The sequence below is a fragment of the Salmo trutta genome, chromosome 8 (assembly GCF_901001165.1).
Source record: "Salmo trutta chromosome 8, fSalTru1.1, whole genome shotgun sequence".
Lineage (NCBI taxonomy): Eukaryota > Metazoa > Chordata > Actinopteri > Salmoniformes > Salmonidae > Salmo > Salmo trutta.
Genome location: NC_042964.1, coordinates 48,950,998 through 49,021,964, shown reverse-complemented (window position 1 = coordinate 49,021,964; position 70,967 = coordinate 48,950,998). Strand labels below are relative to the sequence as shown.

General features: G+C 46.6%; 1 protein-coding gene and 1 pseudogene across 6 annotated transcripts; both read right to left on the bottom strand.

Moving 5' to 3' along the window:
- Positions 1–11,591: 11,591 nt before the first annotated feature.
- On the bottom strand, positions 11,592–42,751 carry LOC115199135 (nuclear respiratory factor 1). 6 transcript variants are annotated; one of them, XM_029761726.1, is made up of 13 exons: positions 42,618–42,751; positions 40,748–40,984; positions 39,935–40,049; positions 39,543–39,669; positions 37,466–37,606; positions 31,200–31,358; positions 30,196–30,399; positions 29,487–29,585; positions 28,985–29,065; positions 25,659–25,709; positions 24,224–24,381; positions 19,911–20,071; positions 11,592–13,216 (listed from the first exon to the last, which is right to left on the bottom strand). In XM_029761726.1, exons 2-13 carry the CDS (start codon positions 40,956–40,958, stop codon positions 13,056–13,058), a joined length of 1,668 nt encoding a protein of 555 aa, XP_029617586.1. In that variant the 5' UTR covers positions 40,959–40,984; positions 42,618–42,751; the 3' UTR covers positions 11,592–13,055. The 6 variants fall into 6 exon arrangements, with proteins under 6 accessions (XP_029617586.1, XP_029617588.1, XP_029617590.1 ...); XM_029761728.1 differs by having other exon boundaries at positions 40,748–40,980; XM_029761730.1 differs by having other exon boundaries at positions 19,947–20,071; positions 42,618–42,750.
- A 24,885-nt stretch (positions 42,752–67,636) lies between these two features.
- LOC115197991 (pseudouridylate synthase 7 homolog) overlaps positions 67,637–70,967 on the bottom strand; it is a 75,907-nt pseudogene continuing 72,576 nt past the window's right edge.

The following is a 70,967-nucleotide window of genomic DNA, read 5'->3' as shown; positions in this document are numbered from 1 at the left end:
ACAATGGAAAGGGAAAGGGGGATACCTAGTCAGTTGTACAACTGAATGCATTCAACTGAAATGTGTCTTCTGCATCTAACCCAACCCCTCTGAATCAGAGAGGTGCGGGGGGCTGCCATAATCGACATCCACGTCTTCGGCGCCCGGGGAACAATGGGTTAACTGCCTTGTTCAGGGGCAGAACGACAGATTTCTACCTTGTCAGCTCGGGGATTCGATCCAGCAACGCAGGATGTTAGGGAGTCAGGGACAACGTCTGTTTTCTGGATCTTTCCATTGCAGCCATGTGTCTCTAGTGTAAAAGCTGGTGCAACAACAACCTTGATGAAAACAGTTGCAATTTGGCAGGGCACAATAGCTCCTGTGGATGTCATCCACAATATTGTTCTATTTTGAATTTTGGTTTAATCTGTGAAGATTAAATGATGGAAATATTTTAGCTGCTGGGCAGAACAGTCAGTTCCTAAAAGAGGCCTGTAAGCCTCTATGGATGGTACATTTGCCTTCTCTCTGGTCTGCCTGTGCAAAGACCCTAATGTGTCAATGTATCAATGGGTAATCAGTTTGCCAGGCCAGTATAGCCAATTATGATGTCAATTCGAGGGCGTCATACCGGACGATATCAGCATTTCTCTGACAGAAGAGAGTAGGGGAACAGAGGTAGGTGTAAAGAGATCACCTAGCAACCAAGGGTCCTCAGGACCACTGCTATCACAACAGGGTCATGTTCATTAGGGCACGTGGTGCCAGGTAGTCCCTCCCTTTTTCAGTACATTTTCTACCATTTTGTGCTTAATGAGCATGACCCACCCTTAAACTTGAGGAAAAAAGGCTTATGGGTAAATGTTGGATGCTTCTAAGACGGGCTCTTTCTCAATGAGTCTCCATGCAGACGGTAATCGTCTAGATTCGGGCGGAAGACTTCAGGTTACTTCAGGGTTTGGTGCTACTGCAATGCTATTTGGATAACCGAATGCTGGGCCATTGACACCCTTTGGAAGGTTAGAATGGTGGTTAGTGTGAGAGGATGACTGGCATATTCTGTGTCCTTATTTATAGTTTTATGTTGTACCATCTTTTTCATTTGAGGTGTTATTAGGTGAAGATGGTGTAATAAGCAATTCTGAAGGTCGTTCCCACTGGGCACAGATGTCATCAGTTCAGTGTCTAGTTTTGATTTACATTTGGTTGAGACGTCAACTAACGTGAATTCAACGTGAAGTCAACATAAACATTTACCATGTCATTGGATTTAGGTTAAAAGTTGGGTTAAAAAATGACCAAATTCCCTTACTTTGAAGACCAATCAGTTTTCCATGTTGATTGAACTTCATCACATTACATTTTGTGGTTGAAATGACGTCGAAACAATGTTGATTCAACCAGTTTTTGCCCAGTGGGTTTCGTGTTTCTGTATATTGAGGCCTTGTTATACCAATGTGTTATAACAGCGTAATATTTATTTACATTTTTTTAATGCTAAGGACCCAAAAACAACTCCCAGACATCTAATAAAGATGGGTGAATACTGATGTTGAACAGCCTTTTACAACATTTACAAGATGACTAGCTTTGGCCAAGGACCATCTGGCATCTTAACCAAAGGGTTGGGGTAATCTCGTAGGCCTCTTCACACGTTGTGTAAAAGTACTGCATATCTTCCAGCTAAATTGAAAATATTCAAACTAAAGATGCCGGTTTTGTAACAAATGATTGGCACAAGAAATGCCCTGTTTTCAAACTTACAACTCAAGTGAATGAAGTGTGCCATAACATCTTGGAAACAGTGAGATTTATGTTATGAATGGATTACACATTATTACACATTTACCTCTTCACTGCCCTGTGTGATCAATTGCTCTATTGCTTGCACACAATTGCCACAATTGCCAATATTACACAGCCTTTCCCAGAAATCCAAAGATGGCAGCTCAGGGCGATTAGCGGGGAGGAATTAGTCGTGGCGGTCTACTATCTGAGGAAGTGGACTTACGGTCAGTCTCACATCTCCAAGGCATGCTGACCATCGATTTATTTCCTCGAACGCCATTCCATCCACTGCAGCAGTGCCTCTTTGGCTAAGCTGCGTCACTCCATTCAGGTGGGAAAACAGAGAGTTTTGGAATGTTGCCACCTTTCTCTCACTCTGTTTACATCTCTCTTTCTACAGTCTACTCTCACCTGTCTCCCTCCCTCCTCACATTTTCTCTCTGTCTCTCTTCAGTGTTCTTCTTCTTCCCTCTCTCCTCTCCTGTGGTCTCTCGTTTCTTGCAGAGTTTGGCTTTACAGGGCTGACTGTCTGGCTGACTGTCTGGCTGACTGTCTGGCTGACTGTCTGGCTGACTGACTGGCTGACTGTCTGGCTGGTTCTCTTATACGTGTTGGGGTGATGATGACTCCTGTTCTGTGTATGGCACTGGTAGAATTCACTGTGAAAGCACACTATCAGTGAATTACCATAGGGCCATAAACAGAGCAGAGAAAGAACCACTGGATGACGCCCGTCCATTCTTAGAGCTAACTAAACCCTCCCATGTCTTCTTCTGCTTGGGGTGAATGTGATGTCTCTGTTTCGGGTGGTATGAGTAATGCTATGGATCTTTGATTGGGTACCTTTGGGCCTTTGGGATCTTTGTGGGTCGATCGAGCTTTGGTGTGTCCCTCACGACAACCACATCGACTTGCATTGGGACGTCTCCGCCTCTGCTTTTCTTCTTCGCCCATTTTGGCACTAGCACATTTTTGCTTCTGTATATATGCTTTGAGCAATCATGTGTAGTGCCAATATAGGACAAGATAGATTGACGTCGTTTTTTGGTTGGGGGGAATTCAACATTCACTGTGTACTAATACTACCTTGTCTTGTCTCCTGCATTGCCAGTTGTAGGACTTTGACTTGATTGATCCTCTGTCTTCTTGCTCTCCAGTCCTGTGTAGATCATTTTCTATTCTCAGTACAATGGAATCTGAGCCTCATTATCTGAATGGATCAACAGAAAATTCAATAGACCAATGGACCACTTTTAAAATATATTCTGCTGACTGCAAGTGTGTGGGAGTCTCGCATGCCATCCCCTCTGAAACCATTCCTTTTAGCATTGACAATGATGAAGATGAAAGTCAAGGGTTTTTATTGCCTAAACTCAAAAAGATGTATTGAATATAATAGCAGAGTGGAATGTTGCATGACAGCAGATAGGAGCAGATTGATTCATTGCCTGTACCTTCTTCCCCCTGTCATAGCCGTGGTTTTAGAGACAATGCTAGACGCAACCTTAAACCATCCATGTCCCATCCATCGGAGGTACTGGTTCGCTTTTCAGACGGACAGGCCTGGATCAGCCAGGCAGCTCTCTGGCGGTGTTTGGCAATGGTAGAACTCACACTGGTGAGGTAGCTGGATCCGGTGGTTCTAGACTTGCCAACTACTGCTCCAGAGCTTCAGCTCAGCCCACCGAGACCAGTGAAGACATCAAGGCACTCGCTATGGTGTAACTCTTCAATGTTCCTATAACGTATCTCAACATTCTCCAAATGAAGACACCTTCTGGATGGCTAGGATAGGGATAGCTTCCTCCCTGAGTGAGTGGCTGTTGGTGGTGAAGGGTGGGGTGAGTCTTCTGTATTCCTCCCCTCCACACCCCAGTCTCACAGCTCCATTGAACCAACCTTACAGGCGACAGTCTCACAGCTCCATTGAACCAACCGTACAGACAAGAGTCTCAGAGCTACATTGAACCAACCGTACAGGTAACAGTCTCAGAGCTCCATTGAACCAACCTTACAGACAAGAGTCTCAGAGCTACATTGAACCAATCATACAGGTAACAGTCTCAGAGCTCCATTGAACCAACCACGCAGGCAACAGTCTCATAGCTCCATTGAACCAACCATACAGGTAACAGTCTCAGAGCTCCATTGAACCAACCTTACAGGTAACAGTCTCAGAGCTCCATTGAACCAACCGTACAGGTAACAGTCTCATAGCTCCATTGAACCAACCATGCAGGCAACAGTCTCAGAGCTCCATTGAACCAACCATACAGGTAACAGTCTCAGAGCTCCATTGAACCAACCGTACAGGTAACAGTCTCAGAGCTCCATTGAACCAACCATACAGGTAACAGTCTCAGAGCTCCATTGAACCAACCATACAGGTAACAGTCTCAGAGCTCCATTGAACCAACCATACAGGCAACAGTCTCAGAGCTCCATTGAACCAACCATACAGGTAACAGTCTCATAGCTCCATTGAACCAACCATACAGGTAACAGTCTCATAGCTCCATTGAACCAACCATACAGGCAACAGTCTCAGAGCTCCATTGAACCAACCATACAGGTAACAGTCTCAGAGCTCCATTGAACCAACCGTACAGGCAACAGTCTCAGAGCTCCATTGAACCAACCATACAGGCAACAGTCTCAGAGCTCCATTGAACCAACCGTACAGGCAACAGTCTCAGAGCTCCATTGAACCAACCATACAGGTAACAGTCTCAGAGCTCCATTGAACCAACCATACAGGCAACAGTCTCAGAGCTCCATTGAACCAACCATACAGGCAACAGTCTCAGAGGAAAAGAGGGTTTGAGTTCCAACTACAGGAATATCAGTCAGGAAATGTGACAAGATCTGGTCTCTCTTCCATTGGACCTGACTGTATATGTAATGTACCCAGACTTTTCTTGAGAAGTTATGCTAGTAAAAAATAGCTTTTGAATAGAGAATGTTATTTGTCATGCCTGCTGGTATTTCACTGTGAAGTCTGTGTATTTGTATATCGCTGTGTGTTTAGAATGAGCAAGTACTGTTTTCTTGCTGTTGCATTCAACCTTTCTTCACTAGCCTGGTCCCATATCAGCTTGTGCTGTTTTGCCAACCCCAATGGCCCTTGTCATGCCAAACAACCATAAGACGGCAAGACAGCACAAACCGATCTAGTGCCAGGCTATAGCTCCATCAGAGTTGAATAGAATGCGAGTCCAGTTCCCAAGTCTGTATAATGAGCCCCCTGTCTGTTCTGCCCATGGCCAGCCAACAGGGGGCCATGCCTCCCTCTCTGGAGTCCCAGACAGAATTAGCAAACTGTGTGGTGTCGTCTTACCCTCCTCTTTCAATGCACCTCTTTTTCCCTCCCGTCCCAACCTGCTTGAGAAAAGAGTGACAGAGTAGGAGTCTGTATTTTCAGAGAGAGAATGACTTTGGTTGTTAGAGAAGCCCGTAGCCAGGAAGCTACTGCAGTGCTCTGCTCAGTAGATCAGGGTCAGGGTATCTGCTAGTGTAGGTGACAGGGGGATTGGGGGGGTTAAAACCCTTCATCTGCTTTTGCATAAATCCTTGCTATACGCTTCAGCGTCGGCTTATATGATTTGTATCGTCACTCATTCAGCCGGGGGCTATGTCTGTTTTGTGCGCACGCTGTCATTTGACCTGCACAGCGGTGGTTTTAGCTTTTGTGTTGGAAGCCATTCAAATTTAAAAAGAAGGGAAGTGGTAAGATTGTGGTCGAGAGACAGCCAGTAAGCCTCGATAGACAGCCAGTAAGCCTCGATAGACAGCCAGTAAGCCTCGATAGACAGCCAGTAAGCCTCGATAGACAGCCAGTAAGCCTCGATAGACAGCCAGTAAGCCTCGATAGACAGCCAGTATGCCTCGATAGACAGCCAGTAAGCCTCGATAGACAGCCAGTATGCCTCGATAGACAGCCAGTATGCCTCGATAGACAGCCAGTATGCCTCGATAGACAGCCAGTATGCCTCGGTAGACAGCCAGTATGCGTCAATACAGCCAGTATGCCTCGATAGACAGCCAGTATGCCTTAATAGACAGCCAGTATGCCTTAATAGACAGCCAGTATGCCTTAATAGACAGCCAGTAAGCCTCAATAGACAGCCAGTATGCCTCGATAGACAGCCAGTATGCCTTAATAGACAGCCAGTATGCTTCGATAGACAGCCAGTACACCTCAATAGTAAGCCAGTACGCCTCGATAGACAGTTGATAAGCCTCGATAGACAGTCAGTATGCCTCAATAGACAGCCAGTATGCTTCGATAGACAGCCAGTAAGCCTCGATAGACAGCCAGTAAGCCTCAATAGACAGCCAGTATGCTTCGATAGACAGCCAGTAAGCCTCGATAGACAGCCAGTAAGCTTCGATAGACAGCCAGTAAGCCTCGATAGACAGCCAGTAAGCTTCGATAGACAGCCAGTAAGCTTCGATAGACAGCCAGTAAGCCTCGATAGACAGCCAGTAAGCCTCGATAGACAGCCAGTAAGCCTCGATAGACAGCCAGTAAGACTCGATAGACAGCCAGTATGCCTTGATAGACAGCCAGTAAGCCTTGATAGACAGCCAGTATGCCTCGATAGACAGCCAGTATGCTTTGATAGACAGCCAGTATGCCTCGATAGACAGCCAGTAAGCCTCGATAGACAGCCAGTAAGACTCGATAGATAGCCAGTATGCCTTGATAGACAGCCAGTAAGCCTTGATAGACAGCCAGTATGCCTCGATAGACAGCCAGTATGCTTTGATAGACAGCCAGTATGCCTCGATAGACACATCTCTGGTGAGTGGTGTAACCTGTTTTCTGCTTGACAAACAGATTCAGATTCACTTGACTCTATTCTAGTCCCACATTGCCAAACTTAACATGCATGGGCGACATGTACATTATTAAGGAAAATGCATTTTTATCTCTTGATAATGTGATGATTATGTGACTTGTGAAACCCAGTCCTGACTTTGTAATGTAAGTGCACCTGTTGACATTCTAGCTTTTACATTTTTCCTCCATAGAAAATCAGTCTCTCTCATGCAAATAATAAACTTATTCAAAAGACTAGCCCATTGTCTCAGACTCCTGTAACGATCTTCTCTGCTGTAGTATAGTGCATTGTGGGAAAGCCATCGTCAATGCAGGGGCCTTCTCCAGATGGGCTGCACCTCTCAGGTTACACCACATTTTCAGCCCCCTTTCTCTCTCTCTCTCTTTCTCTCTCTCTATCTGTCTGTCTGTCTCTCTGTGTCTCTCTCTCTCTGTCTCTCTCTGTGTCTCTCTCGCTCTGTTGCTCTCTTTCTCTGTCTCTCTCCCCCTCAGAGGCGTGATGAGTGGTGCTCGGGGTTAGGTTGGGAGAGTTGGGCTAAGGGCAGAGACAGCCGTGCCTGTACTCCTCTAATGCACCCAGGGGCATTAGTGAAATGAGATTAGGACCCATCGTTCTTATGCCAGTGTCTGTCTGGGCTGGAGGGAGGGTAACAGAGGTGGTGTGAGTTAGTAGTGTTGCTGGGGAAGGTGTGGAGGCCATTATTAGTTATAACCCACTGTGTGACAGAGTAGAGCACTTAGTATACTGATAGTAAATGTTGCTATAATTCAGAATTATCCCCTGGTTCATCCAACACATTGTGTGTGTGTAGAAGTGTGGACAGTGGAGTCTTGTTCAGCCCCTCCCCTTCTCCCCCTATCAACCAATCAGCCCCTCCCCTTCTCCCACCATCTCCTATCAGCTCCAACCCTCTCCCCCCTCTCCTATCAGCCCCACCCCCTCTCCCCCTCTCCTATCAGCCCCTCCCCCTCTCCTATCAGCCCCACCCCCTCTCGCCCTCTCCTATCAGCCCCACCCACTCTCCCCCATCTCCTATCAGCCCCACCCCTTCTCCCCCATCTCCTATCAGCCCCACCCCTTCTCCCCCATCTCCTATCAGCCCCACCCCTTCTCCCCCTCCCCTATCAGCCCCACCCCCTCTCCCCATCTCCTATCAGCCCCACCCCTTCTCCCCCATCTCCTATCAGCCCCACCCCTTCTCCCCCTCCCCTATCAGCCCCACCCCCTCTCCCCCATCTCCTATCAGCCCCACCCCTTCTCCCCCATCTCCTATCAGCCCCACCCCCTTCTCCCCCTCTCCTATCAGCCCCACGCCTTCTCCCCCTCCCCTATCAGCCCCACCCCCTCTCCTATCAGCCCCACCCCCTCTCCCCATCTCCTATGAGCCCCACCCCCTCTCCCCCTCTCCTATTAGCCCCACCCCTTCTCCCCCTCTCCTATCAGCCCCACCCCCTCTCCCACCATCTCCTATCAGCCCCACCCCTTCTCCCCCTCTCCTATCAGCCCCACCCCTTCTCCCCCTCCCCTATCAGCCCCACCCCCTCTCCTATCAGCCCCACCCCCTCTCCCCATCTCCTATCAGCCCCACCCCTTCTCCCCCTCTCCTATCAGCCCCACCCCTTCTCCCCCCTCTCCTATCAGACCCACCCCTTCTCCCCCTCTCTTATCAGCCCCACCCCTTCTCCCCCTCCCCTATCAGCCCCACCCCCTCTCCCCCTCTCTTATCAGCCCCACCCCTTCTCCCCCTCCCCTATCAGCCCCACCCCCTCTCCTATCAGCCCCACCCCCTCTCCCCCATCTCCTATCAGCCCCACCCCTTCTCCCCCTCCCCTATCAGCCCCACCCCCTCTCCTATCAGCCCCACCCCCTCTCCCCCATCTCCTATCAGCCCCACCCCTTCTCCCCCATCTCCTATCAGCCCCACCCCTTCTCCCCCATCTCCTATCAGCCCCACCCCTTCTCCCCCTCTCTTATCAGCCCCACCCCTTCTCCCCCTCTCCTATCAGCCCCACCCCCTCTCCCCCATCTCCTATCAGCCCCACCCCTTCTCCCCCCTCTCCTATCAGCCCCACCCCTTCTCCCCTATCTCCTATCAGCCCCACCCCGTCTCCCCCTCTCTTATCAGCCCCACCCCCTCTCCCCCATCTCCTATCAGCCCCACCCCTTCTCCCCCATCTCCTATCAGCCCCACCCCTTCTCCCCCATCTCCTATTAGCCCCACCCCTTCTCCCCATCTCCTATCAGCCCCACCCCTTCTCCCCCATCTCCTATGAGCCCCACCCCCTCTCCTATCAACCCCACCCCTTCTCCCCCATCTCCTATCAGCCCCACCCCTTCTCCCCCCTCTCCTATCAGCCCCACCCCCTCTCCCCCTCCCCTATCAGCCCCACCCCCTCTCCCCCTCTCCTATCAGCCCCACCCCTCTCCCCCCTCTCCTATCAGCCCCACCCCTTCTCCCCCCTCTCCTATCAGCCCCACCCCTTCTCCTCCCTCTCCTATCAGCCCCACCCCTTCTCCCCCTCTCCTATCAGCCCCACCCCTTCTCCCCCTCTCCTATCAGCCCCACCCCCTCTCCCCCATCTCCTATCAGCCCCACCCCTTCTCCCCCATCTCCTATTAGCCCCACCCCTTCTCCCCCTCTCCTATCAGCCCCACCCCTTCTCCCCCATCTCCTATCAGCCCCACCCCTTCTCCCCCATCTCCTATTAGCCCCACCCCTTCTCCCCCTCTCCTATCAGCCCCACCCCTTCTCCCCCATCTCCTATTAGCCCCACCCCTTCTCCCCCTCTCCTATCAGCCCCACCCCCTCTCCCCCATCTCCTATCAGCCCCACCCCTTCTCCCCCTCTCCTATCAGCCCCACCCCTTCTCCCCCTCTCCTATCAGCCCCACCCCTTCTCCCCATCTCCTATCAGCCCCACCCCTTCTCCTATCAGCCCCACCCCTTCTCCCCCATCTCCTATGAGCCCCACCCCCTCTCCTATCAACCCCACCCCTTCTCCCCCATCTCCTATCAGCCCCACCCCTTCTCCCCCCTCTCCTATCAGCCCCACCCCTTCTTCCCCCTCCCCTATCAGCCCCACCCCCTCATCTCCTAAGGCTGGTGCTGGGACGAGGGGAGGGAGTGGAGATTATCCCCTGTGCTGGAGTATTAAGAAACGATTAGTGGAGATTAAAGGCCTGCCCCAGAGTCTGCACGACTCCAGGCAACAAGAATGGAGCTGGCTCAGCCAGAGAGAATCAATATCAATACGCCTCCTACTACTACTACTGTGTGTGGAGGTACTGTGTAGGTACTGTGTACAACTGAGTACCAGCACACACAGCCAATGATGTCATATGTAATAAAAGGATATGCTATTGATATTACGAGGCTTGACTGCAGTGTATTGTCCTGAGTGGTATTCCTTTTGGACAGAGTAGCTTAGTGCTGAAACATAACTGGGTCATGTTCAGTTGTCACGAAAAGGCAAAGAAACAGTCAGAAACAGAGTAAAACATGGAGGTACTATCTGAATCCAATAAGAAATACAAGTTTTTGCTTTCCGTTGCAAATCACTTTATTACGGTGTGTCCTTACGAAAAAGACCTTGGTTTCCGGGGGCATGTAGAGCAGTCAGGATTGGTGGACAGGTGATTTGTCACCACAGATGCCCCCTGCTCTTCATCCTTTACAGGTCAGGTCACACACCTCACCGCATCACCGAGCCCCCCGACAGGCATCCGCATAGATCCATCTGCTGCCACCATTAGCTGATTACATCACCACCACCCACCTCACTGACTGAGCGGCTTACCCCAGCACCTTTCATCAGTGAACCTGCCTTCATCAGACACTGGAGATGAAACAGTTAACATGAAGTCTGCATCCTAAATGGCTCCCTATTATAGTGCATTACTTTTGACCAGGGCACATCCACTATAGGGAATAAGGTGCTGTTTGGGACGCAGGGTGCTGAGAGGCGTTAGGTGTATGTCAGGGCGCGTACACCGCTGTTCATGTTGAGTTACGATGTGCACTTAGTGGTTACTTCCTGCTACTTTGTTAATTCCTATTTTGTAGTGGATACTTCATTCTATAAATCCCAAGAATATGTTTGGATGGACAAAACAACAGACAGGGATGGTAAGAATCAATCTCGGCATACAGAACCAAATCTGGTGTCTGCGCTGGCCGGCTACTCCATTAGAGTCCATTCATTGATTTAGCAGTCTGTCATGAGAGACGAGGTAAGAACGAATGTGGCTTTAAATTCCCTGTATAGGTGGATATTTTCGAGAGAGAGGGCAAGGCCTGTTTCCCAGAAAGCATTCTAATAAGGCTTTTTTAATCTGGTGCTACAGGGTGATGCACACGTGTCACGCTCCTACCACCCCAGTGGCCAGCTGCTCTCTAACCCCCAACATCCCCCTCCCACATCAACACACACACCATTTAGACATCCTCTAAAAATTGTCTCCTTAAAATGTCTCATAAACAAGCACTTCAATACAGAGAAGATAGCAAAGCAGGAAACAGGACATGGTGTATCTTTCCATCCATGAGGTTGTAACCTGCTTCCTCTGCTGTAATCTGGGAGGCAGAATGGGATGTGCGTTGACGCCTGACGGATTAGGGCCCGAACCAACGTCTCTCTCTCTCCCACTCCGCAACAGAAGGACCCAGCTAGCAAATCCCAGGCTTTAACCACAGGGAGGGCTGCACAGTGCAATACAGCTTATGATGTAACCAGGACCCTGACCGTCCGTCACGACAGGCTCTGAGTGCGTGTGGCGGGTAGGGGGATGACAGTGGAGTGTATAGAGGTCATGGAGTTTTCATGGCAGGGTAACTACATCGATATGCGATATACCATGTAGAAAAAGAGGGGCATGGACCAACAACGGCCAATATAGTGTATGATGTGAAGAATAATAGTAGGGTTTTGGAAAGGAAGTATTTCACCTTCAGAGATCAATGATGACACTGGCTAGTGTGACAGGTGAACAGTAGTCACTTTATTGGGCGATCACATGGACTGCATGCTTGGTGTAATTCAGTCACCTAATGTATTTCCTAAATCATTCATTGTACAGAGGATTCTCCGTAGTGAGCTGAATTTATTCATACCGTCATATCAATCCAGACAAAGAATGCACACGTATTCTGTACAAATACAAAAGTCATTGAATGCTCTGTAGTACACAGTACGGCCCCCCTCAATGTATAAAATGATTTAGAATAAGTTCCTACCACTGACATCAAAAGGAGTGTCTTGGTTTTTTTTAAATACTCAAAGGGAGTGCTACTCATGCATTTGAGAAATCAATTGTGATATTCTCTGGAGTCAAAATGGCTGCCTAGCCAGGTCATCAAATATCCAGCACAATAAAAATACCTTACTAATAAATCCTGAGTCTTCACAAATCCCAGCATGTGTGTGGAATACAGTACAATAAACCACACAACAACAGGTAACATATTTCAGAAATAATGTTTCATTGGAATCATTCTAGGCAGTGAAGTGTCTTACAGTGGACAGTTGATAATTGGGATGCTTCGTAGACATCCAGGGTACAAGAGGAACATTGACTAATATAGCAGGGGGTGGAATTAGTGGAAAGGTTCCTGGGTTTCGGCACAACCTGATTGCATATGAAGTCCATGACAACAGAGCAGAGAGTGATTGTGATTTGGTAACCGCATTCTATAACAAACATGGAATAACACTCACATAGACATAGTACCAAAACTTCATTAATGGGACTGCGATATAGGTTCAGAATGAAAGGTGAATTGGTGGTGGTGGCGTCCCCCTTGGCTTTTTGGTTATTCTTTAAGTAAATGTTAAGGTGTGCAGAAATAAATACTAAATACTCTCTAACCCATGTCACACAATGCTCAACATCAAAGCTAAAAAAGGACATTCAAACAAAAAACATATCTTCTACTATATACACACACACACACACACACACAGTAAACAATGCATTGATAAATCCGTCACTTCTTTATTCCCCTGCAGATGTACATAAAAAAAATAATATTTTTTTACATTGTACAGAGCGCAGCATGTGGAAACCATAGAGAATGATAGAGGCCTCTACTGGCCAAAAGGCTGTATTAGCATGGGCAGCACCATTTAGGGCTTCCACCATTTTAATGTAGTCAACTGGGGGGGGACTTCCAACTTCATTGGCTGATCCTCCACTGACGGAGTAATGTCAAAGCAGGTTATCAGGAGGGATCAGTCAATCGTGAAGAGAAAAATTGACGAATTCAAAATGGAGATGACCTCAATGGCACTGCCCATGCTGTCCCAGATGCTATAATGGCACAGATAAAGATGAGCCCTCTATCTATCTCTATGGTGAAAACGGACTATCCCTCCCTCAGCTCCCGGCGGCGGCCATTTTGGGACTTTGTTCCAGTGGAACACACCTGCCATGGGAGGATTCATTGTCACTGCTCCAGAGTCACTACCTCTACCGCCTGGCCGTCCAGTGTGACCGTGTTGTCGATGCGTGTCGCCACGGGCGCCATGGCCACTTGTACGGGCCGGTTCCCCTGGGCTAGGCTGGTAACCACCGTCTGGTACATGCTGACTGGGATCTGCACCAGGCCTGGAGAGAGACAGAGGGGGATACAGGCTTAGACATGTTTAAATAGTATAAAGTAGCCTTTTCTTCTGTTCTCCATCGACCTAAATGTCTTTTTATTTCACCTTTATTTAACCAGGTAGGCCAGTTGGAAACAAGTTCTCATTTACAACTGCGACCTGGCCAAGATAAAGCAAAGCAGTGCGACACAAACACAGAGTTACACATGGGATAAACAAACATACAGTAAATAACACTATAGAAAAGTCTATATAGTGTGTGCAAATGTAGTAAGATTAGGGAGGTAAGGCAATAAATAGGCCATATCGGCAAAATAATTACAATTTAGCAATTAACCACTGGAGTGATAGATGTGCAGAAGATGAATGTGCAAGTAGAGATACTGGGGTGCAAAGGAGCAAAAAATAAAAACAATATCAGAATGAGGTAGTTGGGTGGGTTATTTACAGATGGGCTATGTACAGGTGCAGTGATCTGTGAGCTGCTCTGACAGCTGGTGATTAAAGCTAGTGAGGGAGATATGTGTCTTCAGCATCAGTGATTTTTGCAGTTTGTTCCAGTCATTGGCAGCAGAGAACTGGAAGGTGGCCAAAGTAGGAGTTGGCTTTGGGGATGACCAGTGAAATATACCTGCTGGAGCGTGTGCTACGGGTGGGTGCTGCTATGGTGACCAGTGAGCTGAGATAAGGCGGGGCTTTACCTAGCAAAGACTTGTAGGTAACCTGGAGCCAGTGGGTTTGGTGACATATGAAACGAGGGCCAGCCAACGAGAGCATACAGTTCGCAGTGGTGGGTAGTATATGGGGCTTTGGTGACAAAATGGATGGCACTGTGATAGACTGCATCCAGTTTGCTGAGTAGAGTGTTGAAGGCCATTTTGTAAATAACATCGCCGAAGTCAAGGATTGGTAGGATGGTCAGTTTTACGAGGGTATGTTTGGCAGCATGAGTGAAAGATGCTTTGTTGCGAAATAGGAAGCCGATTCTAGATTTAACTTTGGATTGGAGATGCTTAATGTGAGTCTGGAAGGAGAGTTTACAGTCTAACCAGACACCTAGGTATTTATAGTTGTCCACATATTCTAAGTCAGAGCCGTCCAGAGTAGTGATGCTGGACGGGTGGGCAGCAATCGGTTGAAGAGCATGCATTTAGTTTTACTTGCATTTAAGAGCAGTTGGAGGCTATGGAAGGAGAGTTGTATGGCATTGAAGCTCGCCTGGAGGTTAGTTAACACAGTGTCCAAAGAGGGGCCAGAAGTATACAGAATGGTGTTGTTTGCGTACAGGTGGATCAGAGAATGACCAGCAGCAAGAGCGACATCATTGATGTATACAGAGAAGAGAGTCGGCCCGAGAATTGAACCCTGTGGTTCCCCCATAGAGACTGCCAGAGGTCCGGACAACAGGCCCTGCGATTTGACACACTGAACTCTATCAGAGAAGTAGTTGGTAAACCAGGCGAGGCAATCATTTGAGAAACCAAGGCTGTCGAGTCTGCCAATAAGAATGTGGTGATTGACAGAGTCGAAAGCCTTGGCCAGGTCGATGAAGACAGCTGCACAGTACTGTCTTTTATCGATGGCGGGTATGATATTGTTTACGATCTTGAGCGTGGCTGAGGTGCATCCATGACCAGCTCAGAAACCAGATTGCACAGCAGAGAATGTACGGTGGGATCCGAAGTGGTCGGTGATCTGTTTGTTAACTTGGCTTTCGAAGACTTTAGAAAGACAGGGTAGGATAGATATAGGTCTGTAGCAGTTTGGGTCTAGAGTGTCACCCCCTTTGAAGAGGGGGATGACCGCGGCAGCTTCCCAATCTTTAGGGATCTCAGACGATACGAAAGAGAGGTTATTTAATGCAGTACGCTCAACCAGCCTCACAAGCGCAGACCACGTGTAGTAACCATGCCAGCCCAGGACCTCTACAATGTTTAATGTCATTAATTGTAATTGTTGGAAAATGTATTTTTAGTTATGTGTCCGACCCCAGGAAGACTAGCTGACATCATGGCGTCAGCTAATGGGGATCCTAATAAACATTTATATTCCATAATTGTGAAGTGAAATATTATTTTCCCAGAATGAGAGGACAATCCATTTTTCTATGCTATTCTATATTTTGGCAACACATACAATGCAGTATTGACAAAGGGACTGATGAAATGGACAAATGACAATTGGCCATTTTAGTTCTGCTGTATAGTGCCTTGGTCCATGAGGGTCTTTAAGGTGGGGTAAGGGCCTGAGAGAGAGCCATGCTCGAGTCAAACCGCTTTAGGCAGCCATTTTAGAGAGGCTGCATTGCAGAACAATGGTCCAATTGAGCCGGACTGCCTCTCCTCCCTGCCCAGCTGTATGTGATTGTGTGTGTGTGTGTGAGAGACTCTGCCTGGGGATTACTACTGCAGTCACGTGGGTCTCTGCCCAGCCCCACAAGCTGTCACAGTGTCACAGGCTAGGGGAAGGAGGTCATAGCTGGGTATGGTGGCGGGCAGATGCTCGTGGTCATTCCACATTTCAGTGATACGCTGGCATAATGATAACTAATGCGGCCATTTTGAAAATGATGCATAAATGTGATCAACAATATGATAACCCACACCTCTTTACCTTATCCACTAGGTAAAGGATCCAGACCCCTCCTTTAGAAAATGTGATTAGTTTAAACACCACATTTTAGTGTTAAAATGTAACGTGAGAAATTCAATTTAAACAATGTCTGTCTACAGACATTAATAAAGTCTCAATTATGTTTAATTTATAAAAATCACTAAATGTAATGCCAAGTAAATCCATTTGGTCGACTCGTATGATCAATCTGCGCGTACCTGCCTTCTCTAAATGAGGCCCCAGGTCCCCCTCTGTAGTAGTCTAATAAGCCCCCTTGGTCCAGCTACGTGACAGAATCAAGTTGTGTTGATTGACTGGCTGTGATGATTGTATAGTAGCAGGGCTTACAAAACAGTGGGGGGGGGGGGTCAGTCTGGCATAGTAAGTTCACCATGTCTTGACTGATTTCAAGTCAATGCTAATATGGCACAATTTGCTAGCTAGCTGACCAACAACTGTAACAATGTATTTGAGAGACAAGCGCTCATTGTGCAAATGTAATTATGTTTTTCAATAAACATTTGGAGACTAAATATAGTTTACATGTTGTCAATATGCGGCAGGTAGCCTGGCATTCAGAGAGAGAGAGAGAGAGAGAGAGAGCGAGCGAGAGAGAGCCCGGTGCTTACTGAGTCAAGTACCAGGCCAAGTCGCTCACACTTCACTTACTGTGACATTGAGGGCCATGGTCGATGAGTGTGTGCGAGCGTGTATGTGTGCTAGGGACAAAGCTAGTCAATCAGGCAGCACTTCAAACAGTGGCCCCTCCACTCCTCCATTACGGTGATTAGGTAAAGGTCAACAGGCTCAGGAGAGGAGCAGCACTGGGCCAACAGGTGAAGGGCTGGTTGTTAGCTGAGTGGGGCCTGCTGCTAGCTAACATACTATGGTTGTATTCCAAATGGCATTCTATTCCCTATACAGTGCACTACTTGTGACCGCTTTGGACAAAAGTAGTGAACTATATAGGGGATAGGGTGCCAGTTGGGATGCAGCCTAACAGCAGAAGCTACAAGAGAGGGAGGTTTAGCGCTGTGGCTTCTACCAACTGGCTAAAATAACCCCCTTGTAGAATGATGGGGCACGGAAGGGGCTCCAGCTATCCCACAATGCCTTTTCCTAGCCTCAGGCTCCTCGGTTCTGCTGCCTCCCTCCCTGTCCATTCACTAAACAGAGTGGCTGAGTTTTTGACGGCTCACAGAAAGCCACAACAGATGGGTTTTCACTAGATAACACAGCCAAAGTCAAAATGGTTTTTTGGTCTTAAAGTTAGGGTTAGTAGTGTGGTTAAAGTTAGGTTTAAAATCAGATTTTAAGAAGATAAATTGTAGAAAGGGGTGGGGTCTAGCCATAATTACGACGTTGTGGCTGTGTTAACTAGTGACGACCCAACAGATGGGCGTCTTAAAAAGGGTAGCTGACAGTATGATTCATGTCCAAATCGGAACATGTTTTTCGTCGGTCATACCGTCTGTCACTCCTGTGAAACATACCACACCCAATAGGGACAGCTTTAACTTCACTTAGGAGAAAAGCATTAGATTCTCACTGCAATGCAATGCAGCGACTGTAAAATGATGGGCAGGCACATTGTGGGGGGGAAAGAAGGCTTCCTGATGTCCATTTCTTTAAAGTAGTTGTAATGCTTGCTAATCAGCTTTGGGTGTTTAAAGACACACCTTTGCTAGTGGCCTTCTTCCTACTGCAGCCTGTGGGCAGTGGTAGAGGAGGGGACAGTGTGAGTCACCATGAGGCCGGTTGCTGTCCGGTCCCAGGGGGCTGACAGCTGGCCCAGTGATTAGACTATAGACTGATAATGGAGTGGATCAAAGCCTCTTTAGCAAGAGCACTTCAGGGAGATGACAACGCCCCCGTGCCTGGGGGGAAGGGTCACCAGCAGGGGCATGGCCCACTGTAGGACAGGGGAGTGACGAGAAGAGACAGGAAACTAGCCCTGAAGGCAGAGAGTATGGAGTTTCTGGAATGATGGTGGTGGAGTGTTACGTGGATAAAAGCTGCTGCTGAGATCATGATGTAACCATCAGCTGATGAGAGCTGGTATCATACGACCTGAAAGAATTTAATTAACTAATCAGTATGTATTGGAAATGTGTATCTACAGTATGAACGGTCTGCAGCAGAGTTGTAGAGACATAGTAGGGATTAATAGAATGGTGGACATGCTCACATGGGTCTCTGTTGCATCAACACAGAGTGTTGTTCAAAACCTACCGCCCCTTGTTCAAAACCTACCGCCCCTTGTTCAAAACCTACCGCCCCTTGTTCAAAACCTACCGCCCCTTGTTCAAAACCTACCGCCCCTTGTTCAAAACCTACCGCCCCTTGTTCAAAACCTACCGCCTTTTAGTGATTTGCATTTGCCACCATTCCAGGCAATTTGAATGAGTTGAATATGAAAGGAGCTTGACTTGCTCTGAATGAATGATATAAATCTAGTGTAAACTGAGTATCATTAACATTCAGTTAACATTCAAACAAGGAAACGGGACAGTTGTGGTCACTTAATGAAACACATGGGCAGAGTCAAGTTCAGGCAGGCCTCTGCGCTACAGTAAAATCATTCTCCCCCCAATTAGTCCTTTTGGAAGTTTTTCTTGGTCTGGACAGAGTATCTAGTATGAGCCACACACACACACACACACACACACACACACACACACACACACAAACAGCACAGCTGGGGAACATGGGTTATCCTAGCGAGAGCAGGGGACAGGTTTGTATGTGCTGTGTTACCTGTAGCTGACACCCCAGACAGGTCATCATGATATGGGAGGATTATGTTCAACTGAGTGATTTAATCGTTTTGTATGCATGGTGTATATGAAACAACGTGTGGGTTCAAACGCTAGGGCTGCGTGGGTTCAAACGCTAGGGCTGCGTGGGTTCAAACGCTAGGGCTGCGTGGGTTCAAACGCTAGGGCTGCGTGGGTTCAAACGTTAGGGCTGCGTGGGTTCAAACGTTAGGGCTGCGTGGGTTCAATGTTAGGGCTGCGTGGGTTCAATGTTAGGGCTGCGTGGGTTCAAACGCTAGGGCTGCGTGGGTTCAAACGCTAGGGCTGCGTGGGTTCAAACGCTAGGGCTGCGTGGGTTCAAACGCTAGGGCTGCGTGGGTTCAATGTTAGGGCTGCGTGGGTTCAAACGTTAGGGCTGCGTGGGTTCAATGTTAGGGCTGCGTGGGTTCAATGTTAGGGCTGCGTGGGTTCAATGTTAGGGCTGCGTGGGTTCAATGTTAGGGCTGCGTGGGTTCAATGTTAGGGCTGCGTGGGTTCAATGTTAGGGCTGCGTGGGTTCAATGTTAGGGCTGCGTGGGTTCAATGTTAGGGCTGCGTGGGTTCAATGTTAGGGCTGCGTGGGTTCAAACGTTAGGGCTGCGTGGGTTCAATGTTAGGGCTGCGTGGGTTCAATGTTAGGGCTGCGTGGGTTCAATGTTAGGGCTGCGTGGGTTCAATGTTAGGGCTGCGTGGGTTCAATGTTAGGGCTGTTGTTTGAATTGACATTTACATTTTAGCCATTTAGTAGACACTCTTATCCAGTGCAACTTACTGTTGCATTTATCTTCAGATAGCTAGGTGAGACAACCACATATCACAGTAAGTACATTTTCCATCAATGAAGTAGCTATCAGCAAAGTCAGAGCTAGAAAGGGGGGGTGCCAGTGTTAGTTCACAAAAGGCATTATTATTATTTTATGTTAGGGGGGGCGTTGGTGTAAGGTTAGGGGGGGCGTTGGTGTAACGTCAGGGGGGGGGCGTTGGTGTAACGTCAGGGGGGGGGGCGTTGGTGTAACGTCAGGGGGGGGGCGTTGGTGTAACGTCAGGGGGGGGGGGCGTTGGTGTAACGTCAGGGGGGGGGGGGGGCGTTGGTGTAACGTCAGGGGGGGGGGGCGTTGGTGTAACGTCAGGGGGGGGGCGTTGGTGTAACGTCAGGGGGGGGGCGTTGTAACGTCAGGGGGGGGCGTTGTAACGTCAGGGGGGGCGTTGTAACGTCAGGGGGGGTGTTGTAAAGGTATGAGGAGTGTCAGTGGACTATTTGACATTGATTTATACAGGTGAGTCAATTACCTGACAATAGTTGTTGAGAGGTTGTGTGGTACGTACCGCTGCCATCTTGCACTCCAGTCAGTGCTCCTACAGCAGCCGCCGTTTCCCCGGCCAGAACGATTTGACCTCCTCCCTGTAGGGTGGCCTCAGCCAGCGTCGCCACTGCATGGGCCGCAGCCTCACTGCAACACAATCACACACAGCTTAGAGATGGAAAGGAGGTGATGCGTGGCTATTTGTCCACCCTACGCATCCAAACAATGTTGACAGACTGGTGGACATTCACAATTATAGGGAGAGGGGACAACAACCCAAGCCCCAACCCTGACTGTATGGTGGTGCCAGAGGCCCAACACTCTCACCCAAACACCCACTTCAACTCCCCACATCTGAAGGTGAGTAGGCAGCGCACCATTGCACATATTTGGCTCTGCATTGGGACACTCTTTAAAACAATACACCCATCCTCCCACCAACACGGGGGGAGATGGGGTCATTAGAACACGGGGGGGAGATGGGGTCATTAGAACACGGGGGGGAGATGGGGTCATTAGAACACGGGGGGGAGATGGGGTCATTAGAACACGGGGGGAGATGGGGTCATTAGAACATGGGGGGAGATGGGGTCATTAGAACATGGGGGGTGGGGTCATTAGAACATGGGGGGAGATGGGGTCATTAGAACACGGGGGGAGATGGGGTCATTAGAACACGGGGGGAGATGGGGTCATTAGAACACGGGGGGAGATGGGGTCATTAGAACACGGGGGGAGATGGGGTCATTAGAACATGGGGGGAGATGGGGTCATTAGAACACGGGGGGAGATGGGGTCATTAGAACATGGGGGGAGATGGGGTCATTAGAACATGGGGGGAGATGGGGTCATTAGAACATGGGGGGAGATGGGGTCATTAGAACATGGGGGGGTGGGGTCATTATAAAGCATCTTTTCTGTCATGGTCAACTTTGGGAATCTAAAAGACATGAGCTGGCGCACACCCAGAAAAAAGATTGTGTGGATGTGCTGACTAACGGCGAATAAACTACAAAAATAAAGAGTCAAACACTCCATATATAAACTCCCAGTAATTTATTGGGTAAATCACCTTACTTTGGGAATCTGACACATATTCCTCAACAGGGATACTAACTTCTAGTTCTCCTCTTCCAGCCAAACGACACAGGAAATATAATCAACACCCACAACAATTCATAGAATGACTGTTTACAGCTTACATTTATAGAACAAACTAAAGATCACAAGCCCCAATGGTAACAAGCCCCAATGGTAACAAGCCCCAATGGGAACTCCAAGACACTGGAGGAAATGACTCTAAACTACCGTAGTGTCGACGAGTGCACCGCCAGCATCTACCGTAGTGTTAACAAGTGCACCGCCAGCATCTACCGTAGTGTTAACAAGTACACCGCCAGCATCTTCACACTTAGTACACACAATAGGTTCCAAAAAAGCAAATGACTTTAAACCAGTTTTACTGTTTAGTTCACAAACACCCGTTACCACACTTTTGTGAAAAGCACAAACTCATTCAGCAGTGGTTTTCCGAAGGAATAAATGTAGCAGCTGATTGGTTGGTTAGCAACCACTTAACACCCCAGAAACCAGGCGAGGCAGTTGAGTACAAAGGTAACGGCTAATTAATTAACTCAAATTAAACACTGAAATGGGAGGAAAAAGCAGCTGACCCCATGTCCCTATGGGACCCTTAGTTTCCTGCTCCAACCGTCCCCTCTTTCTGACATCACAGGTGTTATAGAACTACCTATGCAATTAGAGACTATGGGAATAACACTATTCAGCCTAGTTGCCTGCCCCTCCCTTGTTACGGCTCAGACCCCAGGGTCTTGTGTCAGCACTTGCTGATATGAATACACCTAGATGCACTTTGTTCACGCTGTAAGATGCCCCATTGCCAATGCAATCACTGTCCTTAAAGGCCCAATGCAGCTGTTTTTATCTCAATATCAAATCATTTCTAGGTAACAATTAAGGACCTTACATGATTGTTTTCAATTAAAACGGTTTCAACTAAAAAAGCTTCTTAATAAAAGGACAATTTCTCAAACAAGAACTTTGCTAGGACTGTCAGAGTGGTCTGAGTGGGGAGGGGAAAATGTTACTTCAGCTGTTATTGGCAGATGTTTGGAATCCTCTTTCTTATTGGTCTATTAACTAATTTACTGCATGGTGAAATTTCAGCCGGTCTTTTCAAACAGCTCTAACACTAAAATGGCATCATCATTTTCACAATTTCACAGTATTATTCCAACCTCAGTGTGGAAATACATAAAACACAGGAAATCACCCATTTGACTGCACTGGGCTGGACCTTTAACCATCATTGGGGGACATGCTAAACTGACCCAAAATCAGCGTCTATGGGCAACTTCATCCTACTCCATTATAAACAGAGAGGAGAGAGCATCTGGGCGGTGACCATACCTCAATCCCACTGCGGCATTCTGGGACAGCAGGATTCTGACTCCACACCCTTGTACCAGCATCCTGCATTAAGCTCACAGAGAGCCCCACCCCCAAGCAGCGCAGCAGGAGATGTGTGCATTGTGCACGTTGTTTACAGAATTAGATTTCTCCCAATCTCAAAATGTTTCTGCAGGTTTCATTCAGTTTGGATGTTTTTAGATTGACACAGTGTGTTAGGTAATCACATTCTGTAACAACATTATACCATGGTTACAGTTTTTATTTGATTTAACATTTAAATATACAGTTTAGTCTCACTGACATCAAATCTATTTCACAAGAGAAACCTGTTAGAGATGGCAGCAGTCACTGATGACTGTTAGTAGCTAAAAAGATACACTGATGACTGTGTGTAACTCTTGGGTAAAACACATGTATTGACAAAGGAAGGCCGCTGTCCTGCAGTCCTCCCCAGTGAGTATCTTTACTCTCAGTATTCAGCTAATGGGTCCACAGGTCATCATTCACCAACTAGCCTACAGTAGTCGAACCAATAGCAGTCCGCTGTGGAGCCTGGGGGAATTGGGATGGTTTATAAAAGCGCCAGAGGCACAGCCCGCGGGTCACCTGACCAACAGGGCTCTGCCTCGTCCTATCAGAAGGTCCGTATGAGGTTGTGCATTACGTCATGCAGCCAGGCCCGGTTGGTCACATTTGACTGCACAGGCCTTTAAGTAAACATGGATGGGTCATCCAATGGCTGTGGTATCTGTGTGTTGTCATTATGATGACTGATCCCCCAGACTAAGTACTCTCAATAGTCACCTACTCCCAGAGTCAGTGCAGATACAGCATTTGGCCTGATTGTCCACAATGCTGTTGAGTTGCACATTTTCTTCGCCTGGCTGGACGACCCTACTTGTCCCTTGACACCAACCCCCCCAACCCTCCTGAACACTCCCTACCCGTTAAGTGCCATGGTGACGGTGTGCCCTAATGAACACTCCCTACCCGTTAAATGCCATGGTGACGGTGTGCCCTAATGAACACTCCCTACCCGTTAAATGCCATGGTGACGGTGTGCCCTAATGAACACTCCCTACCCGTTAAATGCCATGGTGACGGTGTGCCCTAATGAACACTCCCTACCCGTTAAGTGCCATGGTGACGGTGTGCCCTAATGAACACGCCCTACCCGTTAAGTGCCATGGTGACGGTGTGCCCTAATGAACACTCCCTACCCGTTAAGTGCCATGGTGACGGTGTGCCCTAATGAACACTCCCTACCCGTTAAGTGCCATGGTGACGGTGTGCCCTAATGAACACTCCCTACCCGTTAAGTGCCATGGTGACGGTGTGCCCTAATGAACACGCCCTACCCGTTAAGTGCCATGGTGACGGTGTGCCCTAATGAACACGCCCTACCCGTTAAATGCCATGGTGACGGTGTGCCCTAATGAACACGCCCTACCCGTTAAATGCCATGGTGACGGTGTGCCCTAATGAACACGTCCTACCCGTTAAGTGCCATGGTGATGGTGTGCCCTAATGAACACACCCTACCTAATTAAATGCCATGGTGACGGTGTGCCCTAATGAATACTCCCTACCCGTTAAGTGCCATGGTGACGGTGTGCCCTAATGAACACACCCTACCTAATTAAATGCCATGGTGACGGTGTGCCCCAATGAACACGCCCTACCCGTTAAATGCCATGGTGACGGTGTGCCCTAATGAACACTCCCTACCCGTTAAGTGCCATGGTGACGGTGTGCCCTAATGAACACGCCCTACCCGTTAAATGCCATGGTGACGGTGTGCCCTAATGAACACGCCCTACCCGTTAAGTGCCATGGTGATGGTGTGCCCTAATGAACACTCCCTACCCGTTAAGTGCCATGGTGACGGTGGCTCCCTGCTGCATCTCCTGGGAGGCGGCGACAGCGGCCTCGGCGAGGGACGCGACCGCCTGATTGGCCTCAGACGCCTGTGTGGTCTGTATGGTCATCTCCCCACCCTGTAGAGTCGCCCAGTTCTGCTCAACCTGGCCAGTAAGGAGGGATGGAGGGGGGAGAGAGGGGTGGAGGGGGAGAGAGAGGGATGGAGGAAGAGAGAGGGATGGAGGAAGAAGGAGCAGGAAGAAGGAGCGGGAGGGATGGAGGAAGGAGGGAGGGGTGAGGGAAGGATTGAGGGGGAGAGAGGGATGGAGGAAGGAGGGAGGGAAGGATTGAGGGGGAGAGAGGGATGGAGGAAGGAGGGAGGGGTGAGGGAAGGATTGAGGGGGAGAGAGGGATGGAGGAAGGAGGGAGGGGTGAGGGAAGGATTGAGGGGGAGAGAGGGATGGAGGAAGGAGGGAGGGGTGAGGGAAGGATTGAGGGGGAGAGAGGGATGGAGGAAGAAGGAGCGGGAGGGATGGAGGAAGAAGGAGCGGGAGGGATGGAGGAAGAAGGAGCGGGAGGGATGGAGGAAGAAGGAGCGGGAGGGATGGAGGAAGAAGGAGCGGGAGGGATGGAGGAAGAAGGAGCGGGAGGGATGGAGGAAGAAGGAGCGGGAGGGATGGAGGAAGAAGGAGCGGGAGGGATGGAGGAAGAAGGAGCGGGAGGGATGGAGGAAGAAGGAGCGGGAGGGATGGAGGAAGGAGGGAGGGGTGAGGGATGGAGGAAGGAGGGAGGGGTGAGGGAAGGCTTGAGGGGGAGAGAGGGATGGAGGAAGAAGGAGCGGGAGGGATGGAGGAAGAAGGAGCGGGAGGGATGGAGGAAGGAGGAGCGGGAGGGATGGAGGAAGGAGGAGCGGGAGGGATGGAGGAAGAAGGAGCAGGAGGGATGGAGGAAGAAGGAGCGGGAGGGATGGAGGAAGAAGGAGCGGGAGGGATGGAGGAAGGGGTGAGGGAAGGATTGAGGGGGAGAGAGGGATGGAGGGGGAGAGAGGGATGGATGGAGGAGGAGCGGGAGGGATGGAGGAAGGAGGAGCGGGAGGGATGGAGGAAGGGGTGAGGGAAGGATTGAGGGAGAGAGAGGGATGGATGGAGGAGGAGCGGGAGGGATGGAGGAAGGAGGGAGGGATTGAGGGGGGAAATAGGATAGAAGGAAGAGGGTAAGAGAGGGAGAGAAAAAAGATGGTAAGAGGTGGAGGAGGTGAGAGATGGAGAGAGGAAGTCGTAAGAGAGATGGAGAGAGAGTAAGAGAGGGGGAAAGTGACAGAGAGAGGCAGAGTTAGGGTGTTTCTACACCACAACAAACAAAAACGAGTATGATTGTGATCCTTCGACAAACATTTGTCGTAGTCAATTAACATAAAATGTGACGTAGATCTGCCGCTTACAATAAACTGTGGCGACACCTCCATCGGTAACGTGCGACACACCGACATATTCTGGTGAAGAGTAGAGAACTTGGTATTCAGCAATGATATTGAAACAGAGTATGAAGTTGCCTTGCAGGGTTACAGAACAGTAAATATGACTTGTTCCTCCACAAGAGATGAAGGCATAGTGATTTATGATAATCCTACAAATACCATATCATGCAAATTACAATACATTTTTTTTGTTGGCTAACATATTCAGACAACGCATAAAAGCTTTTTTGTTGTTGTTGATTAAAAGCTTTTTTTCCTCCCCAATTTCATGATATCCAAATTGGTAGTTAATCTTGTCCCATCGCTGCAACTCCGCTATGGACCCGGGAGAGGCGAAGGTCGAGAGCCATGCGTCCTCCGAAACACGACCCCGCTAAGCCGCACTGCTACTTGACACACTGCTCGCTTAACCCGTAAGCCAGCCGCACCAAATGTGTAAGAGGAAACGGCGTACAGTTGGCGACCGAAGTCAGCACGCATGCGCCCGGCCCGCCACAAGGACTCGCTAGTGTGCTATGGGACAAGGACATCCCGGCCGGCCAAACCCTCCCTTAACCCGGACAACGCTGGGCCAATTGTGCGCCGCCTCATGGGTCTCCTGGTCGCGGCCGGCTGCGACACAGCCCGGGTTCGAACCCGGGTCTGTAGGGACGCCTCTAGCACTGAGATGCAGTGTTTTAGACCGCTGTGCACTCGGGAGGCCGGAACACATTAAAGTTTTGAGTAATATAAAATTCTGTTTAAAACCAAAAGACTTGTATTGATCATCTCTTGAAAATGAAATAGGACTATAAACCAACAGGATTATTTATCCATGCATGCACATCTTTGGCTAGCAGTATCGCCGGATCCCAGAGTGTAAAGTACACCACACTAGCAGTATCGCCGGATCCCAGAGTGTAAGGTACACCACACTAGCAGTATCGCTGGATCCCAGAGTGTAAGGTACACTACAGTGTTGCATGTTCTACAACACTTAACATAATGAAACAAAAACAAGACTGATTTCTATGGCGCTTTTTAAATCAGCGCAGGGTTTTTTCTGGATCAAAAAAGGGCTTAGGTGGTAGGCGTGGCAACGGGCGCAGTCAGCCCGTAGGCGCAGATGAATTTAAGAGGCCCTCATCTTGATGGTGTACAGGATTATTTGCATTTTAAGCCAATTTCCCTCAGTTCTACACATTTCTCCATGGAGCGGAGATCATTTTCAGGAGGTTTTAAAGTTCATTTCCTGCAGGGCTCACATTTCTCCATAGAGCGGAGATCATTTTTCGGGGGGTTTTAAAAGCAAATTTTCTGCAGTTCTACATATTTCTCCATGGAGCTGAGAGAAGATATTGCAGTTTTAAAGCAAATTTCCTGCAGTTCTGCCATGGCTAATGCGGAGATATTTTGCTCAAGCATAATAACAAAATCAATGCTGCTAAATGTATTGTTTTTACTTTGGTGATTGTTAGTTCTCAAAGATCATATTCTAATACACTGCTCAAAAAAATAAAGGGAACACTTAAACAACACAATGTAACTCCAAGTCAATCACACTTCTGTGAAATCAAACTGTCCACTTAGGAAGCAACACTGATTGACAATAAATTTCACATGCTGTTGTGCAAATAGAATAGACAACAGGTGGAAATTATAGGCAATTAGCAAGACACCTCCAATAAAGGAGTGGTTCTGCAGGTGGTGACCACAGACCACTTCTCAGTTTCTATGCTTCCTGGCTGATGTTTTGGTCACTTTTGAATGCTGGCGGTGCTTTCACTCTAGTGGTAGCATGAGACGGAGTCTACAACCCACACAAGTGGCTCAGGTAGTGCAGCTCATCCAGGATGGCACATCAATGCGAGCTGTGGCAAGAAGGTTTGCTGTGTCTGTCAGCGTAGTGTCCAGAGCATGGAGGCGCTACCAGGAGACAGGCCAGTACATCAGGAGACGTGGAGGAGGCCGTAGGAGGGCAACAACCCAGCAGCAGGACCGCTACCTCCGCCTTTGTGCAAGGAGGAGCAGGAGGAGCACTGCCAGAGCCCTGCAAAATGACCTCCAGCAGGCCACAAATGTGCATGTGTCTGCTCAAACGGTCAGAAACAGACTCCATGAGGGTGGTATGAGGCCCGACGTCCACAGGTGGGGGTTGTGCTTACAGCCCAACACCGTGCAGGACGTTTGGCATTTGCCAGAGAACACCAAGATTGGCAAATTCGCCACTGGCGCCCTGTGCTCTTCACAGATGAAAGCAGGTTCACACTGAGCACATGTGACAGACGTGACAGAGTCTGGAGACGCCGTGGAGAACGTTCTGCTGCCTGCAACATCCTCCAGCATGACCGGTTTGGCGGTGGGTCAGTCATGGTGTGGGGTGGCATTTCCTTGGGGGGCCACACAGCCCTCCATGTGCTCGCCAGAGGTAGCCTGACTGCCATTAGGTACCGAGATGAGATCCTCAGACCCCTTGTGAGACCATATGCTGGTGCGGTTGGCCCTGGGTTCCTCCTAATGCAAGACAATGCTAGACCTCATGTGGCTGGAGTGTGTCAGCAGTTCCTGCAAGAGGAAGGCATTGATGCTATGGACTGGCCCGCCCGTTCCCCAGACCTGAATCCAATTGAGCACATCTGGGACATCATGTCTCGCTCCATCTACCAACGCCACGTTGCACCACAGACTGTCCAGGAGTTGGCGGATGCTTTAGTCCAGGTCTGGGAGGAGATCCCTCAGGAGACCATCCGCCACCTCATCAGGAGCATGCCCAGGCATTGTAGGGAGGTCATACAGGCACGTGGAGGCCACACACACTACTGAGCCTCATTTTCACTTGTTTTAAGGACATTACATCAAAGTTGGATCAGCCTGTAGTGTGGTTTTACACTCAAAATTAAAGTGGGACTCCAAATCCAGACCTCCATGGGTTGATAAATTGGATTTCCATTGATTATTTTTGTGTGATTTTGTTCTCAGCACATTCAACTATGTAAAGAAAAAAGTATTTAATAAGATTATTTCATTCATTCAGATCTAGGATGTGTTATTTTAGTGTTCCCTTTATTTTTTTCAGCAGTATATATAAATATATATATATATATCTATTGTCTTTTCTACATCCGTTATATCTGTCGTTTAAGTTTACACTGAAAAGTGTTTTTCCATCCCGAAAATCTATGAAAAATAAAAACGTTTCTCCCTCACTGTGTGGACTTAGGTAACCCGATAAACCGTTTAGGCGGCCCGCCCAAGGATTTCAATGGCAGAAAAATCCCTGTCAGCGCTTTAAATAGTAAGGGGGAAATCACCTCATCCATGACCAATGTGTAGAACCCACCTGGGTGTGGTCTGGACTGCCCCTTTGCGCCAGAAAGCTCACCACACATCAACTATTGCCGAGGAGAGGTGAGGAATGATATATGCCAATTAGGAATCAGGAGATGGTTAACATTAGCATCTCAAAAAGAGGAAACGCTGTCCGCACACTGCAGAAAAACGACCTTCAGGCTTAAAACGCCATCAAAATCGTTTTGTATTTATTTATTATAAGTGATAAGGTGTAAAGGGGCATATTGCCTAAAAGTGTGTAATGGAGCCAGTCAGAGAAACATTTCAGCTACACGCTATGTTCACTACTCTGGAGACTTAACAGTAACATCTAACACTCCTCACAGAATAGTAGTAACACACCTTACACACAGGAGGGACTGTCATTACAACCGCATACAGTCATCAGATGTCTCTACAAGTGTGTGTATTTGGAAGTGTGTGTGTGTTCTGAGAAACTGATGAGGTGTGTGGTGTGTGTACCTCTCCGTCGTTCACAGTGTAGTTGACCTGGGCCACGGTCACTGTGCCTGGCAGCTCCGAGGCATCGGCCAGAGTGGCCACCGTCTGCCCTGTGCCCACCTGAGGGGCAGAGAGAGAGAGGGAAAGAGAGAGAGAGAGGGAAAGAAAGAGAGAGATTACAATGGGCAGCCTGGCTTGAGTACAAAACAGCCAAATCCTTCCCATGGATTATATCCCTCCAAATCATCATCCAGGGCATCTTTTAATCACCACCTAGAGAGGGGGAGGCCTGCCGGCCTCCTAGAGAGGGGGAGGCCTGCCGGCCGCCTAGAGAGGGGGAGGCCTGCGCCATCTGGATCCTTAGTAGGGTTGCAAAATTACGGAAAAACACCAAGTTCCCAGGTCTTTCCAAAATCCCAGTTTGATAAGTCCCTCCCAGCTTATTCCCTTCTGATTCCGGGAATTCTCCAATCGGGATTTCTGAAAAACCTGGGAACTTTGCGAACGTTCCCGGAATGTTGGGACCCTAATCTTGACTCTGCGTTTAGGTGACCTCTGATCTGTGGAGTAGGGTTAAGTTGCCCTAAGACGCTGATCTTGGGTCCATTTAGCATTACCCCACAAAAAAATAAGCTGATCTTAGATCTGTTCCTAGGGGAAACTTTACCCCGGAGCTTGACCAAATATTGGTTAAGGGAGATCCTAGATCTGTACCTATGGGACACCTGACCTGTATGAGGGAGACGGTGCCGTCGGGGTTGCTGATGGTCTGCACCACGGTCTGTGAGGGCACCAGGTGGGTGATGCTGTGGGTGGCCGTGGTCATGGCCGTGTGCTGTGGCACCTGGTCCTCAAAGGCGTACAGCAGGTCCTCGCGCCCATGCTGCTTGTAGCAGTTCTTCACGATGGTCCGCAGCGCCTGCGTCCACGACACCTAGCAAGGGGCGCCACAGCAAGAGATGTTATACAGGAAACAACAAACAGAATTACTCTACGTTTCACTATAGTTTAACTTTAATAATTGATATAGTGGAGTGAAACGGAGCTGAATTCAGTCTGGGCTTTAGTTGCAATACATAAGTCATTTGAATAAGTAATTTCATTGCAATGATATTCTGATGGTACACGTTTTTTGTATATTGTCTTTTATGTAAAAAAAGTCACTCACGAAACAAAATGTACATTTGTATTCATTGATACCTATGCTTCATAACTAAACATATTTTAAACATTAAAGAACTCTGTCCCACCAAGTTATTAGTGTTGGATTGTCCCTGGTAGAACTCTGTCCCACCAAGTTATTAGTGTTGGATTGTCCCTGGTAGAACTCTGTCCCACCAAGTTATTAGTGTTGGATTGTCCCTGGTAGAACTCTATCCCACCAAGTTATTAGTGTTGGATTGTCCCTGGTAGAACTCTATCCCACCAAGTTATTAGTGTTGGATTGTCCCTGGTAGAACTCTATCCCACCAAGTTATTAGTGTTGGATTGTCCCTGGTAGAACTCTATCCCACCAAGTTATTAGTGTTGGATTGTCCCTGGTAGAACTCTATCCCACCAAGTTATTAGTGTTGGATTGTCCCTGGTAGAACTCTGTCCCACCAAGTTATTATTCTCTAACCGTCTCCACTCAAAGACCCTTTGACCTCCACAACGTCCTACCCCTCTACCATATTCAACATTGTAATGATACCAGGGAGGCAATTCACAGGGAAAGTGTGTTTTCATCCTCACCCTCTGTTTCTGTTCCTCAGTGCGCACGTCGCTGCGCACGTTGGCCCAGGGGATGTCCTCTGGCCACCAGATGGGCTTGCAGCTCTCCTTGCCCCAGCCAGGCTTGCCCCTGCCCGTCGAATACTTCAGCATCTCTGGGATGAACGCTCGCAGCTGGGCCTGACCAGAGGAAACAAGATACAAGGGGATGAGTGGTGTACACACACACACACACACACACACACGTGCCCTTGACTGGGGGGGGGGGGCGGTATTGATACGGACTATAAGCCGCAACTTTTTTCCCACGCTTTGAACATCGCGGCTTAAACAATGACGCGGCTGATATATGGATTTTTCCCGCTTTCAATTCCCCCCCCCCCCAAAAAACACATTCTGTGACGTGCTCAGTTTTTTGGCGGCATGAAGCTTTCATTAGACCAATGAAATTGCCAAACGGGTTAAGGTCAAACAACTTTTTTGTTTACTGTTTAGATTAAATCGAGCGCTCTCAAACTTCCCATCATTCTGATTACGGTAGTCATTTTGTCACCCTCATCATGGCAAAGACACGGAGAAATGCATATGATGTAGCTTTCAAGTTGAAGGCGATTGATCTGGCTGTTGGAAAAGGAAATAGAGCTGCTGCACGGGAGCTTGGTCTTAATGGGTCGATGATAAGACGTTGGAAACAGCAGCGTGAGGAATTGACTCAGTGCAAAAAGACAACTAAAGCTTACTGCTAATTTTTTATTTTTTGTTACAAGCCGTGTTTCGTTAAAGCCTATTTATTTTTGTTACAAGCCGTGTTTCGTTAAAGCCTATTTATTTTTGTTACAAGCCGTGTTTCGTTAAAGCCTGTGTAAAGTTCATTTGTGTCAATGTACCGGTAGGCACCTGCGGCTTATAGACATGTGCGGCTTATTTATGTTCAAAAAAATAAGAATTTTTAAATTCAGTGGGTGCGGCTTATATTCAGGTGCGCTTAATAGTCCAGAAATTAAGGTACTTACCTGCAGCTTGCTGAGGTGGACTGGGCCCAGAAATAGGATTTCTAAAAAGGAGACCACACTGCACTGAGGTCTATCTACAGGCCAGTCTATGACTGAGGCTCCAGTCTGCCTCCCTGACTGATGAACTAACACAATCTTGGCCTAATGGCTCTGAACTTGGGTGGCACTGAATGGAAGAAAACAGACTGAAACCTGGAGGGACAACCTGGACTGCGCTCTTTCCTTTTCCGCTGAAAAACATTTTACAACATTTCACTGTTGCCTGCCCAAATGAACAAAACCCTGTTCTGGGCAGAAAACCTGAACCACCTCAATAACTGACTCTCTAGTGTCCATCAGTTGTACTGTAACAAACAACAACATCCAGATATAAACACACCCATTTTCACTGGCCAGATTAACCACAGTTCAATAACATGTTAACAGACTGCTGTAGTGACCAGAGGATATTCAGTGAGATTAACTACAGTTCAATAACATGTTAACAGACTGCTGTAGTGACCAGAGGAGATTCAGTGGTAGTTTTAAACCAGTAGTAGGTGGATGATGTTTCATTCATTCTCCCTACTGTTTAAGTGGTGTACTGTACTCTGAACTGTACTCTGAACTGTACTCTGAACTGTACTCTGAACAGTTAGGATTGACGACTAACCACAATGAAGCCTGATTGCTTGGACTCATCCAACCTATTGCATAAGAGGCCTCCTCATTTATTTATTCTGATTTGCCCCCTCTTCTTGGGAGACGAAGGGGGTGGAACACACACACCTCCGCGCGCCTTACCAGTCCCCCGCGCGCCTTACCAGTCCCCCGCGCGCCTTACCAGTCCCCCGCGCGCCTTACCAGTCCCCCGCGCGCCTTACGGGGTAGGGATGGGGCCACTGCAGCATCTACCCACATTGAGTAAATTTGGCTAAAAATAGATACGCCACAAAGCTATCCAGTTTGCTCTGTGTTCTGAGAGAGTAGACAAAATGGCGGTGCCTTGACTGGCTCTGGACAGTCTGAAACACGGATGGGTAACCTCTGGTGATAACATATCATACTAGAAATTGTTTTTGAGAAAGCCATTCTGACCCGTCTTCGTCTCAGTCCTGCTGTAGTTGCAGCCAGTGAATTAGCGTTTGGAGAAACCCTCTCAAAAACAACAGAAACACACATTTGTCAGAGTTTATAAAATGGTGACCGACAAAGACTAGTTTACTAATGTAGCAGGTAGCAACAGCTATAGTAAGCTCCTCAGTGCCTCTGTTTCTCCACCTGTAGCTGGTGAGGGGGGGATTGGGGGACAGATGGCCTAATTACAGTGGCGTTAACCCACCTCCCTTTGGTCTAATCCGGCAGGCTATCAGCCAATCAGCAGCCAGCCACTCCAAACCCAAAGAGCTGTAATTATGGGCTGGCTCACCCTGGCTGGTCTCTTGACTCACCTGCTGCTCCTAGGCTCTCCATACCACCAGCCACCAGGGCCCTCTCGTGAACTCCCCAAACCCAGCCAGATGAGCCTCTCCAGGGATAGTCAGGCTGACTCCCCTCCCCTGGTTGTCACTCAATCCCTATCCATCTTACAACCTCTTATTTGAGTCTTTCTCCTGGCACAACCATGTCTTCCACTCCACTACTATATTTAACCTTTACATGTATACAGGTTTGTCTCATTGAGATCATCTCTTTTGAAAGAGACACCTATACAGCACAGTAGCAGTCGACAGACTACATCTCCACAAAGCCCATACTCTCCCGTCACTCTGGCCCCAGCCAGGTGAGTGTCCTGGGATACTGCTTTGACCTGGCTCTCCATGTGCTCCAGAACCACCCCCCCCCCTCGTTGCAAAACCTGGACCCGTACAAATCAGCTGGGCTAGATAATCTGGACCCTCTCTTTCTAAAATTATCCACCGCCATTGTTGCAACCCCTATTACCAGTCTGTTCAACCTCTCTTTCGTATCGTCCGAGATCCCTAAAGATTGGAAAGCTGCCGCCGTCATCCCCCTCTAAGGGGGAGACACTCTAGACCCAAACCTCCATCCTGCCCTGCCTTTCTGAAGTCTTCAAAAGCCAAGTTAAACAGATCACTGACCATTTCGAATCCCACCGTACCTTCTCCGCTGTGCAATCTGGTTTCCAAGGTACTAAACGATATCATATCCACCATCGATAAAAGACAGTACTGTGCAGCCGTCTTCATCGACCTGGCCAAGGCTTTCGACTCTGTCAATCACCGTATTCTTATCGGTAGACTCAACAGCCTTGGTTTCTCAAATGAATGCCTCGCCTGGCAGTCTCTATGGGGGAACCACAGGGTTCAATTCTCAGGCCGACTCTTTTCTCTGTATATATCAATTATGACGCTCTTGCTGCGGGTGATTCCCTGATCCACCTCTACGCAGACAACACCATTCTGAAAAAAATCTGGCCCTTCTTTGGACACTGTTAACAAACCTCCAGACGAGCTTCAATGCCATACAACACTCCTTCTGTAGCCTCCAACTGCTCTTAAACGCTAGTAAAACTAAATGCATGCTTTTCAACCGTTCGCTGCCCGCACCCACCCGCCCGCCCGACTAGCATCACTACTCTGGACGGTTCTGACTTGGAATATGTGGACAACTACAAATTCCTAGGTGTCTGGTTAGACTGTAAACTTTCCTCCCAGACTCATATTAAACATCGCCAATCCAAAATTAAATCTAGAATCGGCTTTCTATTTCACAACAAAGCATCCTTCACTCATGCTGCCAAACATACCCTCGTAAATCTGACAATCCTACCGATCCTCGACTTCGGCGATGTCATTTACAAAATAGCCTCCAACACTCTACTCAGCAAACTGGATGCAGTCTATCACAGTGCCATCTGTTTTGTCACCAAAGCCCCATATACCACCCACCACTGCAATCTGTATGCTCTTGACGGCTTGCCCTCGCTACATAGTCGTCGCCAGACCCACTTGCTCCAGGTCATCTATAGGTCTTTGCTAGGTAAAGCTCCACCTTATCTCAGCTCACTGGTCACCATAGCAGCACCCACTCGTAGCATGCGCTCCAGCAGGTATATTTCACTGGTCATCCCCAAAGCCAATTCCTACTTTGGCCGACCTTTCCCTCCAGTTCTCTGCTGCTAATGACTGGAACGAATCTAAAAAATTGGAGACTGATATTTCCCTCACTAACTTTAAACATCAGCTAACCGATTGCTGCAGCTGTACATAGCCCATCTGTAAATAGCCCATCCAATCTACCTACTTCATCCCCATATTGTTTTTATTTACTTTTCTGCTCTTTTGCACACCAGTATTTATACTTGCACATCATCATCTGCACATCTTTCACTCCAGTGTTAATTTGCTAAACTGTAATTACTTCGCTACTATGGCCTATTTATTGCCTTACCTCCTCACGCCATTTACACACACTGTATATACTCCCCCCCCCCTCCTTTCTCTATTGTGTTATTGACTGTACATTTGTTTATTCCATGTGAAACTGTGTTGTTTGTATCGCATTGCTTTGCTTTATCTTGGCCAGGTCGCAGTTGTAAATGAGAACTTGTTCTCAACTGGTCTACCTGGTCCGTCACCCCATTGCCAACCAGCTTTGGCAGAGTGAAGTAAGGCAACAGATCCTCCTCTCAACTCATAAAAAATAAAAAAAAACGTTGAGATTCTTCCTGGTTCTATCACGCCTGCCCCAGAGGAGACAAGATTGGCCGCTCCTCTCCCTGTGGGCCCTGTGATTGGCTGTTTCTATCCCTGTGGGCTCAGTGATTGGCTGCCTCTGTCCCCTCTCCCTGGGGTAGTGTCTCTGAGGGTGAGCCATGGTACCAAGTCTCTGATGATGACGATCCAATGACTGTGTCAGCAGTGAAGTAAACAAGCTAGCACCACTTGGGATGAAGACTACTCTGTGAGCCATCTCTGGGCTGTGTTCATTAGGGCACAGCGAAGCAAAACACTTTGGAATGGAAAAACAAAAATGAGTGCCTCTTACTTTTTGGATAAGTTCAGATAGCACCTCCCTGTTTCAGTCCACTTCGTGCCTACAGAACAGGACTCTAGTGTGGACCAGGACACAGCGTTCACTACTTTCTCTTCCTCTCATACTGACTGGAACCACACCCTGACAGCCAAATGGAGGATATCTGCCTCTTAAAACGATACGGGCATATCGGAAAGCCTGGCTCATTATGGATTCCAAATCTGTCTCATGAAGACATTAGATTACAAACTAGAATCCAATAGGATCTATAGTTCTAACGAGCAACTCATGCTGGAGAAACTAGTGGCAACTATCATCATGAGAACAGGTGACAACCTTGACAAATTGACCTAAAAAGGGGCATTTGACCTTGAAGCATGTCATTTTCTAGCGTAGCCAACGCATGAAACCATGTTCTGAGCAGTGAGGGATTTATAACCAACTGGCGCCATCTGCTGGACAGACGAGGGTTCTCATCTCACCCATAAACATGAATAAATATAGCCGTGTGTGTCAGTGTATCATCTCACCCATAAACATGAATAAATATAGCCGTGTGTGTCAGTGTATCATCTCACCCATAAACATGAATAAATATAGCCGTGTGTGTCAGTGTATCATCTCACCCATAAACATGAATAAATATAGCCGTGTGTGTCAGTGTATCATCTCACCCATAAACATGAATAAATATAGCCGTGTGTGTCAGTGTATCATCTCACCCATAAACATGAATAAATATAGCCGTGTGTGTCAGTGTATCATCTCACCCATAAACATGAATAAATATAGCTGTGTGTGTCAGTGTATCATCTCACCCATAAACATGAATAAATATAGCTGTGTGTGTCAGTGTATCATCTCACCCATAAACATGAATAAATATAGCTGTGTGTGTCAGTGTATCATCTCACCCATAAACATGAATAAATATAGCTGTGTGTGTCAGTGTATCATCTCACCCATAAACATGAATAAATATAGCTGTGTGTGTCAGTGTATCATCTCACCCATAAACATGAATAAATATAGCTGTGTGTGTCAGTGTATCATCTCACCCATAAACATGAATAAATATAGCTGTGTGTGTCAGTGTATCATCTCACCCATAAACATGAATAAATATAGCTGTGTGTGTCAGTGTATCATCTCACCCATAAACATGAATAAATATAGCTGTGTGTGTCAGTGTATCATCTCACCCATAAACATGAATAAATATAGCTGTGTGTGTCAGTGTATCATCTCACCCATAAACATGAATAAATATAGCTGTGTGTCAGTGTATCATCTCACCTGTGTCATCTTGTCCACAGAGACGGGGATGCCGTCAATGGTGAGGGGGGGCAGCTCGGAGGTTAGTTCCCCCCCGGGGGGGGCGTGCTCGGCCAGGGCATTCTCCAGGTCCTCCAGGATCATGCCCTTGTACTTCCTCACCTGCAGGGAGAAGGAGGAGGGGTAGGAAAAGCATGGGTTAGTGGACGACCCAGAGTAGGGGGCAAAGGTCAAGGGAAGGTTATCCCTAACCTTGTAAAAGCAGTCTGAGAACCAAACATTGTGACATAGTGAGGTACTCTGCAGGCTAGGGCTGGGTAGATATGGCCAAAACCTCATATCCTGACATGTGTATCATTATCGGGATATGAAATGACCTATCACGATATAGCACATTTTCTGTCAATTCAATGAATAAATAGTTTATATAAAATGACCACATGTAAAGGCCTATTCTTATTACATTTTGAATTCTACTCAAAAAAGGTACTTACTCATATTTGATTATTTTTTCTTTTATTTAGAACCTTTGTGCAAATTTTCTATTAAGCATGTAACAAAATATAAAATATGAATGTATAAAATCTAAAAAGGTAAATAGAAAACACCTCAACTATAGTTGCAAACTAAATAAAAATAGGCCGAAAATATATATTTTTGGTGGGGGTGGGTGGGGACTTGCCTGTGCAGGCCCCCCCCCCCCCAATACGTGTCACATATGGGGTGGCAGGCAGCCTAGTGGTCAGAGCGTGGGACTAGTAACCGAAAGGTTGCAAGATCGAATCCCCGAGCTGACAAGGCAAAGATCTGTCGTTCTGCCCCTGAACAAGGCAGTTAACCCACTGTTCGGTAGGCCGGTAGGCCGTCATTGAAAATAAGAAATTGTTCTCGACTGACTTGCCTAGTTAAATAAAAGGTAAAAAATAAAATAAAAATATCAATTTGGTGCCTTGGGTCGAATGTTAGCACCAAATCACAAAACCCCTGTTTCTCGACCGTGTAAATTGGGGCCATGTCTTTGCAGATGGAAGTTGTAACGGCAGCTGTTACCTCCTTCCATCCTCATGATTCTTTGCCATATGGTGTGCCGTGGGCAAAAGCCTCTTGCAACGTCCGAGTCACGGGTTTGTTTTGAGCACCCGACTGTACTTTCTGGGGTCTCATCCGTAGACTCTCTCCGTACTGTTTTACATGATTTTTGCGTAGGTGGTAAGAGGTTAGTGGTGTTTGAGCCTGTTGTCGAGACCAGCCTGCGGCATATTTTGCCGGGGATGGTTTTCTGGTCCATGTCAGATTCATAACCAAACCACGTCCATGTGACCGAAGTAGCCCCTCTTTTAGGTACGAGCTCTGTCTCCGTGCTCTGTCACACGTTCACGCTCCTCCATGTTTGTTTGTGTTGCAAATTTCCTTCCGCATAACATCGTCCAATTGATGAAAAATATTGCTGTAAAGAGTGTGATTTGCGACACAACAAAATAAATGATAAGAGCATAATATGAAACGATAGACGTTTTTCTATCGTCACACGATATTGATCGTCCTATCGCCCAGCCCTACTGCAGGGCATAGAGTCAGTATGCATTGAGACTACTGTTGGTAGGATGTTGACACTGCGACTTGAATGGCCAATGCAATGGATGTTCTGGATAAAAGTTGACTTTAGGCACAAATCTCAGATCAGAATACAAACGCTTAAATTGTAACCTTAACCACTAGGAAGAAAAAACGTTTAGGGTAACTATTTGTCGACACTGATATTTTGTAAATGCATCCGTCTTTTCCTTGAGGTAAGGAAAGGCCCTCGTCGAGCGAAGACGATGTTTCAGTCTACTGCTTTCACCAATCACAGATCAGCGTTTACTTCAACCAATGAAGGACAGAAGAGCAGATGCGCTGAGAAAAATTGAACTGGGCCATTGATTTAACCCCAATGTAAGGCAGGAACAGTGAACACACTCCTTATATGAAACACTAACTCCTTTTTCTTCTGTGTTACAGATTCAGCCACACATTATGAGGCGGCAACACATCATCCCACCAGGGTCACCCACCAGGGTCTGTGTGGGTGACGTGTGGCAGACGTGTTTGCACTCACCACATTTTCCAGTGGCGCAGCACCAAACACCTTGAACAAAGCGTTGGGCTTGGAGGGAGAGATGCACAGAACTATGGCCTGTTGGCCAACTCTGGTGGTGTACTCATCCAGGGTGGCTCGCAGTTTCCTACAGACAAAAACACCACGAAAATCACTCAAACGTGCTCTTCCTAGTCACGGGGACTATAAAAACAAGTAGCTGTGACAAATGACTGTCATGCCATACTTCAATTAAAATGAAGTACCCCCTTTCAGAAAAACAAAATAATTACAAATAAAACTAAATAAAGTAGGATACTGTTCAGAATGACAAGAGAAAAAGAGGCAGGAAAACAGTTTCCTAGGTGAGTTCTAGAAGATTTTGGGGTCATAGACAGTTTTGGGACGTTCACCTCAGCAGGCGTGTCTGCTGTCTCTTGCGGATGGACGGGTTGGACTCGAAGATGTGGGGCCTCTTGCGTTTCTTGCCCGTTGCTACGGCAGCAGCTGCAGCCATGCCTACTGGGCCTGTGAATAGAAACAAGACAGTTGAAATGGAGCAGTTCACATTAGTGGTCTGACAGCACCATCTGCTGGTCAGTTATGTACATTACACCATGCATATGAAAAAACATCTATGGATAGGAACGACAACGACTCTTTTAGGTGAGGGGATCAGTTCAAAGACTTGTCAATGTCATGTCTGAAATAAGTAGTTGGGGAAAAGATTCATAAGAGTGTAGATCCGTCAAACTCAACTCTGGATTCCAGGTCCCACTGCATTTTCTTTCACTGTTCCCCTCTAATCAGGGACTGATTTAGACCAGGTGTGTGATTCCCCTCTAATCAGGGACTGATTTAGACCTGGGATACCAGGTGTGTGCGCAATTAATGATCAGGTAGAAGAGAAACCCAGCAGGCTCCGGACCTCATCGGGTCAGAGTTGAGTACCCCTGGTGTAGATAGACATGTTATGTACAGAGCTGGTTATGTTCGCCTACTCTACATGACAGGCAACCATGTCTTTCTGTTCACAGCATTCTGTCATTTTCCTAATGCGTGACCCTGATACAAGGGTCCCATGACCTAGCTTTGGCAGAGCAGATCCTGAATACAGTAACCTCTTCAAGACAGAGACCAAAGCGCTCATTTCACTCTGCTACTATGAATAATAGACTGTCCTCCATCATGCCAAAGACCCCCTCCTCTCATTGGCCGGGGCTCACCTGCGGCTGCCAGGTGCGCGGTCATCTCGTCATTGCCGGCCGAGTGAAGGATGTCTGAGTCATCATAGGCGTCGTCGTCAGGGGATGAGGGCGAGTCCTCGTCGGCGCTCAGCATGCTGTGATCTGTGTACGTGGCCACATGTACCTGCTGCACGGCGTGCTCCTCGATGGTGGTCATGTGCTCGGTCTGGTGAACGTTGTGGTCCTCCATGGCGTGGTGCTAGCCTCAAACACTAACTGAAGAGAATAGAAAATAACTTATTCTATTTGCATGGAATAATTCATCTTTTTGCTGTCTCAGTATGTAACAGGCTGGGACAGCCATAGACAAGTGCTCCTGCCTCCGGGAGCAGAGTCGGGGTTTATATGCTTTACAGCAATAGTTAGTACATGGGATATTGATGCAAGCAACCCGGAGACACACACACACACACACGTGTCATTCAGGGGTGTGTATAGGCCCCCGCCCACTTCTACTGTGATACTATCCCAGAAGTATGTTAACAGGGCTCAATGAAATAAAGCTTGTTATGTCTAGGGGCTATATATGAACATGTGTACTAGCTAAATGTGTGATACATGACATAGCTAATGATGATGCATATGGATATTCCAGTAGTAATATTGTCAGTGTAGACACATTGATGCAGTGCCTCTGTACTTATGTTCAATAAATGTAAATAGCATGTATAATGGCTGAGGTTGACTATATTCCAAATATATCATAAGGTGAATGCACCAATTTGTAAGTCGCTCTGGATAAGAGCGTCTGCTAAATGACTTAAATGTAAATATTCATTCAAAAGGCATGTTTTACTTTACTACTCAAGGCTAATTGAGTATTGCACTGGGTGACCAATTAATGATATTTCAGAATAGATTTGGGGGTGGGGGAGACAGGAAATGCAGACTGAATGTCGAATGGCTTGCATGATGCATCTTTATAAACTGTTATATAGCCCTACTGTGAATTATTTGAGGGGGAGAGGTTGCACAGACAGTGAGATACAGGGGCAGGAATGACATCGAGATTGTCTAGCTAACAGTAACTCAACATTAGGTTGCACTGATAATCATTCTCTGTCTCTGCTATTAAATACTCCCGAAAGATGAGACGTATGCGAGCTATATTGATAACAGACCATAGCTACTAGCTAGCTAACGCTACCCAACCTGCCATTCAATGGCGGTGGATAGACCACAACAAGTTAGCTGGTTAGTGGCTAAGTTAAGTTAGCAAATGTGTTTCGCTAACACTGTTTAACAGCATTTCTGATCAAATGTTATGGTTATTTTACTAGTCATATAGTTAACTAGGTTACTGTTAGTTAGCTCCGATTATGCTTTTAGATATGACAAGAACCTAAAACCTCTCATTAACGTTAGCTAGCAAGTCAACCATAAAAACGCAGTTGGCTAGCAAATGTCCAAGACACATTTCGCTAGAGAATTAGCTGGCCAAGCAGCTGTATTTAGCGACATACTGGACAATTGTGTAAAAACTAGAACAATTATTGGAATCAGAATCCAAAATATTGCATGCTAACCAAGCATCGCATGCGATTACATGTGCCGTGTACTGGTAAGCTAAAATAACTACTGTAGCAGCGAACCCGCCATCTCGAGCTACAACTGTAACACAATACATAACAGGCCTAGCGGCCTACACCAACGCTATTGCTGCATTATCTCGACTTATTCTCAGTGTGCGCAAAGTGTATTGTCGTCAAAAATGCCAAATCTTCGTTTTTTTTCGTTTTCTCATCGGTATCTAAAACAATCTGCATGTTTTCGCCCCTATGCTGCCGGGTTTGTTGGTGCGGCTGCGCCGGGGCTGAAATAGCTGGAGATTGCGCGGTAGGGCACTAACCTCAGAGCGGCTGCGCTACTTCGGGCCTGCGCCGTACGATGGGCCTGGGAATCCGAGCTGTAATGGAGGACAAAGAACAGCCAGCCCGAAAACACACCGGAGCTGAAGCTCCGCGGTCCCACTGATCTACAACACCGGGCTAACCACGCCCCTTTCACTTCAACATCACCGCACGGAAAAACGAGATTTTTCTTATTTGATAAAAAGTTAAACATATAGCAAATATTCTTCAGTAATCATTCAATATTATCCATATAGCTATGTTTATTTTGTCCGCAAAAAATTATACAGTATCGCCAACCCCCCTGAAATAAGTAGTTGTTTTTATAAACATCGCTAGCAAAAACAATGCACGCAATTTGAATTACATACCTACTGTACAAAATAGGATAATGTCTTATTTCTAATGATGTCAACTTTAAACAGCTGCTGTTATCGACAATGTGTTTAGAGTTATCTTTCTAGCTAATAGTCTATGTTATAGTTTACACTTCTTCTTCCAATTATAGTGTGGGGAGGTAATGGAAAAACTATCTACCAAATCTATTCATTTTAAAATGTTGATTACTTCTTGCGATTATAATTCACCTGATGATAAGACAAGGCATGTGGAAAACATTTTTGCTAAGGTATTGTAACGACCCTGGGTTTATAAGCGCGGATATTTCAGTATGTTTAGTTACCAGTTTGCCTGTAAGGGGGGTCCCTGGGCAAGAAAAGGTTGAAGACCCCTGACCTTGAATAATGTCATATTTTGGGAGGTCCAAACGGGATGACGCCATTTCAATCTGATACAGGTTTGTCAGAGTCGTTATTCTTCTTTAAACATTTGACTTTTGCCTAAATTGGGTTATTTGAATCAAATTGCATTGTTTTATCTTGTTGACAACATTGATTTGTGAACAATCATTGTTTATGCTCTATGTATAGTCACTTTACTCCTACCTACATATACAAATGACCTCGACTAACCGGTGCCCCCGCACATTGACTCAGTACCGATATCCCCTGTATATAGCCTCAGTATTGTTATTTTATTGTGTTACTTTTTTAAATTAGTTTACTTTTTTTATTTTAGTAAATGTTTTCTTAACTCCATTTCTTTAACTGCATTGTTGGTTAAGGGCTTGTAAGTAAGCATTTCACTGTAATGTCTACATCTGTTGTATTCGGCGCATGTGACAAATACAATTTTATTTTATTTGACGTGAACATGAGTCTGCTTGTAGTCTAATTCAATACAATGACGCTTTTGACAACAAAATTGTCAATAAGGTTATACTAAATATGGCTACTGTGCTATGCCATATTTAGTTGGGCAAAAAAATAAAACGCCTGATTCAAAGGGGAAATGTAACAGTAGCCCTGTTTATCAAGGGGAAATTAAATACAACTAGGGTAAAGCCAAGCACATGTCAAAAGGCCTCCTGCTTCTACTACAGTTAATATGGTACAAAACCTATGCTTGCTGCTACTACAGTTAATATGGTATGGTACATAACCTACTTCTTCTGCTATTACAGTTATTAATATGGTACACAACCTACTGCTGCTGCTACAATTAATATGGTACATTACCTACCCTGCTGCTACTACAGTTAATATGGTACATAACCTACTTCTGCTGCTATTACAGTTAATATGGTACATAACCTACCCTGCTACTGCTACAGTTAATATGGTACATGACCTACCCTGCTGCTATGACAGTTAATATGGTACATGACCTACCCTGCTGCTACTACAGTTAATATGGTACATTACCTACCCTGCTGCTACTACAGTTAATATGGTACATTACCTACCCTGCTGCTACTACAGTTAATATGGTACATTACCTACCCTGCTGCTACTACAGTTAATATGGTACATTATCTACCCTGCTGCTACTACAGTTAATATGGTACATTACCTACACTGCTGCTACTACAGTTAATATGGTACATTACCTACCCTGCTGCTACTACAGTTAATATGGTACATTACCTACCCTGCTGCTACTACAGTTAATATGGTACATTACCTACCCTGCTGCTACTACAGTTAATATGGTACATTACCTACCCTGCTGCTACTACAGTTAATATGGTACAATACCTACCCTGCCGCTACTACAGTTAATATGGTACATTACCTACCCTGCCCCTACTACAGTTAATATGGTACATTACCTACCCTGCTGCTACTACAGTTAATATGGTACATTACCTACCCTGCTGCTACTACAGTTAATATGGTACATTACCTACCCTGCTGCTACTACAGTTAATATGGTACAATACCTACCCTGCTGCTACTACAGTTAATATGGTACATTACCTACCCTGCCGCTACTACAGTTAATATGGTACATTACCTACCCTGCCACTACTACAGTTAATATGGTACATTACCTACCCTGCTGCTACTACAGTTAATATGGTACATTACCTACCCTGCCCCTACTACAGTTAATATGGTACATTACCTACCCTGCTGCTACTACAGTTAATATGGTACATTACCTACCCTGCCCCTACTACAGTTAATATGGTACATTACCTACCCTGCTGCTACTACAGTTAATATGGTACATTACCTACCCTGCTGCTACTACAGTTAATATGGTACATTACCTACCCTGCTACTACTACAGTTAATATGGTACATTACCTACCCTGCTGCTACTACAGTTAATATGGTACATTACCTACCCTGCTGCTACTACAGTTAATATGGTACATTACCTACCCTGCTGCTACTACAGTTAATATGGTACATTACCTACCCTGCTGCTACTACAGTTAATATGGTACATTACCTACCCTGCTGCTACTACAGTTAATATGGTACATTACCTACCCTGCTGCTACTACAGTTAATATGGTACATTACCTACCCTGCTGCTACTACAGTTAATATGGTACATTACCTACCCTGCTGCTACTGCAGTTAATATGGTACATTACCTACCCTGCCACTACTACAGTTAATATGGTACATTACCTACCCTGCCCCTACTACAGTTAATATGGTACATTACCTACCCTGCTGCTACTACAGTTAATATGGTACATTACCTACCCTGCTGCTACTACAGTTAATATGGTACATTACCTACCCTGCTGCTACTACAGTTAATATGGTACATTACCTACCCTGCTGCTACTACAGTTAATATGGTACATTACCTACCCTGCTGCTACTACAGTTAATATGGTACATTACCTACCCTGCTGCTACTACAGTTAATATGGTACATTACCTACCCTGCTGCTACTACAGTTAATATGGTACATTACCTACCCTGCTGCTACTACAGTTAATATGGTACATTACCTACCCTGCTACTACTACAGTTAATATGGTACATTACCTACCCTGCTGCTACTACAGTTAATATGGTACATTACCTACCCTGCTGCTACTACAGTTAATATGGTACATTACCTGCCCTGCTGCTACTACAGTTAATATGGTACATTACCTACCCTGCTGCTACTACAGTTAATATGGTACATTACCTACCCTGCTGCTACTACAGTTAATATGGTACATTACCTACCCTGCTGCTACTACAGTTAATATGGTACATTACCTACCCTGCTGCTACTACAGTTAATATGGTACATTACCTACCCTGCTGCTACTACAGTTAATATGGTACATAACCTACCCTGCTGCTACTACAGTTAATATGGTACATTACCTACCCTGCTGCTACTACAGTTAATATGGTACATTACCTACCCTGCTGCTACTACAGTTAATATGGTACATTACCTACCCTGCTGCTACTACAGTTAATATGGTACATTACCTACCCTGCTGCTACTACAGTTAATATGGTACAATACCTACCCTGCTGCTACTACAGTTAATATGGTACATTACCTACCCTGCTGCTACTACAGTTAATATGGTACATTACCTACTCTGCTGCTACTACAGTTAATATGGTACAATACCTACCCTGCTGCTACTACAGTTAATATGGTACATTACCTACCCTGCTGCTACTACAGTTAATATGGTACATTACCTACCCTGCTGCTACTACAGTTAATATGGTACATTACCTACTCTGCTGCTACTACAGTTAATATGGTACATTACCTACTCTGCTGCTACTACAGTTAATATGGTACATTACCTACCCTGCTGCTACTACAGTTAATATGGTACATTACCTACCCTGCTGCTACTACAGTTAATATGGTACATTACCTACCCTGCTGCTACTACAGTTAATATGGTACATTACCTACCCTGCTGCTACTACAGTTAATATGGTACATTATCTACCCTGCTGCTACTACAGTTAATATGGTACATTACCTACCCTGCTGCTACTACAGTTAATATGGTACATTACCTACCCTGCTGCTACTACAGTTAATATGGTACATTACCTACTCTGCTGCTACTACAGTTAATATGGTACACAACCTGCTCTTGTTCTTTATTTTACATGAGTTATTCCCTAATGAAGGCTAATGGTAATTGCCTAAAAATGCCTAGAAACTAGGTTACTATACATGTAAAAATAGGTTTACCAGAAACGTTGGCTCAACTTAAAATAATATCTTTACTCTTTTACTTCTTTACAAATTTTGTTTGACAAATTTAGTCTCAACATGCTAAAACCAATAACTGCCATGAATTTGAACCCACTGAAGAGATCAACTTTTTCACTGTCCCAAAGCAGCCTCACAACTGAGCGTTGCTATTCTTTACCATGCCCACAAAAGGGCAGTGTTGCATCACTAATCACTTCATGAGTCCAGCATCTCCACTTCACAATAACAGGAGATGGCAGTAAAGGACCATTGAACCTGTCTCTCCGCAGGTGCCTTGGCATCCATTCCAGATGATGGATGTTTTACATTAGTATGTGATGACAACAACGTATGTTTGTATCCCACTAAATGTCAGCAAGTATCATATTCAAAAGCTGATGCAGGCCTCATAGTTTGTCTCAACGTTTCACAGCCCCCATACTGTGACCTTCGCGTCTCTTCGCCCCCTCCCCATCTCACATCACAGTAGTAGACCTATAGGGTTACACATGTCCAGTAGGTTATTCAGGACTGGAAATAAATGGCATACTCAGTTAAAACCTAAGTAGTGTAAGAGATACTGTCAAATGTGTATGTGACCAATATGACACAAAAAATCCATTACACCTTTTCGACTGAGATCAGCCAACACAGAAATTCGGGCACACAGCGTCTGTCTGTCATAGCTCAACGTCACACCTGAAGTGAAGGTATGACACTTAAGAATGAGCCATGTCCTCGTCACTACCCATTCTGTCCCTTCCACTGGGCTGTGTTGGTGAGGTGTAGATAAGCCCTGCAGCCTGGGGGGCTGGGATCAATAAGAGCTGTAATTGCTTAGCTGGAAGTGAGGATAATTGTAGGTAATTGTGTGGGCCAGTAGCCGAGCAGGGGCGAGGTGAGGAGGGGGAGGACGGAGAAAGGAGAGGAAGGAGAGGCTTTGGGGTTAATGGGTCCTAGGCTAGCCTATGCTTCTGTCTGTCTGTCTGTCTGTCTGTCTGTCTGTCTGTCTGTCTGTCTGTCTCTGTCTGTGTGTCTGTCTGTCTGTCTGTCTGTCTGTCTGGCTGGCTGGCTGGCTGGCTGGCTTCTTGTCTGTCTGTCTGTCTGTCTGTCTGTCTGTCTGTCTGGCTTCTTGTCTGTCTGGCTTCTTGTCTGTCTGTCTGTCTGTCTGTCTGTCTGTCTGTCTGGCTGGCTGGCTGGCTTCTTGTCTGTCTGTCTGTCTGTCTGTCTGTCTGTCTGTCTGTCTGTCTGTCGGTCTGTCTGTCTGGCCATGTGTCTGAATGTCTGTCTGTCTGGCTGCTTGTCTGTCTGTGTGTATGTGTGGCTGGCTGGCCGTCTGGCTCTGTCCATCTGTCTGTCTTACTGTCTGTTTGAGGCTCGCCCAGTGGGGGTTGAATGTCCACATTAACAGAGGCTATAACTCCAGGAGTTATAGCCTCTGAAGTCTCTGTCTGTCTCTGTCTCTCAGTTTCTTTCACTGACCACAATAACACGTTTTCATGCGTAGACTATTACGGATAGTAGCTCATATCCCACTTAAGGTCTTATTCGGGAAAAGCTGTTTACATGCATCTTTGATATCCCACTCACGAGTATCCATGTAACCATGAATAAACAGAATATTGCTAATTTAAGTTCATGGGTTAAATGGAATAGTAACTGAAATGTGGACACTAACTGTTAGTCTATAAACTCTTACAGCTTAATATAATATTAACTCCTGCAGAATGATGCATTTCTTGCAGTAAAATGATACAACAAATGTTAATTTTGTCTTGGGAACAGGTGTGGAGAAATATGTTTTCTTTCTTTCAGCATCTCTTGACAACATGCGAATGGATGTGTAATGTGTTATCTTTGACACTTTTATGCAAGCAGACAGTCTTAACAGAAACGTGTTTTATCGTTTTCTCAACTTTTAATTTCCTTACAATGGTCAAATTGCTGACATTTTACACAGGACCAATCTTTCCACTGTTTTGGAGTTATTGCCTTTTCTCCCTGGTACATAAAATAAAAATAAACATTTAGCGGTGTTAAATAGAATACCAATGCATTCATTCTATCAATGTAAGACATTATTCAGGTGAGCACTACTTTATTTAGTCATCGGGGCAACAAGTTATGACAGAAGAGAAGCTGCATGTATCTAACTATAGTTCACAAACAAAATGGCCTACCAAATGTCAGTAATTATAATATGGCCTACGAAATGTCAGTAATTATAATATGGCCTACCAAATGTCAGTAATTATAATATGGCCTACCAAATGTCAGTAATTATAATATGGCCTACCAAATGTCGGAAATTATAATATGGCCTAGCAAATGTCAGTAATTATAATATGGCCTACCAAATGTCGGAAATTATAATATGGCCTACCAAATGTCAGTAATTATAATATGGCCTACCAAATGTCGGAAATTATAATATGGCCTAGCAAATGTCAGTAATTATAATATGGCCTACCAAATGTCGGAAATTATAATATGGCCTAGCAAATGTCAGTAATTATAATATGGCCTAGCAAATGTCAGTAATTATAATATGGCCTACCAAATGTCGGAAATTATAATATGGCCTACCAAATGTTGGAAGTTATAATATGGCCTAGCAAATGTCAGTAATTATAATATGGCCTAGCAAATGTCAGTAATTATAATATGGCCTACCAAATGTCAGTAATTATAATATGGCCTACCAAATGTCGGAAATTATAATATGGCCTACCAAATGTCAGTAATTATAATATGGCCTACCAAATGTCAGTAATTATAATATGGCCTACCAAATGTCAGTAATTATAATATGGCCTACCAAATGTCAGTAATTATAATATGGTCTACCAAATGTCAGTAATTATAATATGGCCTACCAAATGTCAGTAATTATAATATGGCCTACCAAATGTCTGAAGTTATAATATGGCCTACCAAATGTCAGTAATTATAATATGGCCTACCAAATGTCAGTAATTATAATATGGCCTACCAAATGTCAGTAATTATAATATGGCCTACCAAATGTCGGAAATTATAATATGGCCTAGCAAATGTCAGTAATTATAATATGGCCTACCAAATGTCGGAAATTATAATATGGCCTACCAAATGTCAGTAATTATAATATGGCCTACCAAATGTCGGAAATTATAATATGGCCTACCAAATGTCAGTAATTATAATATGGCCTACCAAATGTCGGAAATTATAATATGGCCTAGCAAATGTCAGTAATTATAATATGGCCTACCAAATGTCGGAAATTATAATATGGCCTAGCAAATGTCAGTAATTATAATATGGCCTAGCAAATGTCAGTAATTATAATATGGCCTACCAAATGTCGGAAATTATAATATGGCCTACCAAATGTTGGAAGTTATAATATGGCCTAGCAAATGTCAGTAATTATAATATGGCCTAGCAAATGTCAGTAATTATAATATGGCCTACCAAATGTCAGTAATTATAATATGGCCTACCAAATGTCGGAAATTATAATATGGCCTACCAAATGTCAGTAATTATAATATGGCCTACCAAATGTCAGTAATTATAATATGGCCTACCAAATGTCAGTAATTATAATATGGCCTACCAAATGTCTGAAGTTATAATATGGTCTACCAAATGTCGGAAATTATAATATGGCCTACCAAATGTCGGAAATTATAATATGGCCTACCAAATGTCAGTAATTATAATATGGCCTACCAAATGTCAGTAATTATAATATGGCCTACCAAATGTCGGAAATTATAATATGGCCTAGCAAATGTCAGTAATTATAATATGGCCTAGCAAATGTCAGTAATTATAATATGGCCTACCAAATGTCAGTAATTATAATATGGCCTACCAAATGTCGGAAATTATAATATGGCTTACCAAATGTCAGTAATTATAATATGGCCTACCAAATGTCAGTAATTATAATATGGCCTACCAAATGTCAGTAATTATAATATGGCCTACCAAATGTCTGAAGTTATAATATGGCCTACCAAATGTCAGTAATTATAATATGGCCTACCAAATGTCAGTAATTATAATATGGCCTACCAAATGTCAGTAATTATAATATGGCCTACCAATTGTCGGAAGTTATAATATGGCCTACCAAATGTCGGAAGTTATAAGAAACGTGTCTAAATTTGGGGTGAAAGTAGCCAGTAGTCTATACAGTCCAGTACGGTATTTTAGCAAAATAAATGTTTATGGAATTATGGTGGAACGACTGCGCAGGTCTACTTTTTTGACAATCAGATGAAAACATCCCACAGCGCCCATGATATGTGAAACTGAGCCTGCGCAGACCGTGAAAAACAACGGTAAATGGGATAATACGTTTACATGCCACAGTATCCCGTCTATGATCAGCATGTCCCAGGCATCTTATCCGGGTTTATCATAACAGGGATACAAGCGTTTTCGGGTTATTGGTAACGGCATATGATGTTTACGTGTGTCAACTAAAAAACAGAATACTTGAGTAACCCGAATAATAACGGGAGATTGGCGTGCATGTAAACGTGGTCACTGTCTCTTTCGGTCTCTGTCTCGTCGCAATAACCATATGCTTATAGGGTTTATTAGATAATAGCCTTACCATATGAATCGTACAGTATCTAACCTACCTACGTGCTTTCTGACTCCCGAGTGGCGCAGCGGTATAAGGCACTGCATATCAGTGCTAAAGGCGTCACTACAGACCCTGTTTCGATTCTAGGCTGTATCACAACCGGCCGTGATTGGGAATCCCATAGAGCGACGCACAATTGGCCCATCATCCTTATGGTTTGGCCAGGGTAGGCCGTCATTGTAAATATGAATTTATTCTTAACTGACTTGCCTGGTTACATAATTTTTTTTGTTATTGATTAATATGAAGGCATTGCAGGTCATCTCTTCTATGAGTAGGCCCTGTATCAGGTTGTCTGCCCAGGAAATATTTTTTAAAAAACAAGCAGCATCCCAACTAGTTGACCATTTATGCAGTCTTCCGATAGCACCTCCCAGGACCTTATATGAGATTCGAATTCAAAGTCAAGTTTGATTCCCACGGCTTTCGTGGAGCAGGTGCAATGTCATCTCCTTGATGAACAACAGGGGGCAGTAAAGCACCACATATAAAACGAAATAAAATGGTGAGCGGGAACAACTGAAATAGCATCTCTAAAGAGTCATACAGACTTGTTTGAAACACGAATATTTGCGTGCAATTTTACTTTGAGAATAATTACAGATTGTTGTAATCCCTGTCTAGGTCATTGTGACCATGTTCGAGGAGTTGTATTGCTTTGCAAACAGAACTTATTGTTGGATCTTGCAGAATGTACGGCGTCTGTACTGAGTGACTTCCCTTTGTTGCATAACTTTTCACCTTCTATTCGATCTATCTGTTGCCCATAAGCAGTGCGTTTTTAACACATCCATGGCGTAACTGTTAAAAATAAAGATATCCCATCAACACTATAGGATGGGCTATTCTGGATAGGCAAATGTCACAATGTATTTCAGGAGGCTGTAGTTTATCCACTCTACATCAGTTTGCATGGTTTTACATTGTAGCCTGAGGTATATTGTTATAGTGTTACATCACATTATTATTGAGCTTTTTCATTTTCTTTTATTTCAGATGGTCCAGCATCATCCTCAGACAATTGCTTTCATTTTCGGTCTAATTCCTGTTTCTTGAAAAAAAGTCTTAAAATAAAGGTTAAAATCCAGGTCATGTGACATGATTAACCCAAACACAGGAAATCCAGATCATGTGACATGATTAACCCCAAAACAAGAAATCCAGGTCATGTGACATGATTAACCCAAACACAAGAAATCCAGGTCATGTGACATGATTAAACAAAACATATGAAATCCAGGTCATGTGACATGAATAAACAAAACATATGAAATCCAGGTCATGTGACATGATTATCCCAAACACAAGAAATACAGGTCATGTGACATGATTAACCAAAACATAGGGCCCTGTACATTCTGCTCTATGTAACAGCTGTGAACATGGGCAGGAGTCAATGAAAGGTGAAGCCATGGTCATGAGTCTTAACTCTTGAACTTATACCACTGCATCAGCCAGCACCCTCATCTGTCCATGATTTTGATCATTGAGGAACATGAGTAGATGGATGGATGAATGGATGAGACAGTTGAATGGGAGATAGGATGGGTCGATGGAGAGGTGAACGCATGGTGGGTAGATGGACACAACGATAGACAGATGAGTGGACAGAGGATGGATATGCCATTGATCATCCTCTGCACCAGGGACAGCGTTTCCAGACGGCTGCTCCACTTCAAAGTGTTCCTACCTGCCGCCGTTTTATCTCAGAGATGAAAGACAAACTCTATTTAACTATCAAGTTTGTCTCCTTTAACCCTACGTGGACACCTGTAACATCTCTATGTTGATGTCTAACATCTAACGATATAATGACGGATGCAGCCATTCACGAGTGGCCATGGAAATTGAGTCGTCAGAATAGAAACACAATGTTCCCCAGTGACATTAGCTATCACTATGAGTGAGGAAGGGAGAAATAGCTGCATAAAATAATGTAATGTTATTGTTTTCTGTGGTAACCTGTTGCTAGGTGAGATTCCTCTCTGTCATCATCTCTAATCTCCATGTCTCTCTGTTTCTCTCTCTGTTTCACGTCTCCTTCCTCACTCAGACAGAAGTCCTTGGCATGGAACACATGGAGAAAATATTTTTCCAATCAGAAAGGACGAGCGAGAGAGAGAGAGCTGGAGAGAGGTTTGTATCTCACGTATTTGTTATGCACTACCAAGTCAAAGCCCTGCCTTTATCCGCCACAAACACACACCTCCTGTTGTCAATGGAAACAGGGAGGACTGGAAGAGAGGGAGCTGGACACGGAAATAGAGAGAAAGAGAGAGAAAGAGTGGGGATGAAGGAGAGGGACAAACAGCTATTTAGTACCTCTATAGCCCTCTGTTAGGGTTTACATCCTTCAGACTATGTTCTCCTGTTTAATGGCAATGTCATGTAGAGAATGAACCCCACTTACAGATTCATGATAGTATTTATCAGAGGCAGGTCTTGTAGATGGTGGATGGAGGGAGGGAGGGATGGAGGGATGGAGGGAAGAAAGCCAGTATGCCATGATCCCATGTATACTGAACAACAATCGAAACGCAACATGCAACAATTTCAAAGATTTGACTGAGTTACTGTTCACATAAGGAAATCAGTCAATTGAAATATATGAATCAGGCCCTAATCTATGGATTTCACGTGACTGGGCAGGGGTGCAGCTATGGGTGGGCCTTGGAGGGCATAGGCCCGCCCACTTGGCAGCCAGGCCCACTCACTGTGGAGCCAGACCCAGCCAATCAGAATTAATTTATCCACAAAAAAGGGCATATTACAGACAAAAATACTCCTCAGCAAAAAACAAACGACAATCTCGCAGGAAAAGAAGCTGGATGTGGAGGTCCTGGGCTGGCGTGGTCTGCGGTTGTGAGGCTGGTTGGACGTACTGACAAATTCTCTAAAACAACTTTGAAGGCAGCTTATTGTAGAGAAATGAACATTACATTCTCTGGCAACAGCTCTGGTGGACATTCTTGCCGTCAGCATGCCAATTACACACTCCCTCAAAACTTGAGACATCTGTGGCATTGTGTGACAAAACTGCACATGTTAGAGTGGCCTTTTATTGTCCAGAGCACAAGGTGCACTTGTATAATCAGCTACTTGATATGCCACACCTGTCAGGTGGATGGATTATCTTGGCAAAGTAGAAATGCTCACTAACAGGGATTTAAAGAAATTTGTGCACATAATTTGAGAGAAATAAGCTTTTTGTGCGCATGGAACATTTCTGGGATCTTTTATTTCAGCTCATGAAACATGGGACCAACACTTTACATGTTGCGTTGATATTTTTGTTCAGTTTAGTTTACCAAAAACACCTTGCAGGTTTTACGTAGATGTTAAGGGAAAGGAGCAGGGAGGTGGTCTGGAGGGAGAGGGGGATGGAGGAATAGAGAGGGAAAAGAGAGTCAGATTGTGTCACGCCCTGACCAGGGGAACTCTGCTATTTTTGGTCAGGGTGTGGTATTTCTATGGTTTATTTTCTATGTTTTGTTATAGCCTTACTTTGTGGTTTATTTCTATGTTGGGCTCGGAGGTGATTTCCAATCAGACAGCTGTCGCTAGTTATGTCTGATTGGGAATCACATTTAAGTTCCTTTTCCCCCCACGATGTTTGTGGGTTGTTGTCTCTTTGATTTTGAGCAGCTAACGTTTCGGTATTTTCTTGATTTTTGTGTACGTGTTTATTTCGGTGTAAAAGAATAAACATGTGTTCGCTCCCAGCTGCGTTTTGGTCCGCTTCCTCGTCACCAGACGCCGAACGTTACAGAACAACCCACCACCAAAGGACCAAGCAGCAGAGGAAGGAGCAGAGGGAATTTGGATTGGATACATGGAGGAAATGGAGCAAAGACCGGGAATGCTACCGAGGAACACGACTGGCGATTAAACCCGAGAGGCAACCCCAAGAATTTTTTTTGGGGGGGCATATGGGTAGTTTGGCGGGGCAAGTTTGGAGCCCCAGGCCAAATCCCCGGACTGTTTCTCGGAGGCCAGTTAATGGACAGGTCTTATGCTTCGGGGTAATGGGTGTTATGGCAAGGCCAAGTGTTTTTAGGCCAGTACGCGCTATACCAGCGCCCCGCAGTTACCAGGGGGTAGTAGGCATTCAGCCAGAAAGGGCGATGCCAGGTTTAAGCTCGAGACCGCCAGTAAGCCTCCATGGTCCTATATATCCTGTTCCCGCTCCACGCACTAGCCTAGAGGTGCGTGTTCCCAAGCTGGCATATCCGGTACCAGCACCACGCACCAGGATTATAGTGCGTCAGCCCGCCAGTCAACAGTCGTCGGAGCTGCCCGCCAGTCAACAGTCGTCGGAGCTGCCCGCCAGTCAACAGTCGTCGGAGCTGCCCGCCAGTCAACAGTCGTCGGAGCTGCCCGCCAGTCAACAGTCGTCGGAGCTGCCCGCCAGTCAACAGTCGCCGGAGTGGTCAGACTGCGCTGAACTGCCGGAGTGGTCAGACTGCGCTGAACTGCCGGAGTGGCCAGACTGCGCTGAACTGCCGGAGTGGCCAGACTGCGCTGAACTGCCGGAGTGGCCAGACTGCGCTGAACTGCCGGAGTGGCCAGACTGCGCTGAACTGCCGGAGTGGCCAGACTGCGCTGAACTGCCGGAGTGGCCAGACTGCCCAGACTGTCCCGAGCTGCCAGAGGTCCCCGGTCCTGTCCGGCCCGTCCCTGCTCCCCGCACCAGGTTGGTGGTGCGTGTCCCCGGTCCTGTCCGGCCCGTCCCTGCTCCCCGCACCAGGTTAGTGGTGGGTGTCCACAGTCCTGTCCGGCCCATCCCTGCTCCCCGCACCAAGCCAGTGGTGCGTGTCCCCAGTCCAGTCCGGCCCGTCCCTGCTCCCCGCACCAAGCCAGTGGTGCGTGTCCCCAGTCCAGTCCGGCCCGTCCCTGCTCCCCGCACCAGGTTAGTTGTGCGTGTCCCCAGTCCTGTCCGGCCCATTCCTACTCCCCGCACCAAGCCAGTGGTGCGTGTCCCCAGTCCAGTCCGGCCCGTCCCTGCTCCCCGCACCAGGTTAGTGGTGCGTGTCCACAGTCCTGTCCGGCCCGTCCCTGCTCCCCGCACCAAGCCAGTGGTGCGTGTCCCCAGTCCAGTCCGGCCCGTCCCTGCTCCCCGCACCAGGTTAGTGGTGCGTGTCCACAGTCCTGTCCGGCCCATCCCGGCTCCCCGCACCAGGTTGGTGGTGCGTGTCCCCGGTCCTGTCCGGCCCGTCCCTGTTCCCCGCACCAGGCCCACGGCGCGTGTCCACAGTCCGGCACGGCCTGTGTCCGGTCCACCGGTGACCAGTCCTGTTCCGGTCGGCGGCTCCGCTTCGGAGCCTGAGCATGCCGCTCCACCGTGGTCCAGTCCGGGCCAGAGGGGTAGGGCTAGGGTGGAGGCAGGGGGAGAAACACGCCCGGGGCCAGAGCCTCCACCGAGGGTGAGGCGCCCACCCGGGTCCCCCCCTAATAGACTTTAGGTTGGTGCGCCGGGAGTACGCACCGTTGGGGGGGGGTACTGTCACGCCCTGACCAGGGGAACTCTGCTATTTTTGGTCAGGGTGTGGTATTTCTATGGTTTATTTTCTGTTTTGTTATAGCCTTTCTTTGTGGTTTATTTCTATGTTGGGCTCGGAGGTGATTTCCAATCAGACAGCTGTCGCTAGTTATGTCTGATTGGGAATCACATTTAAGTTCCTTTTCCCCCCACGATGTTTGTGGGTTGTTGTCTCTTTGATTTTGAGCAGCTAACGTTTCGGTATTTTCTTGATTTTTGTGTACGTGTTTATTTCGGTGTAAAAGAATAAACATGTGTTCGCTCCCAGCTGCGTTTTGGTCCGCTTCCTCGTCACCAGACGCCGAACGTTACAGATTGCCATGATGCCATTTTCCAAAAACACCTCCCAGATGTTTCCACGTAGCACAAACAAGTGCTTGGACGAAGCTAAAAGGGGCACGCTCTGTCTCCACAGTAAACTCTTAATTTAACGCCTTGGAGAGGGGACCAGAGCGCCCCTGACACGAGTGTCACTGCTGTGACCATTGCTCAAATCAAATCAAATTTATTTATATAGCCCTTCTTACATCAGCTGATATCTCAAAGTGCTGTACAGAAACCCAGCCTAAAACCCCAAACAGCAAACAGCAAGCAATGCAGGTGTAGAAGCAGGGTGGCTAGGAAAAACTCCCTAGAAAGGCCAAAACCTAGGAAGAAACCTAGAGAGGAACCAGGCTATGAGGGTTGGCCAGTCCTCTTCTGGCTGTGCCGGGTGGAGATTATAACAGAACATGGCCAAGATGTTCAAATGTTCATAAATGACCAGCATGGTCAAATCATAATAATCACAGTAGTTGTCGAGGGTGCAACAAGTCAGCACCTCAAGAGTAAATGTCAGTTGGCTTTTCATAGCCAATCATTGAGAGTATCTCTACCGCTCCTGCTGTCTCTAGAGAGTTGAAAACAGCAGGTCTGGGACAGGTAGCACGTTCGGTGAACAGGTCAGTGTTCCATAGCCGCAGGCAGAACAGTTGAAACTGGAGCAGCAGCACGGCCAGGCGGACTGGGGACAGCAAGGAGTCATCATGCCAGGCAGTCCTGAGGCATGGTCCTAGGGCTCAGGTCCTCCGAGAGAGAGAAAGAAAGAAAGAGAGAATTAGAGAGAGCATACTTAAATTCACACAGGACACCGGATAAGACAGGAGAAATACTCCAGATATAACAGACTGACCCTAGCCCCCCGACACATAAACTACTGCAACATAAATACTGGAGGCTGAGACAAGAGGTGTCAGGAGACACTGTGGCCCCATCCGATGATACCCCCGGACAGGGCCAAACAGGAAGGATATAACCCCACCCACTTTGCCAAAGCACAGCCCCCACTTACAGAGGGATATCAGCACAGCCCCCACAGTACAGCCCCCACTTAGAGGGATATCTTACCATCCTGAGACAAGGCCGAGTATAGACGACAAAGATCTCCGCCACGGCACAACCCAAGGGGGGGCGCCAACCCAGACAGGAAGACCACGTCAGTGACTCAATCCACTCAAGTGACGCACCCCTCCTAGGGACGGCATGGAAGAGCACCAGTAAGCCAGTGACTCAGCCCCTGTAATAGGGTTAGAGGCAGAGAATCCCAGTGGAGAGAGGGGAACCGGCCAGGCAGAGACAGCAAGGGCGGTTCGTTGCTCCAGAGCCTTTCCGTTCACCTTCACACTCCTGGGCCAGACTATACTCAATCATAGGACCTACTGAAGAGATGAGTCTTCAGTAAAAACTTAAAGGTTGAGACCGAGTCTGCGTCTCTCACATGGGTAGGCAGACCATTCCATAAAAATGGAGCTCTATAGGAGAAAGCCCTGGCTCCAGCTGTTTGCTTAGAAATTCTAGGGACAATTAAGAGGCCTGCGTCTTGTGACCGTAGCGTACGTGTAGGTATGTACGGCAGGACCAAATCGGAAAGATAGGTAGGAGCAAGCCCATGTAATGCTTTGTAGGTTAGCAGTAAAACCTTGAAATCAGCCCTTGCCTTAACAGGAGGCTAGCACTGGAGTAATATGATCAAATTTTGGGGTTCTAGTCAGGATTCTAGCAGCTGTATTTGGTACTAACTGAAGTTTATTTAGTGCTTTATCCGTGTAGCCGGAAAGTAGAGCATTGCAGTAGTCTAACCTAGAAGTAACAAAAGCATGGATTAATTTTTCTGCATCATTTTTGGACAGAAAGTTTCTGATTTTTGCAATGTTACGTAGATGGAAAAAGCAGTCCTTGAAACAGTCTTGATATGTTCGTCAAAAGAGCGATCAGGGTCCAGAGTAACGCCGAGGTACTTCACAGTTTTATTTGAGACGACTGTACAACCATCAAGATTAGTTGTCAGATTCAACAGAAGATCTCTTTGTTTCTTGGGACCTAGAACAAGCATCTCTGTTTTGTCTGAGTTTAAAAGTAGAAAGTTTGCAGCCATCCACTTCCTTATGTCTGAAACACAGGCTTCTAGCGAGGGCAATTTTGGGGCTTCACCAAGTTTCATTGAAATGTACAGCTGTGTGTCGCATAGCAGTGAAAGTTAACATTATGTTTTCGAATGACATCCCCAAGAGGTAAAATATATAGTGAAACAATAGTGGTCCTAAAATGGAACCTTGAGGAACACCGAAATTTACAGTTGATTTGTCAGAGGACAAACCATTCACAGAGACAAACTGATATCTTTCTGACAGATAAGATCTAAACCAGGCCAGAACTTGTCCATGTAGACCAATTTGGGTTTCCAATCTCTCCAAAAGAATGTGGTGATCGATGGTATCAAAAGCAGCACTAAGGTCTAGGAGCACGAGGACAGATGCAGAGCCTCGGTCTGACGCCATTAAAAGGTCATTTACCACCTTCACAAGTGCAGTCTCAGTGCTATGATGGGGTCTAAAACCAGACTGAAGCATTTCGTATACATTGTTTGTCTTCAGGAAGGCAGTGAGTTGCTGCGCAACAGCGTTTTCTAAAAGTTTTGAGAGGAATGGAAGATTCGATATAGGCCGATAGTTTTGTATATTTTCTGGGTCAAGGTTTGGCTTTTTCAAGAGAGGCTTTATTACTGCCACTTTTAGTGAGTTTGGTACACATCCGGTGGATAGAGAGCCGTTTATTATGTTCAACATAGGAGGGCCAAGCACAGGAAGCAACTCTTTCAGTAGTTTAGTTGGAATAGGGTCCAGTATGCAGCTTGAAGGTTTAGAGGCCATGATTATTTTTATCATTGTGTCAAGAGATATAGTACTAAAACACTTGAGTGTCTCCCTTGATCCTAGGTCCTGGCAGAGTTGTGCAGACTCAGGACAACTGAGCTTTGGAGGAATACGCAGATTTAAAGAGGAGTCCGTAATTTGCTTTCTAATGATCATGATCTTTTCCTCAAAGAAGTTCATGAATGTATTACTGATGAAGTGAAAGCCATCCTCTCTTGGGGAATGCTGCTTTTTAGTTAGCTTTGCGACAGTATCAAAAATAAATTTCGGATTGTTCTTATTTTCCTCAATTAAGTTGGAAAGATAGGAGGATCGAGCAGCAGTGAGGGCTCTTCGATACTGCATGCTACTGTCTTTCCAAGCTAGTCGGAAGACTTCCAGTTTGGTGTGGTGCCATTTCCGTTCCAATTTTCTGGAAGCTTGCTTCAGAGCTCGTGTATTTTCTGTATACCATGGAGCTAGTTTCTTATGACAAATGTTTATAGTTTTTAGGTGTGCAACTGCATCTAGGGTATTGCGCAAGGTTAAATTGAGTTCCTCAGTTAGGTGGTTAACTGATTTTTGTCCTCTGACGTCCTTGGGTAGGCAGAGGGAGTCTGGAAGGGCATCAAGGAATCTTTGGGTTGAGCAGATTATTTGTTGCGATTGCAAACGTAATAAAATGGTGGTCCGATAGTCCAGGATTATGAGGAAAAACATTAAGATCCACAACATTTATTCCATGGGACCAAACTATGTCCAGAGTATGACTGTGGCAGTGAGTAGGTCCAGAGACATGTTGGACAAAACCCACTGAGTCGATGATGGCTCCGAAAGCCTTTTGGAGTGGGTCTGTGGACTTTTCCATGTGAATATTAAAGTCACCAAAAATTAGAATATTATCTGCTATGACTACAATGTCCGATAGGAATTCAGGGAACTCAGTGAGGAACGCTGTATATTGCCCAGGAGGCCTGTAAACAGTAGCTATAAAAAGTGATTGAGTAGGCTGCATAGATTTCATGACTAGAAGCTCAAAAGACGAAAACGTCGTTTTTTTTTTGTAAATTGAAATTTGCTATCGTAAATGTTAGCAACACCTCCGCCATTGCGGGATGCACGGGGGGTATGGTCACTAGTGTAACCAAGAGGTGAGGCCTCATTTAACACAGTAAATTCATCAGGCTTAAGCCAAGGGTGACATTTTCAGCTCTGCAGGTGTAATGACCGAGCACAGTGGAAAGTGAGAAACTAACCAGGGGAGTAACAGAAAGAAAGGAGGGAGATAGGGGAAAGCTTTGATAGCAACTAACAGACTGTAGATGCCAACACCTCACTCTATCACACACCTATCCCAGCCTGCTCTCCTCTCCTTCAGTGGCTGACACTTACAATCCAAGTGGCTTATGGGGCTCTGCTCCTGTCTCAGAGGGCGACTTTTGGATGAGACCACCCCCCCCCCCCCCCCACCCCCCCCTCCATTCCCATAAAGAGATTGAGGGGAAAATCCAGTAGTGGGGATGCTTTTTGCTGCATGTGTGTTAAACTTACATCATCACCCAGATACGTTTTATCCTTGTTGTGTTAACGACTTCTAACATGTTTGAGATGCTCAAAAAGTTTAGTAAGCCTTGTAAGGCTTCCTCTTATTTACCGATTAACTCTCAGAAAATGTTATTAGTCACAAACTACACAGGCACAAGCACTGTGACCTTGGCTCTCATCATTGAATAATGCATAATAACTGCCCGATAATAGATTTACCTGCCAACTCCTATTTTGACTCGAGTGTTGCATCATTTTAAATGTAGAAGAAACTGTTGTTTTGACACCCATGGCTTCTCGTTGCTTAACGGAGAAATATTTAGCAGTTTGACTTAATGAGCTTCATTAAATAATGACTCATACGTCTATGAGGTTGAATGTCTCTTATTTCCATATTCCTCCTCTTTTTTAACGCTGGTAATCCTTCTCTGTTTTTCAGAGTTCTGACAGTGTCTGGCCAAATCCTTTAAAAAAGAAACGGTGTTTGATAGTGTTAGTTTTTTGAATAAACACATGATTCAACACAAAGGCTCCATGGTACCGCAAGTATCCTAGCGGTTAGATTGGTGAGCCAGCAACCGGAGGGTTGCCAGTTTGAATCCTGGGTCTGACTGGAAAAATCTGGTGGGAAGTGAGCTGGTAACTGCCCAGTGTGGCAGCCCCCTGCACCTCTACAAAAAAACATTATATACACTGAGTGTAGAAAACATAAGGAACACCTTCCGAATATTGAGTTGCACCCCCTTTTGCCCTCAGAACAGCCTCAATTCGTTGGGGCAGGGACTCTAGGTGTCGAAAGCACTCCACAGGGATGCTGGCCCATGTTGACTCCAATGTTTCCCACAGTTGTGTCAAGTTGGCTGGATGCCCTTTGGGTGGTGGACCATTCTTGATACACATGGGGAAACTGTTGAGTGTGAAAAACCCAGCAGCGTTGCAGTTCTTGACATACTCAAACCAGTGTTACTGGATGGAAACTACAAGTGTAATGGCTGTGCTCAATGCAATGGCACTTATAAATGTAGATCCTTCAAACACCCACAAACAGGGAAGCAGATCCCAATCAAAGGTGTTATTACGTGCTCCACTAAGGCAGTTATTTATCTTATAACTTGTCCTTGTGGTAAAAATGATGTGGGTAAAACAAAGCGTGAATTACAAGTACGTATCTCAGAGCATCGTAGCACCATTAGGTGCAAAAACTTGACTAACCCAGTTGTGGCCCACTTTTTGGAAGCAAACCACTCGATTTCGTCCCTACGTTATATCGACATCGAACATGTCACCCTCACTAGGAGAGGGGGTGACCTCGACAATTTATTGTTAAAACGAGAGGCTGGCTGGATCTTTAATTTAAAGACCCTTGCTCTCTTCGGTCTCAACGTAGACTTTGATCTGAAGCCATTATTGTGATTGTTGTGATTTTGCTATTGTAAATGTTTGTAGGCCTATGTAGCCAAATTGTATCTATGATCGTATGCTATCCATTAATGTTTTTGGTATGTTATTTTTATATCTGAAGATTAACCAATGATATCAGGCCACACCTGGCCATGATTACAGACACCTGTGTGTGTCCTTTGACACCATATAAACTGGTCACCCCGCAGTGTTTGTCATTATACCCTGATGAAGACAGCTTTTCTGTTGAAACGTTGGTCATTCAATTATTGCATCTGAGCTCCTAGAGTGTGCGGCTCTCCTTTAACTTTTCAAGTGTTCTACTCCACTAGCCAGCACCTCGTCTGAATAGGTGTTCTACTCCGCTAGCCAGCACCTCGTCTAAATAGGTGTTCTACTCCACTAGCCAGCACCTCGTCTGAATAGGTGTTCTACTCCACTAGCCAGCACCTCGTCTGAATAGGTGTTCTACTCCGCTAGCCAGCACCTCGTCTGAATAGGTGTTCTACTCCGCTAGCCAGCACCTCGTCTAAATAGGTGTTCTACTCCGCTAGCCAGCACCTCGTCTGAATAGGTGTTCTACTCCACTAGCCAGCACCTCGTCTGAATAGGTGTTCTACTCCGCTAGCCAGCACCTCGTCTGAATAGGTGTTCTACTCCGCTAGCCAGCACCTCGTCTAAATAGGTGTTCTACTCCACTAGCCAGCACCTCGTCTGAATAGGTGTTCTACTCCACTAGCCAGCACCTCGTCTAAATAGGTGTTCTACTCCGCTAGCCAGCACCTCGTCTGAATAGGTGTTCTACTCCACTAGCCAGCACCTCGTCTGAATAGGTGTTCTACTCCGCTAGCCAGCACCTCGTCTGAATAGGTGTTCTACTCCGCTAGCCAGCACCTCGCCTGAATAGGTGTTCTACTCCGCTAGCCAGCACCTCGCCTGAATAGGTGTCTACTCCGCTAGCCAGCACCTCGCCTGAATAGGTGTTCTACTCCGCTAGCCAGCACCTCGTCTGAATAGGTGTGCTACTCCGCTAGCCAGCACCTCGCCTGAATAGGTGTCTACTCCGCTAGCCAGCACCTCGTCTGAATAGGTGTTCTACTCCGCTAGCCAGCACCTCACCTGAATAGGTGTTCTACTCCGCTAGCCAGCACCTCGTCTGAATAGGTGTTCTACTCCGCTAGCCAGCACCTCGTCTGAATAGGTGTTCTACTCCGCTAGCCAGCACCTCGTCTGAATAGGTGTTCTACTCCGACTAGCCAGCACCTCGTCTAATAGGTGTTCTACTCCACTAGCCAGCACCTCGTCTGAATAGGTGTTCTACTCCACTAGCCAGCACCTCGTCTGAATAGGTGTTCTACTCCGCTAGCCAGCACCTCGTCTGAATAGGTGTTCTACTCCGCTAGCCAGCACCTCGCCTGAATAGGTGTTCTACTCCGCTAGCCAGCACCTCGCCTGAATAGGTGTTCTACTCCGCTAGCCAGCACCTCGTCTGAATAGGTGTTCTACTCCGCTAGCCAGCACCTCGTCTGAATAGGTGTTCTACTCCGCTAGCCAGCACCTCGTCTGAATAGGTGTTCTACTCCGCTAGCCAGCACCTCGTCTGAATAGGTGTTCTACTCCGCTAGCCAGCACCTCGTCTAAATAGGTGTTCTACTCCTCTAGCCAGCACCTCGTCTGAATAGGTGTTCTACTCCACTAGCCAGCACCTCGTCTGAATAGGTGTTCTACTCCGCTAGCCAGCACCTCGTCTGAATAGGTGTTCTACTCTGCTAGCCAGCACCTCGTCTAAATAGGTGTTCTACTCCGCTAGCCAGCACCTCGTCTGAATAGGTGTTCTACTCCGCTAGCCAGCACCTCGCCTGAATAGGTGTCTACTCCGCTAGCCAGCACCTCGTCTGAATAGGTGTTCTACTCCGCTAGCCAGCACCTCACCTGAATAGGTGTTCTACTCCGCTAGCCAGCACCTCGCCTGAATAGGTGTTCTACTCCGCTAGCCAGCACCTCGTCTGAATAGGTGTTCTACTCCGCTAGCCAGCACCTCGTCTGAATAGGTGTTCTACTCCGCTAGCCAGCACCTCGCCTGAATAGGTGTTCTACTCCGCTAGCCAGCACCTCGCCTGAATAGGTGTTCTACTCCGCTAGCCAGCACCTCGTCTGAATAGGTGTTCTACTCCGCTAGCCAGCACCTCGCCTGAATAGGTGTTCTACTCCGCTAGCCAGCACCTCGCCTGAATAGGTGTTCTACTCCGCTAGCCAGCACCTCGTCTAAATAGGTGTTCTACGCCGCTAGCCAGCACCTCGTCTGAATAGGTGTTCTACTCCGCTAGCCAGCACCTCGTCTGAATAGGTGTTCTACTCCGCTAGCCAGCACCTCATCTGAATAGGTGTTCTACTCCGCTAGCCAGCACCTCGTCTGAATAGGTGTTCTACTCCACTAGCCAGCACCTCATCTGAATAGGTGTTCTACTCCGCTAGCCAGCACCTCGTCTAAATAGGTGTTCTACTCCGCTAGCCAGCACCTCGTCTGAATAGGTGTTCTACTCCGCTAGCCAGCACCTCGTCTGAATAGGTGTTCTACTCCGCTAACCAGCACCTCGTCTAAATAGGTGTTCTACTCCGCTAGCCAGCACCTCGTCTGAATAGGTGTTCTACTCCGCTAGCCAGCACCTCGTCTGAATAGGTGTTCTACTCCGCTAGCCAGCACCTCGTCTGAATAGGTGTTCTACTCCACTAGCCAGCACCTCATCTGAATAGGTGTTCTACTCCGCTAGCCAGCACCTCGTCTAAATAGGTGTTCTACTCCGCTAGCCAGCACCTCGTCTGAATAGGTGTTCTACTCCGCTAGCCAGCACCTCGCCTGAATAGGTGTTCTACTCCGCTAGCCAGCACCTCGTCTGAATAGGTGTTCTACTCCGCTAGCCAGCACCTAGCCTGAATAGGTGTTCTACTCTGCTAGCCAGCACCTCATCTAAATAGGTGTTCTACTCCGCTAGCCAGCACCTCGCCTGAATAGGTGTTCTACTTCGCTAGCCAGCACCTCGTCTGAATAGGTGTTCTACTCCGCTAGCCAGGACCTCGTCTGAATAGGTGTGTGTTTCTGTTCATGCTGTATGACATGACAATGACCATAAGAGTTGGCAACACCGTGCAAACAGATCTGGGACCAGGCTACCTGATTTCAAGATGGCTCCAGCCTCTTCTCCCTCAGTCATGTTCATGTGCAGCACACAGTGTTCCTAGTTCGGCCCCCGAGATGCGATTGTGATGCGGGAGAAAATAGCTGACGAGAGGGGAAAAAGTATGACCGGCTCTTGTTTTAAAGGTCAGGACGTAGAAGAGGTGTGTTTGCTGCTGTCCTTTCTCTAATTGTCTGTCCGGGGCCTACGTGTTCTGCTTGACCAAAACGTCCATTGATTCGCAGTCATTTGCACACCAGGGTTATTGCTTCGCTTGTAGCTTCCACTCTGCCTAGGTGTAGCGCTGCGATGGAGGGATGGAGAGAGAGGGAGAGAAGGAAGCTGCAATGGAGGGATGAGGAGAGAGGGAGAGAAGGATAGGGAGGGGTGTGTTCTGGCATGCCATCCTGTCTCACTACGACACCTGAGATGATGTTCTGATAGTCAATGGAAAGTGTTTGCATTTTAGATCAAGTACAGCATGTAGCATAGTGCAGTACAGATACTTACTCAAGCACCTGACTTCCTTTATGAATCCATACGAGCCAACATGTAGATTGATGTAATGAAATGGGAACGATTCCCAATTTGATCGTTGTTATCCATAGCTGGCTTACATTACAGTGTAAAATGTTCAGTGTCTCTTGAATATCATATGAAATACTTGTGATCCAGGCAGAAGGTTCATGCATAGAGTATGTGTCTATCAAAGACAGACCACAACCTATAGAATATGTCATATGATCCAGTGATGCTCAAGCAGTAAATGTATTACATGGAAATGAAACATCTAGAAGACATTGTAGATTCAACTTATCAACAGTCATTATGTACAAATAGTTTGAGTGCAAGACATGACTTTGATACTTGAGAACTCAGAACATAAGACAAACGTTCTGTTATGGTGTCCTTCAACATTGGAATGCAGCCAGATACTCAGTAGGTTTGAGGTCGTCTCCCGCTGATGTTATACGACCCTTGACCTCTCATCCTCAAGGACCTTCCTTAACGAGGCACACTTCCTCCCCCTGGGCCGAGCAGGTTGTCGGGGTCCGTGGGAGGTGTGGTCTGGAGACCCTGAAGGTGAGGGTCCAGTCCAGTCAGCAGAAGCTAGAGGTACAACATGTGAGTGTTCGCGTCCACCAGCAACTTCATCATTGTTGTTGTAGTTGTCATATTTATCATCACCACCATCATCATCACCATCATCACCAACCCTATCACCATCACCAACCCCATCATCACCACCAACCCCATCACCATCACCAACCCCATCATCACCATCACCAACCCCATCATCACCATCATCATCATCACCACCACCATCATCATCACCATCATCCCCAACTCCATCACCACCATCACCACCATCACCAACCCCATCATCACCATCACCAACCCCATCATCACCATCATCACCAACCCCATCACCAACCCCATCATCAACATCATCACCAACCCCATCACCAACCCCATCATCACCATCATCACCAACCCCATCACCAACCCCATCATCACCATCACCAACCCCATCACCAACCCCATCATCACCATCATCACCAACCCCATCACCAACCCCATCATCACCATCACCAACCCCATCACCATCATCACCATCACCAACCCCATCATCACCATCATCACCAACCCCATCACCATCACCAACCCCATCATCACCATCACCAACCCCATCATCACCAACCCCATCACCACCAACCCCATCACCACCATCACCAACCCCATCATCATCATCACCATCACCAACCCCATTATCACCAACCCCATCACCACCAACCCCATCATCACCATCACCAACACTTCATCACCATCACCAACCCCATCACCACCAACCCCATCACCACCATCACCAAGCCCATCATCATCACCATCATCATCACCATCACCAACCCCATCATCACCATCACCAATCCCATCATCATCATCATCACCATCATCACCAACCCCATCATCACCATCACCAACCTATCATCACCATCATCATCACCACCATCATCACCATCACCATCACTACCATCATCATCATCATCACCAACCCCATCATCACCATCACCAACCCCATCATCATCATCATCACCATCATCACCAACCCCATCATCACCATCACCAACCCCATCATCACCATCACCAACCCCATCATCACCATCATCATCATCACCACCATCACCATCACCAACCCCATCATCACCATCACCAACCCCATCATCATCATCATCACCATCATCACCAACCCCATCATCACCATCACCAACCCATCATCACCATCATCATCACCACCATCATCACCATCACCATCACCACCATCATCATCATCACCAACCCCATCATCACCATCACCAACCCCATCATCACCAACCCCATCACCAACCCCATCATCATCATCATCATCATCACCACCACCACCATCATCACCATCACCACCATCATCATCACCATCATCACCACCACCACCACCAACCCATCATCATTACCATCACCAACCCATCATCACCATCATCATCACCACCATCATCACCATCACCATCACCACCATCATCATCATCATCATCACCAACCCCATCATCACCATCACCAACCCCATCATCACCAACCCCATCATCATCATCATCATCATCACCACCACCACCATCATCACCATCACCACCATCATCATCATCATCATCATCACCACCACCACCACCACCACTACCATCACCAACCCCATCATCATCACCATCACCAACCCCATCATCACCATCACCAACCCCATCAACATCACCATCACCAACCCCATCATCATCACCATCACCACCACCATCACCACCACCACCACACCACCACCACCATCATCACCAACCGCATCACCATCACCATCACCACCACCATCATCATCATCACCACCACCATCACCATCACCAACCGCATCATCATCACCATCACCACCACCATCATCACACCAACCCCATCATCATCATCACCATCACCACCACCATCATCATCATCACCACCACCATCACCAACCTCATCATCACCACCACCACCATCATCACCATCACCAACCGCATCATCATCATCACCACCATCATCATCACCATCACCACCACCATCATCATCATCACCACCACCATCACCAACCGCATCATCATCATCACCACCACCACCACCATCGTCATTGTCGTAATTGTCATCATCAACCATCAACCATCATCATCCTAATCAGAGGGTTTCTCAATGAGAGCCTCTGTCTCTGAAAGTGCTGTCTGTCTGTAACTGTGTCTCCAGCAGGAGGGTCTACTGCCCATCGTTAGGAGAATGTCTACATTTATGGGTCCATGTGACATGGTGACAGCTCATTTTTGTTGTGGCCTGGAAGAGGAGGTTGAGTCTGTGACTTAGGTTATGTAAACTGCCTAATGTGTGTTGGCAGTCTTCATTTGCCTGCTTGCTTCTCAACATCATAAGTGATTATAATCATTTTGCTTTGGTGCAGATGCATGACAAGTGTGTGTGTGTGTGTGAGGCCCTATGTGAGTTAGTGAGAAAGTGAGTGTGTGTGTCCACGTGTATGTGTGTGTGCCAGCATGCATGCCGTGTGTGCTCAGGAAGGTGCCTGTAATAACTGGAGTGTAATACATGTGAATTCCCCCTCGCCTCCCCCCTCGCCTCCATGATTGATGTCACCATAAGCCCCTCTCTCATGTACCAGTCTGGCTTTGCGTCAGTATTCACACACTGGCAAATGGACAGTTTGTACAGACCATCTGCATTCATGGCAGCATAACTTTCAAAGAAACGGACGTATCTCCTGACATCTCTCTTACTCTCCTTGTAATACACAGACGTATATATCCCCGCCTACCATAAATCTCCCATAAGCACCTGCTGTATTCTGAAAAGCACTTTATAATTAAAAACACGCCTAGTCGAAAATCCAGACGCTGAAATATTAAGATCGACTGTGTGCATGGATCCCCCATTTTCTGTAACCCCGGTTTGTTCTACAGAGCCAAACTCTGTGAAGCATTCCATTTTTAATGTCGACTTATTTCCAGATGCATTATTTATTAGGTAGTGGGCAGGGTGATTCACAAGCCATCTGATTGTCTGTGAGTCCAATGCCCGGGTGGGATTGACCCAACTGAGGTGTGTGTAAGTGTGTGTGTGGTGTGTCACAGCAGATTGTGTGTGTGTGTGCGTGCATGCGTGTGTGTGTGTGTGTGTGTGTGTGTGTGTGTGTGGGGGCATCAACTGGAGGATAGATGGATCATGGCTGGATTCGACAGTGCAGTGAGACAGGGATTGGTGGTGTTGGAAGCAGAACTGATCTGATGACCCTCAT

What these genes read in the sequence shown, in the direction of transcription:
- LOC115199135 (XM_029761726.1), bottom strand. Translation starts at nt 40,958, where the DNA reads ATGGAGGACCACAACGTTCACCAGACCGAGCACATGACCACCATCGAG. An exon ending in CTGCGCCACTGGAAAATGTG is followed by an intron (nt 37,607 to 39,542) that starts GTGAGTGCAAAC and finishes TTCTCCCTGCAG; the next exon opens with GTGAGGAAGTACAAGGGCAT. An exon ending in CTGAGGAACAGAAACAGAGG is followed by an intron (nt 30,400 to 31,199) that starts GTGAGGATGAAA and finishes GCCCCTTGCTAG; the next exon opens with GTGTCGTGGACGCAGGCGCT.